Raw genomic sequence first — 60948 nt, 5'->3', positions numbered from 1 at the left:
CGCTAAGGTTCGTTTGAGCTCTGTGCTCTATCCCATAATCCTCCTTCTAACACACGTGCCCAGGGTAGACTATGTCTTTTTGAAGCCTCCCTCGAGTACCAGACTTCATGTTTCCAGCTGTGGAGCAGGACCTGGGCTTTCCCTCCATCCATCATCTACAAAAGATTAACTGAGTATGGGAATGCACCAGGGTAGGGCTGCTCGATATAACGATTTAAATCGGATGATGATATAAAAATGTCTATCGTTTCATTTCACGCTAACGTTTGTTTCGTGGTGTCGCAAAATAAGCTGTTTACGGCAATATTTGTTCATGGTTTTGATGGTCACTGTAGTTATTATTAATTTCTTAAAGTTCTCTCTTTCTCTTATATTTTATATAACCACTACGGACGCACAAGCCCCTGTTTTTATGCGTTGTGGTTAGCAACAACGATGGTAGCACCACCGCGTGTCCGGTTGTTTATTTTCCACGTAAACCTTTCACAATAAAGCTTAAGATCCTGTTGAGACTTTTCAAAATAAACTGAATCACGTGAAAGAGCAGATTATTTACGGATGAGAAGTAAAAAAGAGCCGCCAGGTGCTAAAAAATAAACCTTAGACGCAAACGTTAGAACAGCTTTTCCCCGCAGCACGCCGTGTAATAAATACTCACAAAGAAAACGGCGGCCGTTACAACTTATGTCTAAAAATGTATCGTTTCATGCATCGGTTAAAACACTCGACTCCAGCTACACAACGCGCAGCTGGAAACACTTCACACAAGTTGAGCTGCCCGAGATTCACAGAATTTACAGGAAATGTTACATTTTTGTGATTTATATCGTTATCGGACGATAGAATTCTTATATCGGGATATGAGATTTTGGTCATATCGCACAGCCCTACACCAGGGTACTGTGGCAACGCACGGCTGAGCAGAACCATTACCTGCCAGATCGGAGGGACCCTGGCCTCATGGTACACCCTGAGGTGACCCTGAACCCTCCCTTAGTTATGCTGCAATAGACGTAGGCTGCCGGGGGATTCCCATGATGCATTGAGTTTTTCCTTTCCAGTCACCTTTCTCACTCAGTATGTATTAACAGACCTCTCTGCATTGAATCATATCTGTTATTAATCTCTGTCTCTCTTCCACAGCATGTCTTTATCCTGTCTTCCTTCTCTCACCCCAACCAATCACAGCAGATGGCCCCGCCCCTCCCTGAGCCTGGTTCTGCCGGAGGTTTCTTCCTGTTAAAAGGGAGTTTTTCCTTCCCACTGTTGCCAAAGTGCTGCTCATAGGGGGTCATATGCAGTGTTGGGGAGTAACGGAATACATGCACCGCTGTTACGTATTTAAAATACAAAATATGAGTAACTGTATTCTGTTACAGTTACCATTTAAAAAGGTGGTATTCAGAATACAGTTACTTTGTTGAAATAAATGGATTACACTGCGGTACTTTCCTGTTTCATTTTGTCGCGGGTCAGGACTGTTTGGGTTTGTTTGACAGCTACGTTCTGTTGTTCCAGGCGGCAGCGTTACGGTTGCCATGGTTACAGGGCGACGCTCTCTCTCTCTCTGCGACTGTGTGTTTCCTGGGTGAGAGAGCGCCTTTTCGTTGTTGTGCTAAGCTAACAGGCAGAATGCTACAAGCATAGCTCTAAAGAATGTAGCATCATGGGCAGTGTAGTCCGTGCTGCAGGGAGAATGGACTGCCATACACGTTATGTGTCTGTGAGCGAGGAGGGAGAAAAAGGCGAGTGGAAAGGTACGAGTTGTCATCGAGGAAAAACGGGAGCTGGAAGCATGTAAATATAATAATAACCACTGCAGCCAAGAAGAGTGCCTGACGAGCCCAGTTGTAAGTAAGCTATTAAGACTCGACTGTACACCGTGTTCCTGTTTTCCTCCGAAAACAATAAGTTCCGTTGGAGCAGCCTTTCAACGCCTCTCTCTGTCTCAAAGTTGACCCAGACAACAAAGTAAAGCTATTTTTCGGCTACGAGCCGACAGGGACCCCGCCGTATTAGTCAGAGGTCCCTTTACTACAGTTCGGAGTCGCGGACCTTCAGTAATAAATCACACAGCAATAGTACATTCAGCATGATAATATATTAAGTAATCCAAAGTATACAGAATACGTTACTCTCATTGAGTAACGTAACGGAATACGTTACAGAATACAGTATTCTGTAATCTGTAATGGAATACATTTTAAAAGTAACGTTCCCAACACTGGTCATATGATTGTTGGGTTTTTCTCTGTATCTATGAAGCGCCTTGAGGCGACTTATGTTGTGATTTGGCGCTATATAAATAAAATTGAATTGAAATTGAATTGAATGGTACACACAGTGTCAGAAGGTCTGGATGTCTGCAAAGGTTATTGTACTGCCTCTGCTATGGTTGGGTAGTCAGCTAAACTCCTTCCCCACATCAAGACTCTGATGACACGATTCCCGGTTCACAGGTTTATTGACACAGGGAAAGGTGAAACTGTAACAAACCACAATGCTACCAAAGGCATAGGATGTATGTGGATGCCACTGGATTTATCTGGCTAAGGCCACCATGCTGCACATGCCTTCTCCTTAATTCACAGACTTACTTCCTGTTTACCGACGACATCATGTCCTATTACAGACTACAGGTTTTAAGGTGGCACCAGAGAGTTACAATTGCATATTTAAACATTTACCAAATCCAAGAAAACAGTCTACCTTAAAAACTTTTGATATCAGAACAGTTATCACTTTAAATCTATTTTCTAGGAAATTAGCCCTCCGGCTCATATGAAACATCAGTGCTTAGTCCTACAGCGTTTAGTCTCAAACTGACTGCGTCTCTGAAATTCGTCCTACAGTCCACATGTCCCAGATTAAGCCTTTCAGGTGCTCTTCCCTTACAGTCATCTTCTTGTGCATTAATCCTTTGCACTCACAGTTTTTTTTAAAGAGTTTTTACAAGAATTAGCTTATTCCTCCACAGTGTGTGACAAAATCATGCTTTACAAAGGAGTTTTCTTTCTCTAGGCAATATCAAAGCAAGTTGCTTAACTGCAATTTAAAAAAAAAAGAGTCCTGTAAGACTTTCTGTATTTTTTTTACATGTATGACCAAAAATACTCTTTGATTTTCAAATGGTAAATGTACTGCCTCTTATACAGCCCCTTTGTACTCTAACTAAGCCCACAAAGGGTTTTACACAACTTGCCTCGTTCAGTCATGAACACCTATTCACACAAGCACCTCTTTCTATGTTCTTTCTATCATAAGTGAGTTCTGACATTTCCACCAGTCTTGAAATAGACAAAAACAGAACTGAATGACAGCATGCACACTTAGACATTTATTGGGGAAGATGATGTGATATTATATGATAGAATAATAATAATATAATATATATTATTATCTGTAAGTGAGCTCATCCATCTATTAAACATTCTCACAATAACTCCTGCACATAATCTTTAGCACACTGCAGATGGACAAAGGGCAGACAGTGTTCTTTGTCCAGAGACATTGCTTTCTCCATACAGCACTGCCATGGACACCAGTGCTGTTCAGATCTCTCTTAAAGCTGGATCTATGAACAGTGGGCAAGAGGGAGGCCTTATCTTCTTAGGAATTACTCAAGGTTCGTCTTTACATCCACCAGGTGACTGGAAACCCTTCTGAGAATTTGATTACCATTTTTTAAACACCCCAATAAAAAAATCTTCTCACATTTGAAAATGTAATATCATCTACTTTTGTAAACTTTCCCTATTAAGCAGACAGTTAAGAGTGACACTAGTGGATGTTGAGAGATTAAGGAGTGAACATTCAGGATGAGACTAGCAATGATGTAACCACAGACTGAGTTAAATGCAGCTGTGAATTGAGTGTTTAAAGTAGCTACCAGTGGGAGTAAAGGATACTGCTGGTTAGGCCATGATAAAGTTGATAAACAAATGATAAGGTTACTTAGGCAACTAACGCCTCGCATGTTTACTACTAATTGTCAGTCAAAACATGATGAGCAAACAGCAATTTACTTTATGTTTGTATTTTAGAGTTTGTTGCTAAGTCTCTCCTATGAGGATAATGATAGCCTTGAATTTCCTCTTTTTGAATTTCCACTGACTGTGGCTTAAAGTTCAAACTCTTCAAAGATACCTTTGCACATTTAAATCCTGTGGAGTAATGCTATGTCCAAGTTACTCAGAAATCAGATTTTTCATAGTACGATACATTTTCTCAAAGATTGCCGTGAAGATCTAACTTCATTCAGTGTGCTAAAAATGATCAGGACATGTAAAATACTGATTGCAATGCTGTCTCGTATACTAAAGTACAGACATGGAACATGCATTAGGCACTAAATGTACATTAATGGGTAAACTGGGATGACAAAGTACACACAACTATTTTATGTTTGTTATCAGGCTTTTACAGATGTTGCGGATTTTGGTCATTTTCAGGCCGTACATCACAGGATTGAAGAGCGGCTGGCATGTAAGAAAATATAATGATAAAAATATGCGCAGCATGTTTGGCACATTTTTCATATTAAATCTGCTCTGTAAAATTTCAAAGCTGGCTCCAAAGGAAAAGTTCAATATGGAAGCCAGGTGAGGCGTGCAGGTACTGATAGCCTTCTGTCTCGTCTGATCAGAACCAGAAAAACAAACCAGCAGAATCTTCATGTAGGTGTAAAGAATGAAAAGCAAAGCACCAAAGATCATGCTAAAAGTAGCAAGGAGGCCATACAAGTTGATCACAGTGGTGTCTGAGCATGCCAACTTCACAACAGAGTGTGTGTCACAGTATACTTTATAAATTGTGTTTCCACACAGCTGCAAACGTGAGGTCAAATATAATAAGGGAGCCATTGCAAAACAAGGATAGAACCACGTTGCAGCTATAAGTATGGCGATTTTTTTTGATGTCATATGTGTGTTGTATTGCAGAGGACAGCAGATAGCAAGGTACCTGTCGTAAGACATGATGGCTAAATTTAAATATTCTACAGCCCCATATATATGAACACAGAAAACCTGCAGGAAACAGATACCGGTAGAAACAGTGTGAACATCAGAGAGGATCTGAACCAGGAGGGACGGAAACAGCCCTGTACTACCATACAGCTCATTCACAAACAGGCTGCACAGAAACATGTACATAGGTTCATGTAAGCTTCTGTTCACACAGATAACCACAATCAGCAGGACATTGGAACCTACAATGAAAAAATATAAAGCAAGAATAACAAAGAAGCACAAGTTAGTTACATGTCCTGTGTCAAAATAGCCAGTAAGGGTGAAAAAGGAGACCTGTGTGGTGTTTATCATGATTGTTCTTTGGATTTAGAACAATTGACTGGTTCATCTAAAAAACTTATTAAACTATCTTTTGTTATAGAAGTGAAAAATTAAATATGTTTAAAGTTGGAGTGAAATGGGCCATCATGCAACCTAAATATCAACTACAAAGGAAGATAAGTGAGTGTAATAACACTGAAGAGTTTCATTTTCAGGCAAGTTAAAAAGTAAATAAAGGTTAGTTCAGAAATAAGTCACAAAAGATTTGTGATGTGTGGTTTTGATCATTAGCCTGCTGTGCTTTGGCTCCTGTCCCAAGTGAGCTTAAACTCTACAGGCAGCTTCTTATAAAGAAGCTGGGGGGGCGTGTTCTGGCGAGCTTGCAGGACTGCTGACAGACATATTCAACCACGCTGTGGTACCAGCCTGCTTCAAATCCTCCTCCATCGTCCCCATACCCCAAAACTCCAACCCATCAAGCCTCAACAACTACCACCCAGTAGCACTCACCCCCATCATCACTAAGTGCTTAGAGCAGCTGGTCCTAGCACATAGGGCTGCCACGATTAGTCGACTAGTCACGATTACGTCGACTATCAAAATTGTCGACGACTGATTTAATAGTCGACGCGTCGTTTGAAGCTTTGTAAGATCCCAAAAGACGCAGGAATAAGTGGCAGGATTTAAGAGTGTAATAACGGACTGAAACAGAAGATGGCAGCACTGCATGTACAAGGATGCCAGCTGCCGTTAAACCCCGAAGAAGAAGAAGAAGAAGAAGCAGCTGTGTCCCAGAATTCATAGCGCAGCCCAGCTCAGTTTCCAACAATGGCGGCAGCTAGTTAGTTTTAATATTACTCTTATTATTCTTTCTGGGTCACAAAATAAACGATTAACATATTTTCAGGCGAGAATGTAGCTGTGTAAACCTCAAATATCTGCTCAGTTTATCAGGACACCACATATTTTCAAAAGCGCTCCGACGTTTTCGGAGACGTCTGTTACCCACTAGCTCGATAGCTAGCCGGGGGCTAGGCTAACTAGAGCCGTGAGAACACCGGACTCCCGGCAAATCGTTTTCAAACCCACCGCCATCTTTCGCTACTCAGGTTAAACATGATATATGAGTCAGTTAGATAACTTAACAATGTTATTGTTTGTTTTTTTTAGTATTTTATTTGTTCCTGAGTAAATCTGTTTGGCTGAGATTAAAGTTATAGTTTTTACACAGCTGAATAAACGTCAAGCAGACAGCTGATTATCAGAAGTGTGAGATGCTCCAGAGTTTACTCCGGTGTCCTGTTATATTTTAGATAGCAAGGAGTTTATTAAACTTCACCGAAACAATCTGCAAACTTCATTAAACTTTAATAAACTATCATCTTGTCTTTATTTTTAGTTAGCACCTTAAACACTTAAAGCTGTAAGCTAATGATAGTTATATAAGAGCAGATGCTGCTGGTGCAATAAGCTGTACGTTGTACGTCCAATGGATGATGATCTGATTAGTCGACTAATCGCAAAAATAATCGGTGACTAGTCAACTATCAAAATAATCGTTTGTGGCAGCCCGACTAGCACACTTCAAATCCTTTCTCCCCCCCCAACTCTGGACCCCCACCAATTCGCATACCGTCAGAACAGGAGCACAGAGGATGCAGTCTCCATCGCACTGCACTCTGTCCTCTCACACCTGGACAACAACAACACCTACGCCAGAATGCTGTTTATAGACTTCAGTTCAGCGTTCAATACAATCCTTCCCTCACAACTCATCAGGACACTGACAGACCTGGGCATCAGTTCCCTCATGTGCAAATGGTTACTGGACTTCCTGACCAACCGCCCCCAACATGTCCGGCTGGATAACCGCTGCTCATCTACAATCACAATGAACACCGGTGTACCACAAGGCTGTGTGATGAGCCCTTTCCTCTACTCCCTCTTCACCCATGACTGCAGACCTGCTGATGGTTCCAACACCATCATTAAGTTTGCAGATGACACCACGGTGATTGGCCTCATCAGTGACAACGATGAGGCCACCTACAGGGAGAAGGTGGATCGTCTGGCTGAGTGGTGCGACAGAAACAACCTGCTGCTTAACACCGAGAAGACCAAGGAGCTCATCGTGGACTACAGGAGGAATGCTGACCCACATCCACCCATCCACATTAAGGGGACGGCTGTGGAGCGTGTGAGCAGCTTCAAGTTCCTGGGAATCCACATCTCCGAGGATCTCATCTGGACGACCAACTGCTCCAAGCTGGTCAAGAAGGCTCACCAGCGCCTCTTCTTCTTGAGGACTCTGAGGAAGAACCACCTGTCCTCAGACATCCTGGTGAACTTCTATCGCTGCACCATCGAGAGCATCCTAACCAACTGTATAACAGTCTGGTACAGGAACTGCTCTGCCTCGGACCGGAAGGCGTTGCAGAGGGTCGTGAAAACTGCCCAGCGCATCGCCGGAGCACCACTTCCTGCCACAAATGACATCTACAGCAAGCGGTGTCTGAAAAGGGCTGGGAAAATCATCAAAGACCCCAGTCACCCATCACATGGACTCTTCACCCCCTGCCCTCTGGGAGGCGCTACAGGAGCCTCCGGACTAAGACCACCAGGTACTGGAACAGCTTCTTCCCCACAGCTGTCAGACTCCTGAACTCTGCCTCCTGTCATCTGACCCATGTTAACACATGCTAACAGTAGTTGGCAGTTGGCAGTAATGTTGTGTTTTACCAGTGAATGTTCAGCACTAACTGCCGTGTGTTGTTTGTGATATTTTGAGAAAATAAATTCACTCAATGATGTGCTTTATTAGTCATTAGCCTAGACGCTAATTAGCGCTAGCTAACCGCTAACGTTAGCTTGTTTCGTTCTGCTTTGCTTTGCATAGTAACAGGTCATAGCATCTTCTAATTGTAAGAATGTTTGCTTATATCAGCTCACACGGGATATTTTGTGTTTGTTTACAGTTTTACCATTCATCCATTCATGTATTTCAACAAAGCCATGTTATGCATCCAATCAAATAAATCCACCAGAAAGGAACAACGGTGTGGTTTTTTCTACATGGGATGGTGGTTGTTTGTCTGCCTAGTTAAGTGCGAGGGCAGAATATTAAAAAGAGTGGCGAAACAGCTACTTCAGGAGGCAGTCTCCCAGACATCTGACCCAGACGCGACTATGCTGTCAGCAGAGGAGGAGCAGCTGGAGGTCCACCTGCTCTGGATCAACATCCAGATCCCGCAGTTCACTCGCCAAAGCAGCAGTCGAAGCACGGGCAAAGGCCGAAGCAGCACGTGCCAGAGCAGAGTTTACATGACGGGAGATTGAGGTGAAAATGAAGCAAGCAGAGTTAAGTGCTTCATTAGAAGCACTAAAAGAAGAAAAGGAAGCAGAAGCTGCGCTCGCTGAAGCCAATGTATTTGAAGCAGCAATAGCAGAAAAGGTAAGCAGGGAAATGTGGTCATCTCGTGTGTCAGAAAAACAATATGGGGAATTACGACAGGGTCAAGAGAACTCACAACCAGCGCTGAACTCTCACGCTCTACTCCAGCTTCCAGCTTCAACCCAGTCATACAGACTACACAGTTATCTTGGATATTCTTCACCAGAACATTGCAGAGAAGACTTGCCGGACCCTAAATGTCATGGTCCTGGGTCGTTGACCCAGCGTTTTGTGTTTTGTGATTATTTTCCTCTGTTCTAGTTATTCTGTGTCCTCCCCTCTTGTGTCCAGTTCGGGTTTTAGATTTCCTGTTTTATTCTGAAGGTCTTTGTCTGTCGGTCATTGTGTTCAGCTTGTCTCCTCCGCTCATCATGTGTATTGGGTTCAGCTGTTCTTCCCTCCTGTGTGTGATTACCCGATTACCTTGTGTGTGTATATTTAGTGGGTGTCGGTCTGTGTTCATTGTCGGCTCGTCTGCGTTCTATGGTGTTTCGTTCCTCTCTCTGCGTCTCTCTGCCCCGCACCCCTTTTGTATGCTCTCAGGTTTGTCATTTAGTTCTCCCAGTTTAGGTTTCTTCAGTTGTTTTCTCATGCTTCGTTGTCTGTTTCTGCCACTGTCACCTGTAAATAAACCCTCACTCATATCATCAGTCGGCTGCCTGCATTTTGGGTCCTCCTTTTCCTCCAACGCCACACGGCTCACCCCGCCAGCCGTGACAGTATGAGCCGACTAAACATGGACCCAGCAGCATCCGCACCCTCCCAGGTGTTTCGGGAGGAATTAATCGACTCTGTCTCACGATTGGTCAATCTGTGGCTCGAACGTGAGGGAGAGGAATTACACCGCGCTGTAGAAGCCAGGCTACAGCAGTTAATCTCTGCTCACCCCTGGCTACTGGACTCTCTTCACCCACTCGCACAAGACTTCATTCTTAACGAACTTCACCTCCACCCTCCAGCCGCTACCGCTTCCCAACCCAACCCGGCGGTGAAGGTTTTGCACGGCCCGCCGGATGTGGAATTGCCCGGCCGATCTGAGCTGTCATTAAAAGGGAAACGGTGATCACGCCGCCGACGCCCATCGCCACAGCTGGACCCCGAGACGTCTGAGTTGCCGGCTGTGGTGAGTAACAGATACAATAATCACGAGCTTTCCAATTTAAGGACTGTTTATTCTGGGGCCGTTTTCTGTGCAGCAAGTGAGGATAATGGTGTTTTCCCTGGCTCGCCTGCAACTGTCATTTACAAGAATGTGTTTCCTGAGACCGTAGCCGCCCGGCCTGAAGCCCAGTTAGCCGCCCGGCCTGAAGCCCAGTTAGCCGCCCGGCCTCAAGCTCAGTTAGCCGCCCGGTCGGTAGCCCTGTCGCCACCTCCACCACATTCAGCCTCACGACCCATAGCTCAGTCATTACCACAGCCAGACTTACTACAAACCATGTTACAATCCATAGCCCAGTCAATAGCTCAGTTGGTAGAAGACTCATCAGCCTTATTATCAGCTCAGCCACCTATTCAGCCATCATCTTCACCAACTCCTCCGGTACAGCAAGCCATGACAGTTCAATCCATAAAGGACGGTTCAACAACTTCTTATTCTAAGCAGAGAGACAAACCTAATAACAATCCTGTAAAAATTCCTCAAGAGCTGGCCAGTTCTGAGACTGAGATGCACTCCAGGGCCTCCCCAGAGGCTGGGTTTTAGCCCTCAGCAGACTCTGGACCCCTGGAGGTTAAGAAGCGAGCTGAGGACTGCACCCGGCTGTCGCTGCCTGAGCTGAGTCAATGCTCGGTGCAGCTGCAGTCTGCTTTGTGTTTGCCAGAGGCCACCGTGCCTGCTGGTTCCGATCTGTCCCTGCCAGAGGCCCTTGTGCCTGCTGGTTCCGATCTGTTCCTGCCAGAGGCCCGTGTTCCTGCTGGTTCTGTCCTGCGCCTGCCAGAGGTCCCCGCACCTGCTGGTTCTGTCCTGTGCCTGCCAGAGGTCCCCGCACCTGCTGGTTCTGTCCTGTGTGTTCCTGGGGCCCCTGTGCCCACTGGTTCAGTGACTGTCTCCGCTGGAGGGTTCGAGGGACCGCTCCGGCCTCCTGCCTCGTCAGCTGGAGGGCCCGACGAGCCCATCCAGCAACCTGCCTCGTCAGCTGGAGGGCCCGACGAGCCCGTCCAGCCCCAAGACTCGTCAGCTGGAGGTTCAGGAGAACCTAGCCAGCTTCCTGCCTCGTCAGCTGGAGGGCCTGAGGAGCCCGTCCAGCCGCCAGCTGCAGCCTCTTCATCCTCGCCAGCTGCAGCCTCAGCCTCAGCTTCGCCGTCGCCTGGTCCAGCTTCACCCACGCCGTCGCCTGGTCCAGCTTCACCCACGCCGTCGCCGGGTCCAGCTCCGGCTTCATCATCGCCGGGTCCAGCTCCGGCTTCATACTCGCCGGGTCCAGCTCCGGCTTCATCCTCGCCTGGTCCAGCCTCCGAGTCAGCTTCACCTTCGCCTGGTCCAGCTTTAGCCACGTCTGGTCCAGCCTCCGCTTCAGCCTCTGCCTTGCCTGGTGCTGCGGGGGCCACGCAGCCTTTGGGTCCCAAAATGCCGCCTCGACATCGGCGGTCATCTGCCAGGCCGCTTGTTGGGCATCATCGCCACTATGGACGACCTCCCGAATTGCGCCGCTACCTTCCGCGCGGCCGGTCTCCGGACTTGTGTCACCGCCGCCGTTGCCATCCGCACGGTCGGCCGCCTGAACTGTTTCCCCATCACCACCGTTGCCGTCCGCACGGTCGGCTGTCTGAACTGTTTCTCCATCGCCGCCGTTGCCGTCCGCACGGTCAGCCGCCTGAACTGTTTCCCCGTCGCCGCCGTTGCCGTCTGCACGGTCAGCCGCCTGAACTGTTTCCCCGTCGCCGCCACTGCCTTCCACATGGTCGGCCCCCATAGATGAACTGTTCTAGGCTCCTGAGTTGTCAGCCTCCGGGCCGGCCTCCTGAACTATGTTTTGGGACCCTGTTCAGGGACTCCAGTGTGTGTTGTGTTTTGGACAATTGTTTTGGATCACTGGAGCTTGTTTTTTGTTTGGTTTTGGTCCCTCCGTCCTGGACCCCCCGCCGCCCGCCCTGGGTTGGTCGTCTGTTTTTGTTTTGGGCTGTCTGGAGCCAGCCCTTGGAGGGGGGGGTACTGTCATGGTCTTGGGTCGTTGACCCAGCGTTTTGTGTTTTGTGATTATTTTCCTCTGTTCTAGTTATTCTGTGTCCTCCCCTCTTGTGTCCGGTTCGGGTTCTAGATTTCCTGTTTTGTTCTGAAGGTCTCTGTCTGTCTGTCATTGTGTTCAGCTTGTCTCCTCCGCTCATCATGTGTATTGGGTTCAGCTGTTCTTCCCTCCTGTGTGTGATTACCCGATTACCTTGTGTGTGTATATTTAGTGGGTGTCGGTCTGTGTTCGTTGTCGGCTCGTCTGCGTTCTATGGTGTTTCGTTCCTGTCTCTGCGTCTCTCTGCCCCACACACCTTTTGTATGCTCTCAGGTTTGTCATTTAGTTCTCCCAGTTTAGGTTTCTTCAGTTGTTTTCTCATGCTTCGTTGTCTGTTTCTGCCACTGTCACCTGTAAATAAACCCTCACTCATATCATCACAGTGGTGCTGGGTGCCATCTCCAACAACGATGAGGCGGCCTACATGGATGAAGTGAAGAATCTGGCATCGTGGTGCCAGGACAACCACCTCCAGCTCAACGTCGGCAAGACCAAGGAGCTGGTGGTGGACTTCAGAAGCAGTCAGCACAGAGACTACAAGCCCATTATCATCAATGGAGCTCCAGTGGAGAGGGTGCAGTCCTTCAAGTATCTCGGTGTCCACATCTCCTCAGACCTGACATGGGCTGCCCACATTCAGGTCCAGACCAAAAAGGCTAGGCAGCGCCTGTACCACCTACGACAACTGAGGAAGTTCAGGGTCTCTCCAGAGATCTTCAGGATTTTCTATACAGGCGCTGTGGAGAGCATCCTCACACAGAGCATGACATCGTGGTTTGGGAACAGCTGTGTGAAGGACCAAAAAGCTCTCCAGAGAGTGATCCGTACAGCAGAACGCTGCTGCAGGATTGCTCTCCCCCCGCTTCAGGACACCTACACCAGGAGATGCCGGACTAGAGCAGATACTGAAGGACCCGTCCCATCCTGGCAACAAACTGTTCCAACTTCTGCAATCTGGTAGAAGGTTCCGCATCTTCTGGGCAAGGACAGAGAGACTCAAGAGGAGCTTCTATCCCCAAGCCATCCGTGCCCTAAACACACACACCCGCCCTCTCACATCATCTATAATTGACTGAGACAGGACTCTCTTCCAGACACTAAACCAAGGCACAATGTACATTTCAAATTCCTTTAATTTTAAATATGTTTATATTGTCTATCCTGTAAAATAGTCAGATGTCTATTCATATTAATGTACAGAATTCACCTGCTTGCTGCTACTACTGCACATTCACCCAATGTATATACTATATATATATATATATAATGTTCTTCCTCTACCCCCCCCCCCCCCCAATTTTTGCACATGTCGAGGAGCGTGTCAGGCTACATTTCACTGTGTGTTATACTTGTATAACTATGCATGTGACAAATAAAGAACCTTGAACCTTGAACCATCAGTCGGCGGCCTGCATTTTGGGTCCTCCTTTTCCTCCAACACCACATGGCTCACCCCGCCAGCCGTGACACTTAACACTTTACACCGATAAAACAGTGTGACATCAGTCCAATCCCCGATCCAGCCACTTCACCTCAATATGTCCCACAGGTAAATCAACAGGACATCAAATATGAGATTGGCAGCCATCTGACACCAGCTGCTGATACCCAAGAAAAATGTGGCCAAAGGTATGTAAGTACCACACCTCAACCTATGAGCTTTTCCCCTTACACTCCACCTTTCCAGCCAACGCAATTCAACAACGGGAACAGTGACTTTGCTAATCTCGCTAAGTTTCTGGCAAAAAGAGAATTGGTGGCAGATGGCCTGACAAAGTTTACAGACAGAGCAGAGGACTACTGGGCATGGAGAGCTTCTTTCTGTAACGCTATTGAAGGGTTAACCTTAAAGCCTAGCGAACAGTTAGATTTGCTCACCCGGTGGCTTGGAGAAGAGTCGTCTAAGCATGCCAAACGTATACGCTCTGTCCATCTCAACAATCCAGCAGAGGGCCTACGTCGAGTTTGGACACGGCTACAAGAATGTTATGGTACCCCAGAGGCTATTGAGAAGTCGCTCCTTGACAGACTTGAACGCTTTCCTAGAGTGTCAAACAAAGACCCCCAGAATCCCAGAGAACTTGGCGACCTGCTTTCTGAAATTGGTAAATGGTAAATGGCCTGTATTTATATAGCGCTTTACTAGTCCCTAAGGACCCCAAAGCGCTTTACATATCCAGTCACACACCCATTTACACACTGGTGATGACAAGCTACATTGTAGCCACAGCCACCCTGGGGTGCACTGACAGAGGCGAGGCTGCCGGACACTGGCGCCACCGGGCCCTCTGACCACCACCAGTAGGCAACGGGTGAAGTGTCTTGCCCAAGGACACAACGACCGAGACTGTCCAAGCCGGGGCTCGAACCGGCAACCTTCCGATTACAAGGCAAACTCCCAACTCTTGAGCCACGATCGCCCCCACATTGATGCAGCCAAATCAGACGGCTCTTTACCTGGGTTAGTGTATTTGGACACATCAAGGGGCATTGCCCCGATATTTGATAAGTTGCCAACAAATCTTCAAGACAGGTGGATGTCAGTGGGGACTAAATACAAGCAGAGACATGATGTATATTTCCCTCCATTCTCATTCTTCTGTCGCTTCATACAAGATGAAGCGAAAATGAGAAATGACCCCAGTTTTAGGTCTATGGTATCAAGTCCCACATCCTATCCCACAACTCACGACAACCACTATACAAGATTTATCAAGTCAAGACCGCCTGTTGCCGTCCACAAAACAGAGGTAAACAAAACTCACAAACCAAGCTTAGGCAGCATGAGTGAGTTCACAAACAAACTGTGTCCCATCCACAATAAACCACACCCGTTAAAGAAGTGTAGAGGTTTCAGAGAAAAGACACTAGATGAGCGTAAGGCATACCTCAGAGAACACAACATCTGTTTTAGGTGCTGCGATTCCTCAGCTCACCAAGCTAAAGACTGTAAGGAAGAGATTACTTGCTTAGAGTGCAACTGCAACAAACACGTTGCCTCTGTTAATGCGCCCCAGGGCAGCTGTGGCTACAACGTAGCTTGCCATTGCCAGTGTGTGAATGTGTGTGTGAATGGGTGAATGACTGAATGTAGTGTAAAGCACTTTGGGGTCCTTAGGGACTGAGTAAAGCGCTATACAAATGCAGGCCATTTACCATTTATTACGTTGCAGCGCTGCATGCAGGTCCAGCTCCATGGACACAAAACACAAAAGCTCAAAACATTGCCCCATACCAGGACAGGCAGGAGCATGGCGGAGAGAGTAGCCTAGACTTGAAGACTAGCTCAGCATGCACTCAAGTTTGTGGGGACTTAGGTGGGGGGCATTCCTGCTCCAAAATATGTCAAGCCTACATTTATCCAAAGGGGCATTCAGACAAAAAGGTCAAGGTTTACGCTATCATAGATGACCAGAGCAATAGGTCATTAGCGAAGTCAAATCTTTTCGACACCTTTGGCATCCCAATGAGCAACCTAGCGCCATACACACTTGAGACATGTACAGGGGTTTCCACCACAAATGGCCGCTTAGCTGAGAACCTCTTTATACAATCCGTTGATGGCCAGTTCAACTCTCCTCTGCCTTCTTTGCTCGAGTGTGACTCACTCCCAGACAACAAGAATGAAATCCCAACGCAAGAGATTGCTCTAGCCCATCCACACCTCAAACACCTAGCAGATCATATGCAGCCCCTAGACCCTGAGGCCGAGATTATGTTGCTGTTAGGCCGAGACATAATACAAGTGCACAAAGTGTATGAACGAGTGAATGGACCAGTCAATGCTCCATTTGCCCAGAGACTTGCACTTGGGTGGGTTATTGTAGGTGATGTATGCCTAGGAGGAGCCCATAAGCCAGCCATCATAGGCACATACAGAACGAGTGTTCTAGAGAACGGGCGTCCAAGTCTCCTAACACCCTGTCAAAACAGCTTTCATGTCAAAGAGCAGTCACACAACAAATCCTGGGACACTCACAATTCATGTCAAATAGGGAAACACATATTCCAGCAAAGTGAAAAGGACGAAGAGCTAGCCCCTTCCCTTGAGGACCAAGCCTTTCTGGAAATTATGGAAAGAGACTTTTACCAAGACGATGCAAATAGCTGGACAGCTCCACTTCCTTTCTGTACACTGAGAGCCCCCCTCCCAAACAACAGAAATCAAGCACTCAGCCGCTTAGAGTCGTTGCGCCGCACATTAAATAAACGCCCTGAGATGGAGAGACATTTTATGGATTTTATGCAGGGGTTGTTTGACAGGGATCACACCGAACCAGCACCAGCTCTCGAAGAAGGAGAAGAATGCTGGTATCTGCCCTTCTTTGGCGTTTATCACCCGCAGAAGCCCAGGAACATCAAGGTGGTATTTGACTCGAGTGCTAAGTTTCAGGGAGTGTCCTTAAATGATGTGCTGCTCAAAGGTCCAAATATGAATAACAGTCTGATTGGGGTGCTCATCTGTTTCAGAGAAGAAACGGTGGCTGTCACAGCGGACATACAACAAATGTTCCACTGCTTTCAGGTGCGAGAAGACCACAGGAACTTCCTCCGGTTCCTTTGGTACCGCAACAATGACCCAAGAGAGCCAGTTTTCGAGTACAGAATGAAAGTGCATGTGTTCTGTGTTTTAGAAAGAATAAGTTGCAGGCTGACAGGAAGTTGCAGAGAGTTTGCAGAAGGGAAAGCAGAAGTGAAAGCAGAGTCTAAGTTATTCTGAGCAGGTTAGACGAGGCTATTTGAATTACTAGGTTATTCAAATTGTCTGTTATACTTTTATATTCTTTTACTAAGCCCTTAGTAGAGGTTCTTGATTAAAACATTTATTCAACATAGTACATGTAGTTTCAGTTAGGTTATTACACATAAGGATGAGCCTCTGGTCTGGTAAAAGGTCAGAAGTGCAACGGGTGAGATGAGACAGCATTTGAGGACGACACACACACACACACACACACACACACACACACACACACACACACACACACACACACACACACACACACACACACACTCAGTTAGAGAGAATCATTTATAGGTGGAAGTTTAATCATGTTTTGCTTGGGGTTGCAAAAAGAGCAGTTTGTCACAGAACTGCTGCTGAGGTGTCAAGATGACAAGAGAGCATCCAGCAGTGACAGGAAGTACCGGCCATGAAGATAGAAGACAACATTCTTTTAAACTGTGTTAAAAGTCATTGTGGTTTTGATTTGACGTATGTATATATTCTGTCTGTGACGTATGAAGGGGCGTCGTTAATTCAAACCCTGATGCTATAAAAATCTGTGTATGCTTTGATTAAGTCGAAGATTAATTCCTGTCTACATACAGAATGGTCTTCCCACGCGTGTATTCATTAAAATCAATTGTTTGACCAAGATCTTCTGGAACTGGTTGTTTGTACTCTCCTTCCTCAATTATGTGAACCTTAACAAGCCCTTCCCCAGCGGTGGCAATTTTCGGTCTGAGAAAGGCGGCACACCTGTTCGACACACAGCACTATTCTGAGGCCAAACAGTTTGTTCAAAGACATTTCTATGTCGATGATGGACTCAAATCCCTCCCTACTGAGTCAATTAAGCTCCTCAAAGATGCACAGGAGCTGCTCGCTGCGTCCAACCTGAGGCTCCACAAAATAGCTTCAAACAGCCCAAATGTCATGAAAGCATTCTCTACTGTAGACTTGGCAAGGGGGCTCAAGGACATAGATTTCAACACAGAGTTTCCTCCAATGCAGAGAAGCTTAGGAGTCTGTTGGGACATTGAAGGCGACATCTTCACATTCAGAGTCTCTCAAACCGAAAAGCCTTACACCAAGCCTTACTTGGTGCGAAGCACAGAGAAATCTGTGTCTTCTGTGATGCATCGGTTATAAAAGCAGTCCAACAAGAAAGCTTCCCAGAGGAGCTCAAACAAATAGAGTCAGGGAAGGACATCCCAAAGAAAAGCCCTCTCTTAAAGCTTTCTCCCTACCTTGACAAATCAGGCCTCCTGAGGCTTGGCGGACGCCTTCTTCATTCTGACCTTGAGTCCACAGAAAAACACCCCTTGATTATGCCGCACAAACACCATGTAACTAACCTGTTAGTCCACTATTACCATGAAAGTGTCAGGCACCAGGGGCGTCATCTTACAGAGGGTGCTTTAAGATCCGCAGGTTACTGGGTCTTAGGAGGTAAACGCCAGATCAGCAGCCTCATTTACTCATGCGTAGTTTGTCGCAAGCTAAGGGGAGTAACACAGTTCCAAAAAATGTCAGATCTTCCTGCAGAACGTCTTAGTGCTGAGCCTCCATTCTCTTACGTAGGCATAGATGTGTTTGGGCCATGGTCGGTTGCCTCTCGTCGTACTCGGGGCGGACTTGCCAGCAGCAAACGATGGGCAGTGATGTTCACCTGCATGAGCACAAGGGCAGTTCACCTTGAGATCATAGAGGGGATGGACACATCTAGCTTCATTAACGCTCTCCGCAGGTTCTTTTCAGTCAGAGGACCTGCAAAGCAATTGAGATCGGATTGTGGAACTAACTTCACAGGAGCCTCCAGTGAGCTAGGGTTTGACAAAAGGATTCCTTCTGACCCACGTGGTAAATCCTTCCTAAATGATCATGGATGTAGTTGGGTCTTCAACCCTCCCTAGTCTTCTCACATGGGGGGCAGTTGGGAGCGGATGATAGGAGTGGCACTTAAGATATTAGACTCCCAGCTCGCTCAACTTGGTTCCAGGCCCCTCACGCACGACGTCCTGACCACCTTCATGGCAGAGGTGGCCGCCATCATCAACGCACGGCCGCTGGTTCCAGTGTCAAGTGATCCCGATGTTCCGTGCATCCTTACTCCTGCCACACTCCTCACGCAAAAAGTTGGTGCACCTCCAACACCCTCAGGTGACTTCGGGGAGAAGGACCTTTACAGGCAACAGTGGAAAAGAGTTCAGAGTCTGGCCAACTCTTTCCGGCATCGCTGGCGTAAGGAGTACTTATCAACACTGCAATGCCACCGCAAGTGGCATTCCACCAGACCAAACCTGCAGCAGGGGGATGTGATCCTCCTGAAAGATCGTCTTGTGAAGAGAAATCAGTGGCCCATGGGGGTGATCGCAAAGGTTCATCCTAGTAGTGACGGACTTGTCAGGAAGGTAGAAGTCAAGGTGGTGAAAGATGGTAAAGCCAAAGTTTACTTTAGGCCAGTCACAGACGTTGTTCTTCTTGTATCAGCTGCTGTGCAACAAGTTTAGTTTGGGTCCAAGTGTGACATCTTACTGATGTCAGGTGGGGAGTGTTCTGGCTCCTAAATAATTTCCCCCAGGGATCAATAAAGTATTCTGATTCTGATTCTGATTCTGAAGAGTCACCACTCACGTTATGTAGTGTTATATAAGTTCATGCAATCTTTATTCGTTTCTGGCACACTGTTCATTTTATTTTGACATTCTACCGGAATGTAAAAGTGAAGTGCTACTTCTCATTACTTCCTGTCTAATGGGAGAAGGACAGTTTGCTACTCCTGTGCCTGCCTATGCTGCCTCTTAAGCCAGCACAGTCTGTAAGTTGGCAGTAATGTTGTGTTTTACCAGTGAATGTTTAGCACTAACTGCCGTGTGTTGTTTGTGATATTTTGAGAAAATAAATTCACTCAATGATGTGCTTTATTAGTCATTAGCCTAGACGCTAATTAGTGCTAGCTAACCGCTAACGTTAGCTTGTTAGCTTGTTTCGTTCTGCTTTGCTTTGCATAGTAACAGGTCATAGCATCTTCTAATTGTAAGAATGTTTACTTAAATCAGCTCACACGGGATATTTTGTGTTTGTTTACAGTTTTACCATTCATCCATTCATGTATTTCAACAAAGCCATGCTATGCATCCAATCAAATAAATCCACCAGAAAGGAACAACGGTGTGGTTTTTTCTACATGGGATGATGGTTGTCTGTCTGCCTAGTTAAGTGCGAGGGCAGAATAATGGCTAAAGCACTTCTGGATGGATGCAAACTGCATTTCATTGCCTTGTATTTGTGACATGTGCAATGACAATAATGTTGATCCTATTCTATGCTATTCTCCTTTCCTGTCACAGCTGGGGCAGCAGTCGTGTGGTGGAGTTAAATGAGGACCCAAGATGCAAGAAACGGCTATATGCAGGTGAGCGTTTTATTTACAAGGGGTGAAACATACACAGAAATGAGGGTGGCGAGGTCTGCACGAAGACACAAACCTAAACTGGGAAAAACTAATAAACCTGGAACATGAGATGGAACAGAGAGAGACACGGAGAGATACCAACTAACGCAGAGAAACACAGATGACGCGACCAGGAGCACAGGCAGACACACACTATAAATACACACACCAGGCAATCAGGAAATGGCACACAGGAGGGGACACAGCTGGAACTAATGGGCATAACAAAACACAAACCTACAAAGTAAATCAGGAAACACACAGACTGTTTTACAACACAAAACTCGGGGACCCGAACAGAGCACAGAGGACACACACAGGTAGGGCTGATACAACACTCAAACACTAAACACAAGAACCAAATCCTAAGAACTAATACCAAAATCAGAATAAACACAAAACAGAAGGTGAAACCAAAAGGAAACACAAAACGCTGGGTCAAAATGACCCACAACCATGACATTTCCAGAACCCAGGGTACTTAGGAATCCCTTTCTTGATCTAGCTGCTTTAGCTTATTATAGACAAATTTCTAAACTTGTTTTAATTAAAATAATCTTGAAATAATATTCGTCAAATAGTTAACTGATCATTTTAAAAGGAATGGTTAATTTAAAGAGAGAATTAGAGTGCATCATAGAACAGGAAGAACAGGTAATTACCTAAAGACTGAGCTCATGGATACAAAAAAAGTGAAAACGAATTTTCTCTGAAGGGCAGCTGGCCTCTCCATTGGCGAAATGATGAGGAGTTCAGTCATTTGAGCTGGGCTCAGAGTAGAACCCCTACTTCTCTACATTGAAAGGATCTGGTTAAACTGGTTCGGACATCTGATAAGGATGCCTCCTGGGTGGCTTCTGGGGTAAGTGTTTCTGCCATGTCCGACTCCTGCACTACTCTAGCAGAGACCCAGCATATCCGCATCACTGCAGCCGCAGCACCAATCCATCTGTCGATCTCCCGCTCCCTTCTCCTGTTACTCGTAAACAAGACCCAGAGATACTTAAACCCTTCCGCTTGGGGCAAGAACTTGTCCCTGACCCTCAGTGGGCACTCCACCAGTTTCTGGCTGAGGACCATGGCCTCAGAATTGCAATGCTGATTCTCATTCCCACCACTTCACACTGCGCTGTGAACAGTTCCAGTGCCAGCTTGAGGCCATCACCTGATGAAGCTGGAAAAAGCAGAGATGTGGGATTATCTGAGATGACCCAAGTAGAGGTCCTTCACCACTTGGCTATGCCTAGAAAGTCTGTCCATAAAAATTACAAACACAATGTGTAACTGTCACGGTCCTGGGCCATTTGGCCTGGTGTTTTGTGTTTATTATTATGATATTGTGTTCTACTACAGCAGTCCCCAACCCCCGGGCCGGTACCGGTCCGTGAGTCGTTTGGTACCGGGCCGCGAGAGTTGAGGCTCAGGTGTGAAATGTCTGGTTTTCAAGGTTTTTATCGGTTTTCAGCGTCATTTTGTTATTGTTTTTATCGTTAACACGGTTTTCCTGGGTCTTTTCATGTGTGTTATGAAAAAAACTTATTTTTTTCGGTTCCGGTACTAGTTTTATTTTGTTGTATTTATCCGCGACACCTTAAAGGCCGGTCCGTGAAAATATTGTCGGGCATAAACCAGTCCGTGGCACAAAAAAGGTTGGAGACCGCTGTTCTACTGTATTCTGTCTATGTATTTGGGTTTAGACGTTTTAATTCGGTTTGGTTCCGTGTTTCGTCTGTTTTGTGTATGTCTGTGTGTCAGCTCGTGTCTGTGCATACCTGTTGTATTTCCTGTCTTACTTTGATAGTCCCTGTCCCGTGTGTAGTGTGTCTGGCTTTGCTTCCCCTTGTCTCGTCAGCTCTGATTTCTCCCAGCTGTGTTTCCCTCCTGTCTCCCATTCTCTGATTGCTCCTGTATGTATATACCTCCCTAATTTCCTTTGGGATTAATAAAGTATTCTGATTCTGATAAGCCCTGTGTTTTCCTCTGCTTGTTGCTGGTCCATCTGCGTTGTCTCCCCGAATCTCCTGGTGTTTCTGCAGTATGTTTACAGATTCCAGGTCGGTTTTGTTCGTTTTCTCAATTTAGCTCCCCTTTAGTTTCTGTGTATGCCATTCTCTGCTCCTGCTGTATCCTGCTCACCTTAAATAAAGCACTTACATCACAAGATGTGCCTGCATTTTGGGTGCTCTATCACAACCCCACACATGTGCCGCTGCAGCCGTGACAATATGGACCAGCCCAGTGTTCTGGTACAGACCCACTGCAATTCGTCCCGTTGGAGGAGCTTTGTGAGGACATTATTTACTTCGTTGAGAAGTTGGTAAACCTGTGGCTGAACCAGTCCGGGAAGGAGCTTCACCGCACTGTGGAGGCCTGGCTACAGCGACTTATTTCTGGTCTTCCATGAGCTCACTTCATCCCCTCGTACAGGATTTCCTCCTCAACGAGTTCCATCTCCACCCAGACACAGCCGCTTGCCTTCCCAGCCCGGTGGAGGATTCGTTGCCCGGTACGACGGAGGATGTTTTGCCCGGCCTGTCAGTTCAGCCTTTTTATCGGAAGTGGCGCTCACACTGCTGACGCCCTCTCCATAGCCGGACCCCAGGATTTCAGAAAAGATGGCTGTGGTGAGTAAAAGAGAGACTTTTTTGGATGTTGAGACTGTTCACTCTGGCTCTAAGATTGTTAAAGACTGCTGTTCATCTGCATCTGCTCACTCTAAACAGAGAGCTAAACTCACAAGGACTGTTTTTTTTATTTTTTAGCCTGCTCCTCTGCCTATCAGTGCTCCAACCCCTCTTTCACTACCACCACCACTACTACTGTTAGCCCAGTCAGCTGCCCAACCTGGAGCTCAGGTACATACTCCATTGTCTGCATTTCAGTTACTTGCTCAGTGTGCAGCTCAACCATTAGTGCAGCCTGTGTCCTGGTGTCCGCCAAGGGTTCTGGAGAGCCCAGCCAGCGGTCTTCTGCCTCCACTGGAGGGTCTGAGGGGCCCATTCAGCCATCTGCTGTTCCCGGTGGAGGGTCCGAGGGGCCCGTTCAGCCGTCATCAGTTTCTGCTGGAGGGTCAGAGGAACTGCTTCAGTGCCACCACATCCTCCATCTATGGTTTCCACACCGTCACCTGGCCCTGCCTCATCTGGTCCTGCCTCACCCGGTCCTGCGACTGCCACGCCACCATCAGGTACATGTCCTGTTCGGACGGCACGTATTGCATAGCCGTCTCATCCATGTTCGCCACGTCAACCCTGCCGGCCACTTTCCAAGCAGTTGGCTGGACATCATTGTTGTTTTGGGCCTGAACTCTGTCGTCGCTGCCATCCGTGCGGCCGGCCCCCCTTTTCCCCTTGGCTCCTGTGCTGTCGGCCTCTGGGTCGACCCCCTGAACTATCTGTGAACTGTTGCTGAGCTCCTGCGTTTCTTGTGGATTTTTTGTTTTGGACTCAGTCTCTCTGTCCTGGTCGCCCACCGCTCGCCATTGTTCGTCCTGTATCCGAGGTCTGACTACCGAACAAACTCTCCTTTCCAGCACCCTGGCATAGACTTTCCCAGAGAGGTGAGGAGTGTGAGCACCCCTATAGTTGGAACACATCCACCACCACAGTCGGCCATTCAAGTCTGCAGCTCACCACCTGCGCTATACACAGTACAGGTAGACCACAGCTTTCCCGTCCTGAGTCGCCTGATGTTTTGCCAGAATCACTTCAAGGCAGTCCAAAAGTCTTTTTCCATGGCCTCTCCGACCTTCTCCTACACCCAAGTTTTTGCTTCAGCCACTGCCCAAGCCATGTTCAGCTTGGCCTGTCATGCTGCAGCTGCATCTAAAGTCCCACAGGCTAAGCCCGGCTGGATTTCTTCTTCAGCCTGGTGGCTCCCTTCATCTCTGGTGTCCACCATTCGTTACCACCATGACAGAGACCAACCGCCTTGTGGTGTAGAGCTCAGTGTAGCAGCTTCAGCAATGGAGATGCTCAACATGGTCCATTCCGACTCAGTGTCCCCTGTCTCATTGGGAATGCTCGTAAAGCTCTGCTGAAGGTGTGTGTTAAAGAGCTCACGAACCAGGGTCTGTGCTAGGTGTTCCCAGTGCACCCTCACTATACATTTAAGTACACCAGGTCTCTCCAGCATCCTCCCCCGGCATCTGATTCAACTCACCACCAGGTGGTGATCAGTTGACAGCTCAGCCCCTCTCTTCAACCAAGTGTCCAGAATTTATGGTAATACGATTACAAAATCAATCATTGACATGCGGATGTGTGTCAGGTTTACATTGTGGATTGTCATTTATGCTTAGAAATATTTACTCATATATGCTTAGAGTTTTATAATCGATTGCATAATGATAGGATGTCTGATCCTTAGCAGTCTGCAAAGACTCTGTGTGTCTCCCAGAGCACTCTGGCATGCACACACATCTTAAGGTCATGAGAGAGGTCGTGCCTTCTCTTACTGATTTATGGTATGGGAGGACACCTACTCTGTATCTGCTTAAGTTCAAGTGCCTGTTGTTTAGGTGGACCGCTGGACTCCTGGCACCAGCTTTGGGAGTCTTCACAGGGTCACATTTTGACCCCCCTCTCTCTCTCTCTCTCTCTCTCACACACACACACACACACACACACACACACACACACACACACACACACACACACACACACACACACACACACACGCACGCATGCCTATACGTACACACAGACAAGGTACTCTTTGTTTACATGTATTCCTATGTAAGACATCATATGTTAATGAACTTATGCATATTCATGTAACCACAATAAAGAGCAGTGTTACGAGGGAGCAGACGAGAGCGACTGGGGTGAGCGACAGGAACACGCTTGTCACAGTTCTCTCCCTCGTGCATGAAATCAAAGAGCTCTGCTTGGTGTGCCATGCTTTTTGCTGTTGTAGTAGAATTGTCTTGTTCCAGCGGTGGGTCTGTGCTAGACAGACCCATCACTGTCCCAGTGCCCTGTGCACTTATGGACACCCGTATGTTCGAACATGGTGTTCGTTATGGACAAACTGTGGTTTGTACAGTCCAGTAACAAAAAACCCCTTGGGTTCAGATCCAGGATGCTGTTCCTCCCAATCGAGCCCCTCCAGGTCTCACTCTCCCTGAAAATCTCCCAGTAGGAGAACAGTCCCCAGGTGGAGTGCCCTCAAGCACCCCAGGGACCCCAAGAAGGCTGGGTACTCTGAACTGTTGTTTGGTGCATATGCGAGGACAACAGTCAGGACCCATTCCCCAACCCACAGAGAACAAACCTTCTCATCCACAGGGAGAAACCCTGCAAGCCGAAGGGACACTAGGATACCCACCACAGCTCGCCCCCTCTCACCAAGGGCAATTCCAGACTGAGACAGAGTCCAGTGTCACAGTCTGGCTACAAAGCAGACTGTTGAGTGAGGAAGAGGACCCAAGTGCAGACACGCAAGAACAAAACGTAATCTTAACAGAAAACAAGCTGTTCATTAAGCCTGACAAAATAAATGCAAACAAAGGGCATTGGTGAAACTGAACAATAACCTAAACTTGGTGGACTAAAATTAAAACATGAAAAACCTTAAACATGGAGACCTGGCATGGATACATAGAAAGACCTGGAAACATGACGTGAACTTAGCAGACGATCTGATGATGAATGACTGGAAACAGACTAAATGCACACATGAGGTGATATGGGGAAGTGGAAACACATGGGGAAACAGCTGATATGAATGAACATAACATCACAGGAGGAGAGTAAAACTAAACACATGGATCGCAGAAGCACAATACCTCTTCAAAATAAAACAGGAAACTTAATGAGACGCAGACATGACAACAAGAGCTTGACAACATAAGATGCACTAACACGACGCACATGAAGGCAAAGGAAACTTAAACACTGGGGTTGAAGACCCAAGGTGATCTGAAAGATTAAACTACAACAAGGCAACCTAGGCAAAACAGAAATGAACTTAGAAAACCTAAAGGACTTAAACATAAACATAAACTCAAAACGTTGAGTCAGAAGACACAGGATCATGACTTCCAGCCCCTCTCCAGGAGATTGGTTCCTGACACCAAGCGATGTGTTGACGGGACCCCGACCTGTAAACCTCATGCACTAACTCAGACTCCATCCCCACCAGAGGGTTGGCATTCAATGTACCAATTGCTAGTCTTGTCTGTAAAGGTTCTCAGTCATCCAGGTCATCGTAGTCAAAGGAGCTTGCAAAGAAAAGCGTCTTCTTTAAGTTGCTTGAAAACGTTTCACCTCTCATCCGAGAAGCTTCTTCAGTTCTAAGGTCAAATGGTGGGGAGTCCCAGATTTAAATCTATGGTAGCAAGGTGTTTTGCAATGTTATAACATTTCAAAACACCTTGCTACCATCCTTGCTCCTCTCGTGGGGAACACCCCACACCACATCAAGAACTCCACTGACTTCACCGACAAGGTCCAGAAACTTCCCCTGGATCCAGATGAAACCATGGTGTCCTTTTCTCTAGTCTCTCTCTTCACTTGCATACCCACCACGGAGGCCGTGGAGACGGTCAGAAAACGACTACAAGAAGACAGCTCCTTGGAGGACAGGACCAACTTCACACCCGATCAGATCTGCACACTGTTAGACCTCTGCCTCACCACAACATATTTCAAGTACAACGAAGGCTTTTACAGACAAAAACATGGCTGTGCCATGGGCTCCCCCGTGTCACCTATTGTAGCCAACCTTTACATGGAGGAAGTGGAAAGGAAGAGTACCCAGCCACTGGTACAGATATGTGGACGACACCTGGGTCAAAATCAAGACACAAGAAGTGGAATCCTTCACTGCGCACATTAACGCTGTGGATAAAAACATCAAGTTCACCAGGGAAGACACAAAGGACAACTGTCTGCCTTTCCTGGACTGCGCCGTGCACATTGAAGAGAACGGCAACCTCAACATCAAAGTTTACCGGAAGCCCACACACACGGACCAGTACCTCCTCTTTGACTCCCATCACCCTCTGGAACACAAACTTGGAGTAATTAGGACCCTACAACACCGGGCAGAACATGTTCCCTCTAAGCCTGAAGGAAAAAAAGAAGGAACACACACATGTAAAGGAAGCACTCAAAACGTGCGGCTATCCTAAATGGCCATTTATAAAGTCAGCAAAGAGGCACAGAAAAGAAGACCAGACACCAGCGAGGGAGGATAAGAAGGACAGACGCAACAACATTGTCATCCCCTATGTAGCCGGTGTATCAGAGAAACTCAGGAGGGTTTTCTCCAAGCACGACATCCCGGTGCATTTCAGACCCAGCAACACGCTCAGACAGAAACTGGTTCACCCGAAAGACAAAACTCCAAAACACAAACTTAACAATGTGGTGTATGCTGTACAGTGCAGCGAGGAATGCCCAGACCTCTACATCGGAGAGACCAAACAGCCACTTCACAAGCGCATGGCACAACATAGAAGAGCCACCTCCACAGGACAAGACTCAGCAGTCCATCTGCATCTTAAGGATAAAGGACACTCTTTCGAGGATGCCAATGTTCACATTTTGGACAGAGAGGACAGATGGTTTGAAAGAGGAGTGAAAGAAGCCATCTATGTCCACTGTGAGCGACCATCTTTGAACAGAGGCGGGGGTTTACGACACCAACTGTCTGCCATCTATAATCCAGTTTTGAGATCCTTCCCAGACGCCTTAACGCCCACTCACATCCTGGACCATCTGACCTCAGGAAATCACATGATAAAGTGGGGCCAGGTTTCACAATGAGCTCACCCGAAACTCTGGCTGATTGGGACCCACACCCAGTTTCACACCTTGGCTCAGGTGATTAGAGGATCATCAGGGGGTCCTTTGTCCCTCTGTGGGGGGTCACTCCCACTAGGTTTATATCTGGGACTCTCCACCATTTGACCTTAGAACTGAAGAAGCTTCTCGCATGAGAGGTGAAACGTCTTCAAGCAACTTAAAGAAGTCCAGACGCTTTTCTTTGCAATTGCTAGTCTTGGTAGCCAGGGATCCATCCGCCAGGGCCTCTGTTCCTGGCCACCGCCCAACACACATCGCACCCAACTGCTATGGCACCTCCTGCAGCTGTTGGATCTACAAGAGGATGGGCCCAGGTCCCCTTATTCGAACTGTGCCTGGTTGGCCCCCATGAATCGCTCTTTGTCTGGTCCCTCACCCAGGACCAATTTGCCATGCGAGACCCTGCCAGTGTGCAAAACTGGAAATGTGGAAAATGTAGCAGGAGTCTCTGATGTGGGGATTACTGAAAGAGAGGGAGAGTGTAATTAATTCCTAAATCAAAGGCAGTGAGTTAGGAGCAATGTCTTACTTTGCAGGCAAAAATAGTGTCTAGTTGAGCAGCAGGATGAGACAGATGGTTAATCCCATCCTTTATTTCCAGAGATCCAGAGTGAAGCGGCGGGCAGGCAGGTGATGCAGGTGAGGCAGACACGGCCGAAGCGTGTAGCCTGAGTGGATAGGGTATCCAACTGTCTTGTTTTAGCCGGGACATACAGCTACCTTAAATGTCCCGTATATTGACGTTTACCTGCACTGTCAGTTTCTGACCAGCAATCTTGACTGCAATTGTATCAGACGCACACCAGATGTGAGGAGTAATATGTGATTAATAAAAATAAGGTGTCATTTGGTCTGCATAGCATAATAAACTGGGTAAGTGAAGTCTGTATTTACAGTATATTATTACAGTATATATTTTTTCTTTTTTGCTTATTTTTAAAAGGAAATGCCCGTGTAATTTCTGTTATCATTTACTGTATTGTTTAATAATGTTTTAGATGAGGAACTGATTAAATTGAATACTATATTCTTTTAACTCTGGACTCTGGCAGCCCTGCTTCCCTTTTGTTGTTGGACTTGTCAGCAGCTTTTGACACGGTCGACCATGACATCCTGTTATCACGGCTAGAATTTCATGCTGGCCTAAAAGGATCTGCCCTACAGTGGTTTCGGTCCTACTTGTCAGAAAGGTCTTTTCATGTCAATATGGGCCCCCATAACTCCAAAATAGCCCCTCTTAAATACGGTGTACCTCAAGGCTCTATTTTGGGTCCTGCCCTGTTCGCACTCTATTTGCACTCCATTGGGCTCCATCTTCTCGCGATGCAGCATTTCATTTCACTGTTTTGCTGATGATTTGCAGATTTATCTATCTTTAAAAGCAGGGTCAGACCATCCACAGCTCTCATTACGCTGACGATGTCAAACAGTGGTGGTCATTTAATTTTTTAAAGCTAAATGAAAATAAAACTGAGGTTGTCATTTTTGGCAACTTTAATCATATCGACAGCACTCTGGGCCCCTTTACTCGTATTGTAAATCACATGTAAAAAACCCCGGTGTCTACATTGATGGTTCTTTTAAATTGAATAAGCAGGTGAGTGCAGTAGTTCAGTCCTGCTTGTTTCAGTTAAGACAGCTAGCCAAGGTAAAGCCATCCCTCCCGGCTAACGTCTTTGAATGTGTTATTCACCTTTTTCTTACTTGCAGGTTGGACTACTGCAATTCATTGTATTACAAATCAAATCAAATCAAATCAAATCAAATCACTTTTATTGTCACATCACATGTGCAGGCACACTGGCACAGCACATGCGAGTGAAATTCTTGTGTGCGAGCCCCACAAGCAACAGAGATGTGCAAACACAACAACACAAACGAGCAAAATACAAGAATGGCCAACCTGAAACTAATAAATATATGTACAATATATAATAGTGTATGCATTTCTGGATGTGTATACTAAATATTTTCCTACGTGTGTGTGTGTGTGTGTGTGTGTGTGTGTGTGTGTGTGTATACACATTTTTACAAATTAAATAGTAAAAAAATAAAATAAAATAATAATAATAATAATAATAATAAAATATATAAAATATACAGAGTTGAATATGTGCAAAACAAGTGGCATTTATATACAGTGTGGAGTGCATAATGTTGAAGTTCCAGTAGTGAAGCTGAGGTGTCTATGACGTGTTCAGCAGTCTGATGGCCTGATGGAAAAAGCTGTCTCTCAGTCTGCTGGTACGGGACCGGATGCTGCAGAACCTCCTTCCTGATGGTCTAGATCAGGCCACCATCCATTGTCTTCAGATGGTTCAAAATGCAGCTGCTCGCCTGCTAACTGGTACCAAACGGAGAGAGCTTATAACCCCAGTTTTAGCTTCTTTACACTGGCTTCCTGTCGCCTACAGGATCCAATTTAAACTTTTACTTATTGTTTTTAAGTCACTTAATGCCCGAGCCCCTTCTTACCTGTCTGAGCTCCTCTCTGCCTATGCTCCAGGAAAAACCACGAGGTCCAGCTCAAAACTAATGCTATCCATCCCATGGACTAATCTCAAATCCCGTGGTGATAGATCCTTCTCTGTGGCAGGTCCCAGACTTTGGAATAGTCTCCCCTTAAATATTAGATCTGCACAAACACTTGAGCAATTTAAATCATTACTAAAGACACATTTTTATGCCCTGGCTTTTAACACACTATGACCCAAGCATTTGAAATAGTTTTAGTTATTGTTTTAATTCTTTTATTGTCCTATTATTGTTTTATACTGTTAGTATTGTATTACATTTTTGCTTTTTAATGCCATTTTTATATTGTTAACCACTTTGTGCAGCATCAGCTGTTTGAAATGTGCTATAGAAATAAACTTGACCTTGACCTTGACCACCATCAGCACAGCTGAGTGTGCATTGAGTGTCTCCAAAGTCTCCCTTATTTGATAGTTAGTAGTTAGTAAGCCCATGAGGTGATGAGTGATTGCAGATGAACAGTGAAGCAAGTTGCAGGTGAGTTGAGTACTGTTCCAGGAAAAACAAACTGGGCACACAAGAACACCACAGTTAGAATATGACGAGGCCATGCACAACCCCCTGACCCTGAAGAGAACTGAACACCAGAGGCCACACGCCCTGAGGATAACTATGTGTCATCCCCAGAAGAAGGAAGAGGGAGGCACACGGTGGAGCCTTCATAGCCAAAGGTCAAGAGGCCCAAAGGACCAGAGCCAACGGGCAACTGGCAGTGGTGGGTCATCCCTGCATGAGCAGGACAGGGCCATTATCCCTCAGATCCTCCAGAACAGCCTAGCACCAGCTGTTAGAGCAGAAAATCCGGGCTCACAAAAGTATGAGAATAGCAACACTACCTTCAGTGCCACTGTGTGAAGTTCTGGGTATTCTCCCATAACTTTAATCTGAAGGAAACAATAGGTTGGGATGTGAATAGAGCATTTTACTTCTACATACATTTCCTTGATGTTGTAAGTTTGTGGTTAATTTAATACTCTCAGTAAAATAAATAGCAAAGAACAATCCGGTAGGCCTACATTTATCTCTCCCCTCTGTCTTCCTCTAGGTACGTGGCAGTGCTGAACTGTGCTGCTGTGGGATAGAGGAAATACAATTAATTTGAGGTTGAATATTTACCAAATTTAGAGTAAAAAAAACTTCTGAACTAATCTCTCTCTCTCTCTCTCTCTAGGAAGATTTATAAGAAGCTGAAGCAGTGTTTCAGCTCAGTGGGGACAGGGCTACGGGACATTTTGTTAGTTATTTCTAAACTAAACCTTTAATTGACATTGTTATGTTCTTTCCCTGACAATGAATTGCTTTAGTATTATAACACTCACTCATCCTCAGGTGAGCTTAATGTGTAAGGTGCATGTGGTGTCAGTGCAGTCCAGTTTCAAGAAAAGGTAAATTATTTATTGATGTGAACCAGTCAATTGTTCTAAATCCAAAGAACAATCATGATAAACACCACACAGGTCTCCTTTTTCACCCTTACTGGCTATTTTGACACAGGACATGTAACTAACTTGTGCTTCTTTGTTATTCTTGCTTTATATTTTTTCATTGTAGGTTCCAATGTCCTGCTGATTGTGGTTATCTGTGTGAACAGAAGCTTACATGAACCTATGTACATGTTTCTGTGCAGCCTGTTTGTGAATGAGCTGTATGGTAGTACAGGGCTGTTTCCGTCCCTCCTGGTTCAGATCCTCTCTGATGTTCACACTGTTTCTACCAGTATCTGTTTCCTGCAGGTTTTCTGTGTACATATATATGGGGCTGTAGAATATTTAAATTTAGCCATCATGTCTTACGACAGGTACCTTGCTATCTGCTGTCCTCTGCAATACAACACACATATGACATCAAAAAAAATCGCCATACTTATAGCTGCAACGTGGTTCTATCCTTGTTTTGCAATGGCTCCCTTATTATATTTGACCTCACGTTTGCAGCTGTGTGGAAACACAATTTATAAAGTATACTGTGACACACACTCTGTTGTGAAGTTGGCATGCTCAGACACCACTGTGATCAACTTGTATGGCCTCCTTGCTACTTTTAGCACAATCTTTGGCGCTTTGCTTTTCATTCTTTACACCTACATGAAGATTCTGCTGGTTTGTTTTTCTGGTTCTGATCAGACGAGACAGAAGGCTATCAGTACCTGCACGCCTCACCTGGCTTCCATATTGAACTTTTCCTTTGGAGCCAGCTTTGAAATTTTACAGAGCAGATTTAATATGAAAAATGTGCCAAACATGCTGCGCATATTTTTATCATTATATTTTCTTACATGCCAGCTGCTCTTCAATCCTGTGATGTACGGCCTGAAAATGACCAAAATCCGCAACATCTGTAAAAGTCTGATAACAAACACACACCTCTGAAATAACAGTTATTGACCATTTTTAAGCCTATATGTGTATGGTGTATTACTTTTCTTCTCTTACAAATTCTGCCTCTGAATTGTAATTTTCAGAACACCTCCACCAATCCACTACAGTTGGGTAATATTAGACATTTAGGTATACATTTTCCACCAGGCTCTCAGACTTGAATTACATTCCCCTACTGAAAATGTTAGAGGATGATCTCACATATAGGAAAACTTTTACCTATATATCTCATGGGAAGAGTAGTTGCCAATAAAGTGACGATTTTGCCTAAAATAAACAAGTTTTGAACTGGTCACAAATAACCCTTGTAGTGCTTGGTTTACATCACTAGATTCAAACTTTTGGAAGTTTTAAGGAAAAATAAACTGTTACGGATAAATATAAAAACTCTGCAAAAGCCCAAACACAATGGTGATCTTTTTATTACTACATTTTATCTCATGCAATAGATTGTCATATCTTTCAAAATGGACCTTCTAGGTCCCTTGGCTGGACCTAGAAAAATTTCTAATCTCGCACTCATCAGCTCCAGTATTAAGAATCATGACTGCTTTCAAAGCCTTCACATAAACACCTCTTACAGTCTGGTGGAAATTTTTAAAAAGAACTTCACCTCTTCATTTATCCCATGTCAACTAACAGCCATTTGGAACAATCCAGAAATTTGCATTGAAAAGAAAATACTACATTTATTTTTGTCATTCATGAGAAAGCGATTTAAAAAAATGTAGAAAATACTGTGGAAACTTTATTTCAGCTTATATCAAAATATTTAATCAGAAACAGTAAATTTACTGAATATAATCAAATCCATCACACGACTGAATCTAGAAATACCTACATGGGGAACAGAATTTCCAAAATACAGTATCTCCAATGTATGTTAAAAATGTATGTTAATTAAGATTAGATTAATTTTCCAGATTGGAGTTGTAAAGGAATTAAATACTTAGAACATCTATTGGAAGGAACAGACTTTATATCGTTTGACGGACTAGTTACACAATATGGGATCAACAAGAAAAGATTTTTAGAATATCCATCCATCCATCCATCCATTTTCATCCGCTTTGTCCGGGCCGGGTCGCGGGGGCAGCAGCCTAAGCAAAGAGGCCCAGACCTCCCTCTCCCCAGCCACCTCCTCCAGCTTATCCGGGGGAATACCAAGGCGTTCCCAGGCCAGCCGAGAGATATAATCTCTCCAGCGTGTCCTGGGTCTGCCCCGGGGCCTCCTCCCGGTGGGACATGCCTGGAACACCTCACCCAGGAGGCGCCCAGGGGGCATCCTTGTCAGATGCCCGAACCACCTCAGCTGGCTCCTTTCGATGTGGAGCAGCAGCTGCTCTACTCTGAGCCCCTCCCGGATGGCCGAACTTCTCACCCTATCTCTAAGGGAGAGGCCAGCCACCCTTCGGAGGAAGCTCATTTCTGCCGCTTGTATCCGCGATCTCGTTCTTTCGGTCACTACCCACAGCTCGTGGCCATAGGTGAGGGTAGGGACGTAGATCGACCGGTAAATTGAGAGCTTCGCTTTTACACTCAGCTCCCTCTTCACCACGACGGACCGGTGCAGCGTTTGCATTACTGCAGCTGCAGCCCCAATCCGTCTGTCGATCTCCGGCTCCCTTCTCCCATCACTCGCGAACAAGACCCCGAGATACTTGAACTCCTCCACTTGGGGCAGGAACTCATCCCCGACCCGGAGTGGGCACTCCACCCTTTTCCGGCTGAGAACCATGGCCTCAGATTTGGAGGTGCTGATCCTCATTCCCGCTGCTTCACACTCGGCTGCGAACCGTTCCAGTGCGAGCTGGAGGCCCTCACCCGATGAAGCCAACAGAACCACATCATCTGCAAAAATCAGAGATGAGATTCTGAGGCCACCTAAGCGAAAGCCCTCCGCCACTTGGCTGCGGCTAGAAATCCTGTCCATAAAAATTATGAACAGAACCGGAGACAAAGGGCAGCCCTGGCGGAGCCCATCACCCACCGTGAACGAGTCCGACTTATTGCCGGCAATGCGAACCAAGCTCTTGCAACGGTTGTATAGGGATCGAATGGCCCGTAGCAATGGGCCAGACACCCCATATTCCCGCAACACCCCCCACAGGACACCCCGAGGGACACGGTCGAATGCCTTCTCCAAGTCCACAAAACACATGTAGACTGGTTGGGCAAACTCCCATGCACCCTCAAGTATCCTGGAGAGGATAAAGAGCTGGTCCAGTGTTCCGCGACCAGGACGAAAACCGCATTGTTCCTCCTGTATCCGAGGTTCGACTAACGGACGAACTCTCCTTTCCAGCACCCTGGCATAGACTTTCCCAGGGAGGCTGAGGAGTGTGATCCCCCTGTAGTTGGAACACACCCTCCGGTCCCCTTTCTTGAAGATGGGGACCACCACCCCGGTCTGCCAGTCCACAGGTACTGCCCCTGATCTCCACGCAACATTGCAGAGGCGTGTCAACCAGGACAGCCCTACAACGTCCAGAGCCTTCAGGAACTCGGGGCGGACCTCATCAACACCAGGGGCTCTGCCACCAAGGAGTTGTTTAACTGCCTCAGTGACCTCGCCCCCGGAAATTGGCGGGTCATTCCCCTCATCCCCAGACTCTGCTTCCTCCTCGGAAGACGCGTCAGTGGGATTAAGGAGGTCCTCGAAGTATTCCTTCCACCGCCCGACAATTTTCTCAGTCGACGTCAGCAGCGCTCCGCCAGCACTATACACAGTGCAGGTAGAGCACCGCTTTCCCCTCCTGAGACGTCTGACGGTTTGCCAGAATCTCTTCGAGGCAGCCCGAAAGTCTTTTTCCATGGCCTCTCCGAACTCCTCCCACACCCGAGTTTTTGCTTCAGCCACTGCCCGAGCCGCATTCCGCTTGGCCTGTCGATACCTGTCGGCTGCCTCCGGAGTCCCACAGGCTAACCAAGCCCGATAGGACTTTTTTTTTTAGAATATCAACAAATTAAATCCATAGTAAAAAAGAAATTTAACCTCAGTCAAGTTGAATTACAAACTCCACCAAGTGTGCTACATTTTCTTACTCTTAAATCCCCCAAATTATTGTCTAAAATATACAGAACACTTTCTAAATTAGATGAATCAATATCACTTCCTATTGCAAAGTGGGAAGCAGATTTATCAGGTATGCTTAAAAACCTTTAAATTGATTAAAAATCCCAGTCTGCAATTAATACAATACAAAATACTACATAGAGTGCACTATACAGGTCATCGGATGTTCAAGATGGGCTTTACATCTTCCAACAACTGCTCACACTGTCAAGGCAATACACCAGACAATTACATCCACGCTCTTTGGTTCTGTCCACCAGTGCAGAAGTTTTGGCACGAGATATGTGAAGACTTATCAAAGTGTCTGAAATGTAAAATTCCAACCTCCCCTTTAGCGTGTTTGTTGGGCAAATTGGATGATGTCACTACAGAAACTAATACAGTCCACATGGTTTTTACTGCCCTATGCATAGCCAAGAAAACGGTCCTCATGAACTGGAAAAATAAAAATAATCTTAATTCTAACCAATATAGAAACCATCTAACAGATCACATTAGTCTCGAGACAGCCTCTCCCACCACATTAGATCAATCCCTCTGAGCCCCTTTGATCGGCTACATCACCTAGCAGGGGTGGGGAGGCGTGGTTTGGTCCCGCCTTAGCTATTGTGGTTGATGCGGAGGTTGGGACGGGCTTAGGGCATCTGGAGAATCCCTAGGGACGTTATCCCTGGAGGGCTTAATCTGGGGGTTGTGGTCATAACCTGGTTAGTGGCTCTGGTTGCTCTTAGAGGGTGTTCTCCTCTACTCCACGTGCAGCAGGGCTGGGGGAGGGTCTGTGCTGGCGGACGTAGGTTACTGACCTGGTAGCCTGGCTGCCCCTGAGTGGATCCAGCAGGCGTGGGGGTTCGGGGGTGCTTCGCCTCCGTGCTAGGGCTCTGGCTGGGCCTTGGGGGCTTCGGTCCTCGTTGGTGTGTCGCCGAGGTTGTGGGCGGGTGGGTGCACGGGGGCTCAGCCCTGGCGCAGGGGGCCTCTGGTGCATCGGCCTAACTGGGGGGCTCTTTAACTGGCAGGGAGGTTGTTCCATCCTTGCAGGAGTCCACTCTGCAGGAGAGGGAGAGACATAGGAGAGGTGGAGAATAAACTTAACCTGGGTGTCTACTGTTGTGTAGTCTGGGAGATGATTGAATGTTGGGTGGGTACAGTTTCCTCTGCGATGGGGTCGGGTAGGCTGCCCCGGGTCCTGTGGGGCTTGGTGGTGCTGCTGCCGTAGGCCCCGGTCTGGATGGGCTTGGGCTCCCTTGCCTTGGTGGGTGCCGAAGGACAGGGGTGCCTACTTTTCCTGCCCATCACCGGCTGCCACCCCAAGGGCCTTGGGGTGCAGGTGTGTCACCAGGGTGCAGGGGAGGCATCCCCCCCCCCCCCGCCCCCTTCTGGCCACCTGTGCCTCAATTTTATTCCACAACTTAGACATCCACATTACTCACAATCACATAACACATACATATAGGGCCTTGACGGTCTGTGTATTCGTAGCTCGTCCACAGAAGGACTGGTAGCTCCCCTTACGATAAGGGTTCAGATCGCGCGAACAGGTGTGAAATGTGTGTGTTTAGTTAGTTTGTTTGTTTGCTTGTTTTAATCAATTTTAAATCATGCTTTTTATTTGCTTTTGTTTCTAATGTCTCTGTAAAGCACTTTGAATCACCTTGTTGTTGAATTGTGCTATACAAATAAATTTGCCTTGCCTTGCCTTGCCTATTCAACCCCACCTCTGGCGCTGGTGCCCACCTCTCAATTTTAAATCCATGTAGACATTGAGGGTTCTTGGGAGGGGCCGTGCTAACACCTGCTGCTCTCTGGCAGCAGCACCATCGGGGCGGGGGGGCTTGGAGGAGGTGTTGGCCGTCCGATTGGGATCTGGGATGCGGGGCCTCCCTGCTGCTGCGGAGCCTGGGGCGGTCTGCTTGCCTCTACCCCGGGGGAAAGAGTAACATCTCCTGGGTCAACCCGTTCTCACTCCCAAAGCGTAACATTTTACGCTAGGTGACAAATCGTCACCATATTACGTTTTCGGCTACCCACCACGTTCCTAAATGACGACCTCGGAAAAAGAGGGAATATGAGAACCGTCTGGACTGAACCTACACATGTTCGCTCTTTTTCTTCAAATCGCTTAGAAACACGCTATTTAACATCATTAAAGTCCTGGTTAAGGTCAGGAATAAGGTTATGGTCAGGGCTAGGGATAAGGTTAGGTTTAGGGCTGGAATACAGGGCTGGAACGTCTATTACCGCGGGAGCGTCATTGCACTGGATTCCAGCCATAACCCGCCGCGTACCATAAGAACGCCGAAGGTCTCCTTTCGCGTTCCTCAGGAACGCCGCGGGACGTGACAAAACGTCGACATGTTACGCCTCGGGAGTGAGAACGCTCTGCCTGGGTCTAGCTGCCGTTTCCCCCTCTGGGGGCGAGGGTACCTGGACCCGTGGTATAGAGTATGTTTGGGGAGTGTGATTGTGTGAACATGTCCATTTATGTCTATCCTTACACTGGGTGAGTGCTGAGTATTTGTATATGTGTGCATGAGGGTGGAATGCATGTTTGTGTCTGTGTGTGCCTGTTTGTCTGTGTCTATGTTGGGTCTTAGATTTCTGTGAATTTGCTTTACAGAAAAAATGACAGCATTTTTTCTGTAAAGCAAATTTACCTTGCCTATGGGTATAAATAAAGTTACCTTGACCTTGATCTTGACTCCACCTCTCTGGGAACTCCCAGGCCCTCCGAAGTATGGAGGCCTATCTCCCCTCATCACACTCCCTGCCGGTAACTGATGCCCTCAGGGGTCGGTGTGTTGGTGGTTCTTGGTGTCCGGGGCTGGGTGCTCAGGTATGTACCAGCTCACTCCCGGTGGCTACTTGGCAGGGCCTGTTGCTCGGTTAGGCCTCTTCCAGTGCGTAGGGGGCCCTCGAGCCTCCGGCCTCTGGGCCTGCGGCTCGGTTCACTCCGGCACAGCTGGCCGCCGGCAGAGCCGGGGGGCACGCCAGTGCAGCCCCCTCTGGCTTCTGCTCTGTGGCTACTGGGTGACCCCGCGTCTGGGGCTCTCCTCAGTTCTTCCCAGGACAGTGGCACGGATGCCACCAAGAGAATAACTTCAAGGCAGTCCAAAAATATTTTTCCAATGCCTCTCTGAAGTCCTCCCAGACCCGAGTCACGTTCTGCTTGGACTGCTGGTATGCATAGGCTGTCTGCAAAGTCCAATATGTTAACCAAACCCAGATCAATGATACGATTATAAGATTGATCATCGATGTGGCCTAGGTTGTTACTCTTGCACAGAAGTCCAGTAACAGAACACTTCTCAGTTTTAGGTCAATCAGACCCTTCCCCCCAAGTTTCACTGTAGTTGCCCACATGAGTGTTGAAGTCTCCCAGAATGACGACCCAGGTGGAGCGCCCTCAAGCAATCCACTGTTAGGGTTGAAAATATTTTATTTTCCTACTAAAGAAAGCTGGTTTCAATCATTTTCATATAAACACTGCAAGTGTGCTCATATGAATTGGCACTCCGTCTTTTGAAGGTCGAAAGCTTTGTTCAGTGTGACTGTCCAGATATATTGTTGAAATGATGTAGAGTGCAGAGGGTTGATTGCAAACACACTAAATATTTTTAAAATACAGCACTTTAAAGTGACGGGAACATTTCAGTAATGATGTTTTTCACTTCATTGATGGACAGCGTTGGGGAGTAACGGAATACATGTACCGCCGTTACGTATTTAAAATACAAAATATGAGTAACTGTATTCCGTTACAGTTACCGTTTAAAAAGGTGGTATTCAGAATACAGTTACTTTGTTGAAATAAATGGATTACACTGCGGTACTTTCCTGTTTCATATTGTCGCGGGTCAGGACTGTTTGGGTTTGTTTGACAGCTACGTTCTGTTGTTCCAGGCGGCAGCGTTACGGTTGCCATGGTTACAGGGCGACGCTCTCTCTCTCTCTGCGACTGTGTGTTTCCTGGGTGAGAGAGCGCCTTTTCGTTGTTGTGCTAAGCTAACAGGCAGAATGCTACAAGCATAGCTCTAAAGAATGTAGCATCATGGGCAGTGTAGTCCGTGCTGCAGGGAGAATGGACTGCCATACACGTTATGTGTCTGTGAGCGCGAGGAGGGAGAAAAAGGGGAGTGGAAAGGTACGAGTTGTCATCGAGGAAAAACGGGAGCTGGAAGCATGTAAATATAATAATAACCACTGCAGCCAAGAAGAGTGCCTGACGAGCCCAGTTGTAAGTAAGCTATTAAGACTCGACTGTACACCGTGTTCGTGTTTTCCTCCGAAAACAATAAGTTCTGTTGGAGCAGTCTTTCAACGCCTCTCTCTGTCTCTCGCAAGAAAAGTTGACCCACACAACAAAGTAAAGCTATTTTTCGGCTATGAGCCGACAGGGACCCCGCCGTATTAGTCAGAGGTCCCTTTACTACAGTTCGGAGTCGCGGACCTTCAGTAATAGTAATAAATCACACAGCAATAGTACATTCATGTTGTTGTAAAAAGCATGATAATATATTAAGTAATCCAAAGTATTCAGAATACGTTACTCTCATTGAGTAACGTAACGGAATACGTTACAGAATACATTTTGGGGCATGTATTCTGTATTCTGTAATGGAATACATTTTAAAATACCAGCAGACTGAGAGACAGCTTTTTCCATCAGGCCATCAGACTGCTGAACACGTCATAGACACCTCAGCTTCACTACTGGAACTTCAACATTATGCACTCCACACTGTATATAAATGCCACTTGTTTTGCACATATTCAACTCTGTATATTTTATATATTTTATTATTATTATTATTATTATTATTATTTTATTTTATTTTTTTACTATTTAATTTGTAAAAATGTGTGTATACACACACACACACACACACACACACACACACACACACACACACACACACACACACACACACGTAGGAAAATATTTAGTATACACATCCAGAAATGCATACACTATTATATATTGTACATATATTTATTAGTTTCAGGTTGGCCATTCTTGTATTTTGCTCGTTTGTGTTGTTGTGTTTGCACATCTCTGTTGCTTGTGGGGCTCGCACACAAGAATTTCACTCGCATGTGCTGTGCCAGTGTGCCTGCACATGTGATGTGACAATAAAAAAAAAAAAAAAAGTGATTTGATTTGATTTGAAAAGTAACCTTCCCAACACTGTTCATGGATCAAGTATTTCTTTATTTTAGGCAATTTATTGTGTAGTCAGCAGAAATTACACAACCATCAAGCAGACATAGTAATTAAAAAATATACATAGTAATACAAAAAATGTAACTCTAACCCAAAATCTCGAAGTCGAGAATAAAATAGTAACATTCAAACATCCTAAGGCATTTAAATGACCCATGGCTGCCTGGAAATAAGGTTTAATTTCTATTTTTTCTTAAGGTTGACTTAAGGTGTAGCCAAAGCCAAGAAACTCCTTAGAAAATGTATGTCTAGGATCATCGTGCAAAACTTTACTTCAATTTAAAGGTCTAAGTGTCAGCAGATTTTTACATAAAATGCGGATCTTAGTCATGTTCAGGCCATAAACTAAAGGATTTAATAGTGGTTGGCTTATTAGCCAATATAATGAGAGAAATATACGTAACAAAATAGGTACACCGCTCATATTGAACCTACTCTGTAATATTTCAAAGCAAGCTCCACATGAAAAGTTTAACACACAGGCAAGATGAGGACTGCAGGTAGTGACAGCTTTCTGCCTCACCTGTTTGGAACCAGAAGAACAAACTCTAAGGATTTTTATGTAAGTGTAAAGCATGAATATCAGAGGACAACATACTGTGCATAAAACAATAATAATTCCATATATATTAAGTGCTTTAGTGTCAGAACAAGCCAGCTTTATGACAGAGTAGTTGTCACAGTACACTTTGTCAATAATGTTCCCACAAAGTGGTAAAGTGGAGCTCAATGAAATCATGAGAGCACATGCAAGAATAGCATATAACCATGTTATAGCAATTAGTATAGCAATCCTCTTGGGTGTCATGTATGTGTTGTATTGCAATGGAAAACAGATAGCGAGATATCTGTCATAAGACAAAACAGCCAGATTAAGATATTCAGCACTCCCATAGCAGTGAATACAATAAATCTGCAAGTAACATAAAGATGCAGAAATGATATTAATATCACAGATGATGTGAAGCAGGAGCAGTGGAAACAGAGATGTGCTACCATACAGTGCATTCACAAACAGGCTGCACAGAAACATGTACATAGGTTCATGTAAGCTTCTGTTCACACAGATAACCACAATCAGCAGAACATTGGTGCAAACTACTGAAACAAAGAAACACATGACAAGCATAAAAAATAAATACTTGAAAATCCCAATATTCAAGAATGCAAGTCTGAAATGTGAGAACTGTGTAGAGTTTGTCATGATTACCACTTCAGTTGATAAAGCTTATTGACAGTGCCCACTGGATGATGTGATTTTAACAGACTGAAACTGTGGTCAGTTTGTCTGTGGTCAGATGAAATTACTCAATGTGAAATCAACATCAGCTTGGTTTTAGACCACTGTGTAAATCCCAGTGTCTACCTGCTGTCCTTACCTGGTCACAGTCAGCCCCTCCTAACTGAGTGAAACTCTGCATTCCCTTTTAACTATTTCAGTTCAGTTCAGCCCACGGCAAGAGACTGACCTTATTACCCAACATCCCACAGGAAGTGTCTCTTGGTAACGTTGGAAGTTTGTTCTATCTACACAAACAACTATAATCATATTTTGCACTTTAATAAAGAATCCACAGACGCAAGAGGGTTTTTTTTATTTGTGGGATGTGTTTGTATGTTTGCTTTTGTATGTGTCCGTATTTTAGATATTTTAGATTATGATTCCATGACCAACAAGGTCAGTAATAAGGAAAAAGCTACACACTATCATGGGTTGCTTTTGTGTAATGGACACAATGTTTTTTTTGCCCAGATTGTCCCAGTTTTCCCAGTTAAACACTTAACATTCTAAAGTTACTGGTTTCCCATTTTCCACATACTTTTTACTGTTAATTTCCTAATGTAATTACGAGTGACAACAGTAGGGTACCAGTATGTGCCTTGAGACGTAGAGAGAGGTATTTGTTGCTGCTTGCCAAAAATGAAGGACATTTTTCAAGATACTCTGCTGAACACAGAGAGCTCTGAATGGTGCAGCACTTGGTACTGCTATCAGAGGAAAGTCATGTGTGACAAAAAGGAGCCAAAGCATACAGTGTTGCGAGTCAAGCAATATTTATTTGCAGTGTTTTCTTTCGCCCTTATCAGAGCAGCTTTCCAGCTACCTCCATTGTTCCACATCACACACTCTGCACAGATTCGGGTGTTTCTTGGCAGCTCGGACTTACTGCCCTCCTCCTTTGGCCCCGGTGGCTTCTGAAGTAGAGAAGGTGGATTAGGTAATGCTCACCGGCCGTGACAACCAGCCTCCCCTGACACCCTGAACCTGCTGGTGCACCACTGCCCTGCAGCTGAGCCACAAACCACACTTTGCCAGTTGGGTGGGAGAGGAAATCAGCCACGACCATTTGTGCCTCCAGCCTATGGACCACTTTGAACTTAAAAGGCTGAAGAGCAAGAACCCACCGTGAGATCCGTGCATTGGGATCTTTCATGCAGTGGAGCCAGTGCAGGGGGGCATTATCCAAACTGAAGGTGAAAGGGTGGCCCAGGAGGTAATAATGGAGGAAGTTGACCACCCACCAGATTGCCAAGCACTCTGTCTCCACGATGCTGTACCTGGACTCCCACTCCAAAGGTTTCCTGCTGATGTACACAACCTTTCTTAACTGCTAGGAAAAAACAGCCCCCAGGCATATGTCAGTCTGCATCAGTCTGCAGGATGAAAGGTAGGGAAAAGTTAGAAATGGTGCAGGGGTTCCCCACAGAAAACCTTCTTCACCTGTGCAAAAGCTGCCTGGCACTGTTCTGTCCAATTGACCAGATCTGGTCCAATCAGGGACATCCTTTTGGATGAGATAAGTTAAGGGGCTGGTCAGCTCCACTAAGTTCAGGACGAACCATGGATAAAAACCAGCAAGCGCCAAGAGCTGTCACACCCCTGTTTTAGTCTTAAGATGGGGGCAGGCTGTGATAGCCATTGTTTTATCCACCTGCAGGCGCACCTGCCCACTTACCATGTGGTACCCCAAATATAGTCCAAATATAGTGGACTGTGGCCACCCATTGCCCAGGCAGCACATGCAGCCTGTGAACGGAACACCTGGCCTATGAGGCCAGTGTTAACAGACCTCTCTGCATTGAATCATGCTTGTTATTAACCTCTGTCTCTCTTCCACATCATGTCTTTGTTTTCCTTCTCACATCCCAACTGGTCGCAGCAGATAGCCCCGCCCCTCCCTGAGCCTGGTTCTGCCGGAGGTTTCTTCCTTCTTCCTTACAATAAATGACTGTTACTGTGATTTTGCACTGTATAAATACAATAGAATTGAACTGAAATAGATATAATAATCTTTTTCTTCAGACAGCTTTCAATTTGTTTCCACTCATGTACTGTTGCATGAGATAAACATCAAAACCAAACAGAAACAGTTGCATAACTGATCATGTGCCAGCCACAGGCCTGCACTTCATCTGTCACCACAGATGATCCAATTGGTAGGTAAAGTAGGAGCTAAGTGCATGATATTTAAGCCTAGAGAGAGACCTAGCTGTGGGAACAGACTCTGGATTTGCCTGAACTGGAGCCAATGAATTATCAGACTTCTATTAAGGGCACTTTGGATGATTGTTGAACACTGACTATAAACAAAACACACTGAACTTAACCTCCCAAGACTGCATTTTGAGTCCTGCAGCTCTCCTTAGTTATGACACTGTGGAATACACCAGGCACAGACACACGCACACACAGGTATGTACTGCCAACTTCCACATTTATTGAAGCTTTGAGTGTTGAGTTTTGACAGCTGACTCAGTCGTACAGTCTGACAGCTCACGAGCCCAGCTGATCTCTCTCTGGCCGCCCCTCCCCGTCTCACTATAAACACAGCGGAGGGAGACCATCATCAGTACATAAACACCATCAGCTGTTCTTACCGGCCTCGCAGCGCCGCCCTGTTGAGCCTTCTGCTGCACTCCTCCCCTGCAGCTGCGCCCGGGGCCACGCCTCCGCCACACACCCCCACCGCCCGTTCGAGGCCGGGGAGCCGTCCGGCCGAGCCAACTCCCCCCCGCGAGCGAGAGAGGAAATCGGCCACCGCCATCTGCGCCCCCGGCCTATGGATCACCTTGAACTTAAAGGGCTGCAACGCCAGATACCACTGGGTGATCCGGGCGTTGGCATCCTTCATGCGGTGGAGCCACTGCAGCGGGGCGTGGTCCGAACAGAGGGTGAATGAGCGTCCCAGGAGGTAATAGCGCAGGGAGCCGACCGCCCACCGGATGGCCAGGCACTCCTTCTCCACGGTGCTGTACCGGCGCTCGCGCTCCGCTAGCTTCCGGCTGATGTATAGGACAGGGCGGTCAGCCCCCCTCACCTGCTGGGACAAAACGGCTCCCAGCCCTCTGTCCGAGGCGTCAGTCTGCAGAACAAAAGGGAGGGAAAAGTTAGGAGTGTGAAGCAGCGGCTCCCCACAGAGAGCCTTTTTCACCTGCACAAACGCCGCCTGGCACGGCCCCGTCCACTGGACCAGATCCGGGGCACCCTTTCGAGTGAGATCGGTCAGGGGGCTGGTTAGCTGCGCAAACCCCGGCACAAAGCGACGATAGTAACCCGCCAACCCCAAGAACCGTCTCACCTCCTTTTTCGTCCTGGGGCGCGGGCAGGATGCGATAGCCGCCGTCTTCTCCACCTGTGGACGCACCTGCCCGCCCCCCAGGTGGTACCCCAGATACTGCACCTCCCTCCGTCCAACTGCGCACTTCTTCGGATTGGCCGTGAGCCCCGCCCCCCTCAGGGACTCCAGGACCGCGGCCACCCGCAGCACATGCTCCGCCCAGGTGTCGCTGTGGATGATCACGTCATCCAGGTAGGCGGCAGCATACGCTGCGTGCGGATGCAGTACCCGGTCCATGAGACGCTGGAAAGTGGCCGGGGCCCCGAACAGGCCGAACGGAAGTGTCACGAACTGGTACAAACCGTACGGAGTGGAGAAGGCCGTTTTCTCCCTGGCCTCGGCAGACAAGGGAATCTGCCAATAGCCCTTGGTTAAGTCCAGTGTCGTGAAAAAGCGGGCCGTGCCTAACCGGTCCAGGAGCTCGGGAGCCTGTAGGGCCGTGAACGCACCGTCACGCCAGGCTGCGTCACGAAATGGTGCTCGATGAGGGACGTCCGGCCGGGCAGGGGGGAGAACACGTCCGCAAAACGCTGTTGCAACGCGACAACATCCGCTCTCTGGGCCTGTGTGAGATGGTCATCACAAGGGAGGGAGGCGGGAATGATAGAATTTGGCACCTCAGGCCCCAACTCATCTCTCTCCTTCACCAAGCTCACCAGAGAAGCGGTTTCAACCTCTCGCCACAGTTTGAGGAGATTGAGGTGATAAATCTGCGTGGCTCCTCCCCTGTCCGACCGAGCGACCTCATAGTCCACGTCCCTGACTCGCCGTGTGACCACAAAGGGTCCTTGCCACTTGGCGAGCAACTTCGAGCTGGAAGTAGGGAGTAACACAAGCACTTTATCTCCCGGTGAGAATTGCCTGAGCCTAGCCCCTCTGTCATACAGGCGTTGTTGACGCTGCTGAGCCTGGAGCAAATTCTCCCGTGACAACCTCCCCAAAGTGTGGAGTTTTGCTCTCAGGTCCAACACGTACTGAATCTCATTTTTGGCGGGGCTCGGACCGTCCTCCCAGTTTTCTTTAATCAGGTCGAGCACCCCACGTGGCCTCCTGCCGAACAGCAGTTCAAAGGGAGAAAATCCCGTGGAGGCCTGGGGCACCTCCCGCACTGCGAATAACAGAGGGTCTAGCCAGTGATCCCAATTGCGTTCATCCTCGTTAATGAACTTCCGAATCATGGACTTTAAAGTCTTATTCAGCCGCTCCACCAGCCCGTCAGTCTGAGGGTGGTAGACGCTGGTCCGAATAGATTTAATCCCCAGTAATTCGTACAGTTCCCGCAGTGTACGAGACATAAACGACGTGCCCTGGTCAGTCAGTATCTCTTTCGGGATTCCGACTCGGGAGATGACCTGAAACAGTGCCTGCGCCACACTCTTTGCAGAGATGGTGCGCAGCGGAACTGCTTCCGGGTACCGCGTTGCGTAATCCACCAGGACTAACACAAAGCGGTAGCCGCGTGCACTCCGGTGAAACGGCCCGATGAGGTCCATGCCGATGCGCTCAAACGGGACCTCAATGAGGGGGAGAGGGCGCAGCGGCGCCTTCGGTATGGCCGGCTGGTTAACAAGTTGGCAGTCCGGGCAGGACGCGCACCAGCGGCGCACATCCGCTCGGATGCCCGGCCAATAAAATCGGGCCGTTATTCGCTCCAGAGTTTTCTCGTAGCCCATATGCCCTGCCATGGGGTTATAGTGGGCCGCCTGGAAAAGAGTTTCCCGGCGGCCCTGCGGCACCAACAACTGGGTGTGTGTTTCCTCGGTCTGAGTGTCACGACTCACTCGATATAACCGGTCGTTTAATAAGACGAAACGCGGGTAGGTCTGCGCGGCCTCAGGGCGCACCACGTGACCATCAATAGCCATCACTTGGTCAAAGGCTGAGCGTAGGGTGCCGTCACGAGACTGCTCCAGTGGGAAATCACCCATGGGGGACACTTCCGGGGCCGGCGGGACGTCCCGTGAGGGACCCGCCGGCTCCTCCCCCCCGGAGTCGGTGTCGGACGACCCCGCGTCACCGCTGAATGCCGCGCACACGCTACACCCCGCTTCCGGTCGTGATCGCACCCCCGCGTACTGCCCCAGTAGCTGATGAAACCCCGGCCAATTGGTACCCAGAATCAGGGGGTGCGACAGGCGCGGGCTAACCGCCGCCGTTACTCTATGCATTTTGCCCTTATACTTTAATAACAGCGGCACTATGGGATACCTGTGAACGTCACCATGCACACACCTCACCTCCACCCATTCTGCCTCCAGCAATGCCCCGGGGCGAACCAAGCTTTGGTGTACGAGGGTCTGCGTGCAGCCCGTGTCCACCAACGCCTGGCGTATACCCCCTCGAGTCCTTACCGGAATACTGTATGTCCCTCCTGGACCGGGGGAGGGTGCTGGGGCGCCAGCAACGCGGAACACCTGCCCCACTTCCATAAGCGGACAATCCCTCCTCAGGTGCCCCGGCTGCCCGCACTTCCAACACTCCGGCCCCGGCGTCTGTGCTGCTCTCCGTGGCTCGGGGGCGGCTCCACTTGGCTCGGCTCCCCTGGACGGCACCAACGCCGCGAAAGGGTTAGTGGGGCTCAGCGCCGGCAGCCGCTTGGCCTGCCCTGGTGCCGGCACACGGCGCCTCGGGGCCGGCACTGGGGCCTGTTTGTTCGGCCTCCGTCCGGCGTCCCCGGGTTCCCCTGCTCCAGCGGCAAGGTGGTCCTCCGCCAGCGTCACCGCTACCTCCAAGCTTGCGGGCCGGTGGCACCGGACCCATCTCGCCGTCTCCGCTGGCAACCCCTCCGTGAACTGCTCCAGCACCACCTTGTCCACCAGCTTCGTCTCGCCCTCCGATGCCCCCGGTTGCAGCCAGCGCACCGCCGCGTCGCGCAGCTGCCGGGCCCAGGCGAATGGTCGGTCCGTTGTAGCCAGCCGACAGGCCCGGAACCGCCGGCGATGGTCTTCGGCGGTGAGCCCCAGCCTGTCCACCACCGCCCGGCTCACGTCCGGGAAGCTGCTCCTTGACGCCGGAGGCAGACTCAGGGCCGCTGTTTGTGCCTCCCCAGACAGCAGGGGGAGCAGCCGCGGAGCCCACTCCTCCCGCGGCCATTGGCAAGCCTCCGCCGTGGCGCGGAAGGTCTCCAAAAAAATTTGTGGGTCGTCCCCGTCCCCCATCCGGGGCACCGCCACCGACAGTGGCGAGGGCTTCGGCGTGGCAGCGGCCCCGACCAGCCGTTCCAGAATTTGCGTCTGTCGGTCCGTCTGCTCCTGCAGCGCGGCCAGGTGGGCACGCTGGTCGGCCGCCTGATCCCGGCTCATCGTCGCCATCTCCGCCAGCATCTGCGCCAAGAATTGCAGAGGCTGGGCGGGTGGCGCGGCCTGTGGGTCGGACATTCCCCCACCGGCACTTTCCTGGGTTTCGGCACCACTTGTGGAATACACCAGGCACAGACACACGCACACACAGGTATGTACTGCCAACTTCCACATTTATTGAAGCTTTGAGTGTTGAGTTTTGACAGCTGACTCAGTCGTACAGTCTGACAGCTCACGAGCCCAGCTGATCTCTCTCTGGCCGCCCCTCCCCGTCTCACTATAAACACAGCGGAGGGAGACCATCATCAGTACATAAACACCATCAGCTGTTCTTACCGGCCTCGCAGCGCCGCCCTGTTGAGCCTTCTGCTGCACTCCTCCCCTGCAGCTGCGCCCGGGGCCACGCCTCCGCCACAGACACCTCCTCAGTAAATTAACAATATGTGCTGCTAGGATATGCTCTGCATATGTATTTTTGTATGGTCTTTATATGAAATGCCTTGAAGCACCTGTCTTTGTGATTTAATTCTATATAAACAACATTAAAATTGAAACTTAAAAAATGTTTTTTTATTTTTCACATGCAATGATCGAAACTGAAGAGAAAAGCACAGTGCAGCATTCGATACTGTCGACCATAATATCCTATTAGAGCGATTAGAACATGCTGTAGGTATTACAGGTACTGCACTGCAGTGGTTTGTATCATATCTGGATGATAACAGGCAACAGGCATCCAACAGCCATAGCTCTGCAGGCCACAGCCACAGCCAGGATCCACCATCAGCCAGCAGGCCACAGCCAGGCTCCTCCATCAGCCGGCAGGCCCAGCCAGGCTCCTCCATCAGTCAGCAGGCCACAGCCAGGCTCCACCATCAGCCAGCAGGCCACAGCCAGGCTCCACCATCAGCCAGCAGGCCACAGCCAGGCTCCACCATCAGCCAGCAGGCCACAGCCAGGATCCACCATCAGCCAGCAGGCCACAGCCAGGATCCACCATCAGCCGGCAGGCCCAGCCAGGCTCCTCCATCAGCCGGCAGGCCCAGCCAGGCTCCTCCATCAGCCGGCAGGCCCAGCCAGGCTCCACCATCAGCCAGCAGGCCACAGCCAGGCTCCACCATCAGCCAGCAGGCCACAGCCAGGATCCACCATCAGCCAGCAGGCCACAGCCAGGCTCCACCATCAGCCAGCAGGCCACAGCCAGGCTCCACCATCAGCCAGCAGGCCACAGCCAGGCTCCACCATCAGCCAGCAGGCCACAGCCAGGATCCACCATCAGCCAGCAGGCCACAGCCAGGCTCCACCATCAGCCAGCAGGCCTAGCCAGGCGCCATCATCAGAAATTCCGCTTCCGGGTCCCTCGTGGTGGCTGCCTCGTGCTCTCGCTTCAGTATGCCACCCAAGAAAGGCCCAACACCAGAGGAGGTTGAGGACATTAAAACCTCCCTCGGAGCGCTGTGCGGAGACGTGGCCGCAGTCAGGGCACAGCAGGAGCTGCTTCTGGGGCTTCTGGCGGAGGTAAAACAGCTACGCCTCCAAAATGCCGAGAAGGACAGACGGATCATGGATCTCGAGCGGCAGGTGGATGAGCTGGAGCAGTACACCCGTACGAACGACGTGGTCATCAGCGGTATTAAAATCAAGCCGCGCTCATACGCGCGTGCGGTGGCCGGGAACGTCGGGGAGCCCAGCGACGAGGAGACCCGCTCGGTGGAGCAACAGGTGGAGTCCTTCCTCCAAAGCAAGGGGATAGAGATGGACCTGGAGCACATAGAAGCATGTCACTCACTGCCCAGGAGGAGTGACAGACCGCCGGCCATCATTATGAGATTTGTCAATCGGAAGAACAAGGTCGCACTGCTGAAACAAGGACGCAAACTGAAAGGCACGGACGTTTTCATTAATGAGCATCTGACACGAAAAAACGCAGACATCGCGAGGAAGGCAAGGCAACTGAAGAAGAACGGTAAAATACAACATACATGGGTAACAAACTGTAAGATTTTCATTAAGCTAAACGGGACACCAGAAGAGGCAAAAGTACTGATAGTGAGGAACATGGAGGATCTGGACAAGTATAACTGACACCAATGTATCAATTACACCAGGAAATGACATGGACACGTTGAAATTAGTTCTTCAACAGAAAGTAATTGATCTAGATTGTGAATATAAGGAGCATAATAGAATAGATCCAGAAATAGATTCTGAAAGTAACTTTCTCTCTTCTTTTGTTAAAAATTGTAATTATTTCACTCAGGAACAATATGAAAAAGAAATTAACCTAGACGGGAAGCTCTCATTAATTCACTTTAACAGCAGAAGTATGTACTCTAATTTTGATTTCATTAAGGACTATTTGCAACAATTTTCTCGCCCCTTTAGTGTTATAGCCATCACTGAAACTTGGTTCAATGTCGATAAAGGAATAGATTTTTGTTTGAATGGATATGATTTAAAATACATGAATAGATTAAATAAGGCGGGCGGCGGGGTTGCTATATATGTTCATAACTCTATAAAATATAATGTTGTAACAACTATGTCTATGGCTATTGATGGAATTTTGGAATGTTTGACTATTGAGATTATGAATGAAAAAAAGAGAAATGTTATAATAAGTTGCATATATCGGACACCCAGTTCAAGTATTGACACTTTTAATGAATGGATAGAAAAAACGTTGCTTCGGTGAACCAAAAATTACTATTCATCTGTGGTGATTTTAACATTGATTTGCTAAATCCAACAAGGTTAAAAGCCATTGATGACTTTACTGACACAATGTACAGCTTATCACTATATCCAACAATAACAAAGCCAAGCAGAATAACATCACATAGCACCACTATTATTGACAACATTTTTACTAATGTCATGGATTTCCAAATTAATAGTGGTCTGCTTGTCTGTGATATAACTGACCACTTACCAGTTTTTACTTTGTGTGACTGTGATTTAAAAAAAAATAGATACCAAGATCATGATAGCAAAGCGAACAATAAATGAAGAAGCAATTCATGCCTTCAATTTCGATTTAGCACAAGATTGGAGTTCGGTGTATGAAGAGTCAGATGTGGACAAGGCTTATGATAATTTTCTAGATATTTTTACTATGTGGTACAATAAACATTGTCCTGTAAACGAACACATGACAAAGAAAAAAAAGATAAAAAGTCCTTGGCTCACAAAAGGAATTATTAATGCTTGCAAAAAGAAAAACAATCTGTATAAACAGTTTATCAAAGTAAAAACAAAAGAAGTGGAACAAAGATATAAAGCATATAGAAATAAATTGACTGATATTATAAGAACGAGCAAACAACTTTATTATAGAAGAAGATTATATGAAAATAAAAACAATATAAAAGGAACTTGGGATGTGTTAAACAACTTAATTAAACAAGGATCTTCTGGGACATCATATCCTGAATATTTTACTGATGCAAATGGTGAAAATCACAACATGAGTAATATTGTCGATGGGTTCAATAAATTCTTCATAAATGTTGGCCCTGAACTAGCAGCGGACATCCCGTGTCATAAAAATGAAAGTATCAGTAATATAAAATCAAATCCCTTTTCACTGTTCCTCTCAGCTACAAATGAGCAAGAAGTAATAAATATCACATTAGAATGTAAAAGTAAGTCTTCAATGGATTATCATGACATAAATATGTCTGTAGTTAAACAGGTTATTCTGAATATTGCTAGTCCCTTAACATATATCTGTAATTTATCATTTCAGTCCGGTTGTTTTCCAAAAAAAATGAAAATTGCGAAAGTAATACCACTATATAAAAGTAATGACAAACACAGTTTTACCAATTATAGGCCTATTTCTCTACTGCCTCAATTCTCAAAAATTCTAGAAAAACTTTTTAATTCAAGATTAGAAAAATTCCTTGAAAAACATCAAATAATAAATGTTGGTCAGTATGGTTTCAGAACACAAAGAACCACCTCAATGGCAATAATTGAGGCAGTAGAAGAAATTACTGATACACTGGATAAAGATAAATATGCAGTTGGTATTTTTGTTGATCTCAAAAAGGCCTTCGACACAATTAATCACTCAATTTTACTGGATAAATCGGAAAGATATGGTATTCGAGGGAAAGCTGGTAACTGGTTAAAAAGTTACCTAACAGGTCGGGAACAATATGTTAGCATAGGGCATTACCATTCAGAGAAACTTGGTATTGTTGTGATATTTTGATACCACGGTTAGCATTTACAGGATATTGTTTTATACAGGAAAACTGTTACTCAATAAGGCCCATCTACTAGTTGTTTTTCTCTTTCTCTGTGACCCAAGAATTAATGTGTAAGACTCACAGGCTGGTACCCCAAGGTCGAAAACACCACAGAGACGAGACCACTTCCTTACTCCCATCCTCCCTTCCTTATCTCTTAGAAAAAGGCTCGTTAAAGGCCAGGTGGTTTGTTTCAGAATTCACTAATGAAAGAACTCTGTATTCTATGTCTAGGAGTGTATTTTGCTGGGATGATCATAAATTGTAGCTGAACTGATAAACTACACACAGGATACTTCTTTGCTCACAAGGCAGGAAGACGTTTCCTTATTTGGTCTGTACCGGTTTGAACTGAGAACTTGCTGACACACGAACCTTTTTTTCTCTATATAAGCTGTTATGTACTAAATAAACCTTTGAGTCGATTTGGGAAGACAACCTGAAGCAGTCTGTGTTTCCTTGTTCTCCCAAGCTGCTCCCGACGTCGTAACTAACCCAGCTGAATGGCATACCTGAGTGTTACTTTAAATAATTAGGAATCTTAGAAGGAAAGGACAGAACTCTGCTTATCGCTCGTGCCTTGGAGGGAAAACCGGGATGGACATTTTTTCCTTCAGGTATTACATGTGGTGTTCCCCAAGGGTCAGTGTTGGGACCAAAACTTTTCAATGTATACATAAATGATATTTTTGATGTTTCTCAAGTACTTAAACTCATACTGTTCGCAGATGACACCAACATATTTTTCAGTAGCGATGATTATACTGATCTTGTAATGACCGTAAACAGGGAGCTAAAATTAATAAAAAAATGGATGGACATAAATAAATTATCATTAAATATAAATAAAACTAAAGCAATGTTTTTTGGTAATTTAAAATATAATATAGAATTACCAATTATCATTGAAGGTGTACCAATTGATAACGTGAGTGAAAACAAATTTTTGGGAGTCGTAATTGATAATAAAATTTCATGGAAACCCCACGTCAGACACATAAAAACCTAAATTTCTAGAAGCCTCGCAGTTTTGAACAAAGTGAAACAATTCCTTGATAAAGATGCACTTCGTACTCTGTACTGTACCCTGGTTCTTCCATATCTTATATATTGTGTGGAAGTGTGGGGAAATAAAAATACAACTAATCCATGAGTCACAGTACAGAAACGAGCACTGCGTATTATTCACAAGGCTGGTTATCTAGATCATACTCACAAATTCTTTCTTCAGGCAAAGTTACTTAAATTCCAGGATCTGGTTAATTACAATACATCCATAATTTTGTATAAAGCTTTTACTAAACTTTTACCGGCAAATTTACAAACTAGATTTGAAATTCGAGAAAAGGTTTATAATGTGAGAGGCTTTGGAGAATTCAAATTACCCAGAACTCGAACAACCCGTAAAGGTTTTTGTGTGTCTGCATGTGGTGTGAGAATCTGGAACAGTCTGAGTTTACAATTGAAACAATGCAAAAATATTCATAGATTTAAATTCCTCTACAAACAGTTGGTCTGGTCACAGTATACTCAATGATGCTTTTAGTGTGCTCTGTAATGTCTGTTCTCTTACCACTGCTGGTATGGATTCAAAAAAAAAAAAAAAGAGTGTGCGTATGTATGTACATATATGTACATGTGTGTGTAGATATATATGTATGTATATGTATGTGTGTATGTGTGTGTTCGTTACTTGTAGTTATTACTGCCTGTTACCTGTGGTAATGCAATTTATAATTTATATATTCTGTATTCAGTTATGAAGGCTCTAATTGTTGGTTGCGAGCTGCAGTTTAGATGCTTGTATGTGCCCGGGGCTGTTGATGGGTCTGTATGCAATGATGGGCGTAGCTGCGGGAAGTTTGTTTTTTTTGTTGATGAGTGAGTATAGGGGTGGGATTTAATAAGTTTTCTTCGTCCCACTCCTTTTTCAGGCAATTTTTGTTTTTTGTTTTGTGCATTTTATGTTCAATATAGGTATTTGTTGTTCCTGAAAATGAACAAATAAATGAAATGAAATGAATGAAAATGAAAAAACAGTACTGAGGAAAATTATAACTCAAAGCCCTACACTGAACTTATTATTTGGTTAAACACACACACACACACACACACACACACACACACACACACACACACACACACACGCATACATATTTTTCATATCCAGCATAAATGCTGTGTCTTTTGGGTCTGACAACAAAGTAGCACCCCACACCCCATGGCAGCTGTGACAGGTTCCAGCGACCCTGATAAGGATAACCAGAACAGAGTAGATGGATGTTTTCTCACTTCCATTTTCACTGGTTACTGCAACAAAGTCAATGACTCTTTAATCTGTTGGTTTGCAGAAATTTCAGGCACAAGCAGGCATTTATAAAATGGAAGAAATCACATCTGTATCGGGATAAAGAGAAAAACCTGTTTACTAACTTACATTTATTAAATCTAAAAGGCAAAGAAACTGGCATTGAAACTTCATCTGTGCACCAAATCAGCGGTACCATTAGCCCCAACCTGACTGCCAAAAATGATCTTGTAGCCTTTAGGCTAACTTAACACTTCTAAATATATTAAATAATGAACTAAGTGATGGCATGACTTCTGATTTCAGACATTAAGACCAAAAACAATACCAGTTCAGACAATTCTGTGTTTAGTTTATTATATCATTTCTCATAAGATTTCATTATAATAAGGCACTGCAACAGTCCTTGTAAACCTGTCAGCTTGAGGCTGAATTCAAATCAGAAAAGAGACGGATCAGGAAAACAAAAAGGACAAAATGGATGGATCTTGATTCTGACATGAAGACGTATTTAATCTTCTCCAGAATTAACTGTGGAGAAATTTAACTGCCAAATATTTGCTGAATAAAGCACAAACACATAGTTTTAACTGGACATTATATTTTAAAGTTTGATTTGTGACAAAGTGTAAAAACCTTCATTCTACAAATTACATTTTTACATGAGACTCGGATTTTGGTCAGATTTAGCCCATAGATTACAGGATTGAAGAGTGGTTGGCACGTCAGCCAATATAATGATAAAAAAATACGCAACATATTTGGGAGCTGTCTCATATCAAATCTGTTTTGTATAATTTCAAAAAAAGCACCACATGAAAAATTGAGCAGTGAGGCGAGGTGAGGTGTGCAGGTGCTGATGGCTTTGTGTCGCATCTGTTTGGATCCAGAAAAACAGACTTTAAGGATCCTCATGTAGGTGTAAAAAATTAAAGTTACCAGAAGAACTAAAGTGAACGTGTAGAGTATTCCATAGATGTTATTGGCTGTGGTGTCAGAACAGGCCAGTTTAACAATGGAGTAGTTGTCACAGTACACTTTGTTAATGATGTTCCCACACAGCTGCAGAGGAGCACTCAGAGAAATTAAAACACTTATTGCAAAAAAAGTCAACAACCATGTTAGTGCAATGAGCACGGATACCTTACTAGAACTCATACATGTGTGATATCGCAGAGGACAGCAGATGGCAAGATATCTGTCATAAGAAATAACAGCCAAGTTACTAAACTCAATACTTCCATATGCATAGACACAGAAGATCTGCAAGAAACAAAATGAAGCAGAAACAGTGTGAACATCAGAGAGGATCTGAAGCAGGAGGGACGGAAACAGCCCTGTACTACCATACAGCTCATTCACAAACAGGCTGCACAGAAACATGTACATAGGTTCATGTAAGCTTCTGTTCACACAGATAACCACAATCAGCAGGACATTGGAACCTACAATGAAAATATACAAAGCAAGAATAACAATGAAGCACAAGTAAGTGACACGTCCTGTGTCAAAATAGCCAGCAAGGGTGAAAAAGGAGAGCTGTGTGGTGTTTATCATCATTGTTCTTTGGATTCACGATAACTGAATGGGTCACCTAAAAATATGTTGTTTTGTTTATCTTTCCAACATCTCACAGATCTGCTGGCTGTACAAATGGCTCATCAAACCTAATGATAATAAATAAGTTCAGAAGAAACGAGCTCTAAACTTATTGTATATAAATTTTCAATGAGAAGCTGGACCTAGATGAAACACAAATCTGTTACAGGAGCAAAGAGCAAGGGTTGGTTTAATGTGTCATCACTGACCATATGCTTATAATAAATAAAGACAATAAAAGTCAAACATAAGCCAAACTTATCGTTCCTTTATCAAAAGCATTCTAATGATTACAACAAAGTCTTGGATGAAATCCTTACATGAGCTGATCTTCTGCTGTCATTGACCTGAAAATTTGATGCATCTTCTAATCTCAGCTGACACCCACCGCAGGAGGCAGAGCTCATTATCTAACACTCATGTTTAAGACTGCCTATTACTGTTTTTAAAAGGACAAAGGGGATTCAGGAAATCCCAGCAAAGAGGCCAAGAAAATCCCCAATCAGGGTTATGTTCTTGTCTTTACAAAGATGATCTTATTTTTCTAACCTCTCCCTGTAAATCCCATTATCTGGTTGTGAACACTTGCACTTTTCTGAATCCTCCATTCTCTTCCAGTTTACTGCTGCTCTCTGCTATCTACACAGTACAGTACTACACAGCTCAGTTACCTGCTCCGTTTTTTATTGTTATTTTGCCTGTCCCATTTGGTTCTTTAGCCATCAAAATTGTTGTCTGAAGGCCAAGAAAGACACCCAACAGATTTACTTTATCAAGTGGATCATCACAGCCTTGCCATATTCCACAGCATGTCTTTTATCTTGTCTTCCTTCTCTCACCCCAACCGGTCGCAGCAGATGGCCCCGCCCCTCCCTGAGCCTGGTTCTGCTGGAGGTTTCTTCCTGTTAAAAGGGAGTTTTTCCTTCCCACTGTCGCCAAAGTGCTTGCTCATAGGGGGTCATATGATTGTTGGGTTTTTCTCTGTATCTATGAAGCGCCTTGAGGCGACTTATGTTGTGATTTGGCGCTATATAAATAAAATTGAATTGAATTGAATTGAATATTGGTCTATTTGATCGACCGTTGTTGTCACGATTCTTTTCTTTTCTTTTATCCATCCATCTTCTTCCGCTTTATCCGGGGCCGGGTCGCGGGGGCAGCAGCCTAAGCAGAGAAGCCCAGACCTCCCTCTCTCCAGCCACCTCCTCCAGCTTACCTGGGGGAACACCAAGGCGTTCCCAGGCCAGCGTGTCCTGGGTCTGCCCCGGGGCCTCCTCCTGGTGGGACATGTCTCGAACACCTCACCCAGGAGGCGCCCAGGAGGCAGCCTTGTCAGATGTGAGTCGCTGAAGCACACCCCGTGGTTCCCCCTTTTTGAAAACAACGGTGGGACTGAGGCAATTTTACCTCAGGATGGCCAGTCACCGCAATGTGGAGAGAGCATCCCAGTGAAACGCCAGGACCATTCCTGAATTGTGGCCACCACCCTTACATCTTATATACAGAGACACAGACAAAGAACATTCCACAAACTCTTACACATTGGCCCCTCTCACGGGGGGGCTATACCTTCTCGCTCACAGAGAGAATTATGACCTTGTTTCCTGCTTGGCCGTCACCTAAGGATTTACATCTCTGATAAGCAGAAGGAGTACCACTATCTGTTTAACGTCTCCCATTACAACGGCCTCAATGTGTTAACATTCCACATGCATGTAAACAGGTGACAGGAGTGCTCTTACTATAGTATAGTGAGAAAGTGATATTACTATAACTAATGTGATATGATTGAATATGTGATTAATACATGAGAAAAGAAATCTGCCACCACAGCACGCAACCCTTTTCTGGCTCAGAACCATGGCCTCAGATTTGGAGGTGCTGATCCTCATTCCCGCTGCTTCACACTCGGCTGCAAACCGTTCCAGTGCGACCTGTAGGCCATCACTCGATGAAGCCAACAGAACCACATCATCCGCAAAAAGCAGAGATGAAATTCTGAGGCCACCGAAGTGAAAGCCCTCCGCCACTTGGCTGCACCTAGAAATCCATCCATCCATCCATCCATCCATCCATCTTCATCCGCTTTATCCGAGGCCAGGTCGCGGGGACAGCAGCCTAAGCAAAGAGGCCCAGACCTCCCTCTCCCTAGCCACCTCCTCCAGCTTATCCAGGGGAACACCAAGGCGTTCCCAGGCCAGCCGAGAGATATAATCTCTCCAGCGTGTCCTGGGTCTGCCCCGGGGCCTCCTCCCGGTGGGACATGCCTGGAACACCTCACCCAGGAGGCGCCCAGGGGGCATCCTTGTCAGATGCCCGAACCACCTCAGCTGGCTCCTTTCGATGTGGCGCAGCAGGGGCTCTACTCTGAGCCCCTGGCGGACCTCATCCACACCAGGGGCTCTGCCACCAAGGAGTTGTTTAACTAAAGAGCTGGTCCAGTGTTCCGCGACCAGGACGAAAACCGCATTTTTCCTCCTGAATCCGAGGTTCGACTAGCAGACAAACTCTCCTTTCCAGCACCCTGGCATAGACTTTCCCAGGGAGGCTGAGGAGTGTGATCCCCCTGTAGCTGGAACACACCCTCCGGTCCCCCTTCTTAAAAATGGGGACAACCACCCCAGTCTGCCAGTCCAGGGGTACTGCCCCTGATCTCCATGCAACATTGCAGAGGCGTGTCAACCAGGACAGCCCTACAACATCCAGAGCCTTCAGGAACTCAGGGCGGACCTCATCCACACCAGGGGCTCTGCCACCAAGGAGTTGTTTAACTGCCTCAGTGACCTCGCCCCCAGAGATTGGCGGGTCATCCCCATCATCCCCAGACTCTGCTTCCTCCTCGGAAGACGTGTCAGTGGGATTAAGGAGATCCTCAAAGTATTCCTTCCATCGCCCGACAATTTTTCTCAGTCGAAGTCAGCAGCACTCCGCCAGCACTATACACAGTGCAGGTAGAGCACCGCTTTCCCCTCCTGAGATGCCTGACGGTTTGCCAAAATCTCTTCGAGGCAGTCCGAAAGTCTTGTCGGCTGCCTCCGGAGTCCCACAGGCTAACCAAGCCCGATAGGACTCCTTCTTCAGCCTGGTGGCTCCCCTCACCTCTGGTGTCCACCATTTGGTTTGGGGATTACCACCACGACAGGCACCAACCACCTTGCGGCCGCAGCTCAATGCAGCAGCTTCGGCAATGGAGATGTTGAACATGGTCCATTCGGACTCAATGTCCCCAGTCTCCCTCGGAATGCTGTTGAAGCTCTGCTGGAGGTGTGCGTTGAACATCTCGCGGACCGGGGCCTCTGCTAAGCGTTCCCAGCACACCCTCACTACGCGTTTAGGTGCACCGGGTCTGTCTGGCATTCTTCCCCGCCACCTGATCCAACTCACCACCAGGTGGTGATCAGTTGACAGCTCAGCCCCTCTCTTTACCCGAGTGTCCAGAACATATGGTAGCAGGTCTAGTGATACGATTACAAAATCGATCATCGACCTGTGGCCTAGAGCGTCCTGGTGCCACATGAACTTATGGAAACTGTTATGTTATGTTCAAACAAGGTGTTCGTTATGGCCAAACTGTGATTTGCACAGAGGTCCAATAACAAAACACTGCTCGGGTTTAGATCAGGGAGGCCGTTCCTCCCAGTCACGCCCCTCCAGGTCTCGCTGTCGTTACCCACGTGAGCATTGAAGTCTCCCAGTAGGACAA

The 60948-nt window shown here is 46.7% G+C and overlaps 4 protein-coding genes across 4 annotated transcripts; 1 reads left to right on the top strand and 3 right to left on the bottom strand.

The window, feature by feature from the left end:
• Positions 1–4394: 4394 nt before the first annotated feature.
• Positions 4395–5321, bottom strand: LOC308401019 (olfactory receptor 4B13-like; the record flags this gene model as incomplete). The annotated part of the gene is made up of 1 exon (XM_080889085.1): positions 4395–5321. One exon carries the CDS (start codon positions 5319–5321, stop codon positions 4395–4397), a length of 927 nt encoding a protein of 308 aa, XP_080745211.1.
• A 26610-nt stretch (positions 5322–31931) lies between these two features.
• On the top strand, positions 31932–32861 carry LOC308401018 (olfactory receptor 4B13-like; the record flags this gene model as incomplete). The annotated part of the gene is made up of 1 exon (XM_080889084.1): positions 31932–32861. One exon carries the CDS (start codon positions 31932–31934, stop codon positions 32859–32861), a length of 930 nt encoding a protein of 309 aa, XP_080745210.1.
• An 8577-nt stretch (positions 32862–41438) lies between these two features.
• On the bottom strand, positions 41439–42368 carry LOC308401017 (olfactory receptor 11A1-like; the record flags this gene model as incomplete). The annotated part of the gene is made up of 1 exon (XM_080889083.1): positions 41439–42368. One exon carries the CDS (start codon positions 42366–42368, stop codon positions 41439–41441), a length of 930 nt encoding a protein of 309 aa, XP_080745209.1.
• Positions 42369–56189: 13821 nt separating this feature from the next.
• Positions 56190–57206, bottom strand: LOC308401016 (olfactory receptor 4B13-like; the record flags this gene model as incomplete). The annotated part of the gene is made up of 2 exons (XM_080889082.1): positions 56190–56207; positions 56301–57206. The coding sequence occupies 2 exons, from the start codon at positions 57204–57206 to the stop codon at positions 56190–56192; spliced, it is 924 nt and encodes a 307-aa protein (XP_080745208.1).
• Between the last annotated feature and the right edge of the window lie 3742 nt (positions 57207–60948).

The sequence above is a fragment of the Rhamphochromis sp. 'chilingali' genome (genome assembly GCF_963969265.1).
Source record: "Rhamphochromis sp. 'chilingali' genome assembly, chromosome: 8".
NCBI classification, from domain to species: domain Eukaryota; kingdom Metazoa; phylum Chordata; class Actinopteri; order Cichliformes; family Cichlidae; genus Rhamphochromis; species Rhamphochromis sp. 'chilingali'.
Note: the sequence above shows the minus strand (reverse complement) of the source record. Positions and strands in the feature narration are given on the sequence as shown.